This window comes from Haliotis rubra, unplaced genomic scaffold (genome assembly GCF_003918875.1).
Source record: "Haliotis rubra isolate DU_JTF1 unplaced genomic scaffold, ASM391887v1 Scf89, whole genome shotgun sequence".
Lineage (NCBI taxonomy): Eukaryota > Metazoa > Mollusca > Gastropoda > Lepetellida > Haliotidae > Haliotis > Haliotis rubra.
Window position 1 is genome coordinate 1715706 of NW_025767623.1, and position 72089 is coordinate 1787794.

Here is a 72089-nt window from a genome sequence, read left to right on the forward strand (position 1 = left end):
TACAAGCAAGTCCGGTAATTCCGCGCGTCCGGTAATTCGCGCATGTGCAAAAGCTTACTTCCGCATCGAATGAAAACATCGTCTGCTATCACATTTACGCTGGAAATCGGGACATCTCTTCATGGGACTGGCTTTTAATCACTAAATGTAAGTAAATAACAGTAATTGACAAATATATTGACAGTTTTATGAAAATTCGTTTTCTTCAGACTTTTAAGCCTTTTTCTACATTATTCATAATTGGATTTAATATGAAACACTCTTCCTTATATTGATGAAGTTATTTTTGAAAATAATCTGGCCTTACCACCCTTCCACACTTCGGATCTCCAGCTGGATGTTATGCGCATCAGTTGCTGCGCAGAAGTACCGGACAACAAGCGATGTCGTCAGAACGCCGGTTAGGTCAACCGTATGGCATATTGCAACGTTAGAATCTTATAGTCAATAAAACCTATATTTCTAAGTACATATGTTGCATACCAGCATGTTTATTCACGTAAACCACAAAATATAAGAGACGTTAGTTGCCGTGTTGCGATCGATGTGCTTAGGTGCGCGGAATTACCGGACGGCTTTGTAATATCAAAATGTTATTGATGTTACGTGTTGGTTCTAAAGTTGAACCTAAAAGTTAACCGGGAGTCAGTTTGTAAATGTAAATGAACTACTGGCAAACAAGAATAAGTTGAGCACCGACCTGACAATTGACCCGCATTAGCATGTTTGAGTGCCGCCCACTGGCGCTTGCCATTGTTAGCGAAGGGGCCCCAGGTTGTCCGTGGATCAAGTGTAGTGCGACTTGCTACACCGACGTGAGAGTTTTATACGCGCGGAATCAATTTCATCGTCATGTAATGCACGTGCACTAGCCTACATCTACTCTAACTTTCACAAACCAAATGGGTTTGCTCATTGCCGTGCACCGCCTACTTCTGGTAAACGCGTTCTCTGCGCCGGTCCAACTTATCCTTGTTTGCCAGTAGGTGTAAAAGAAACAAACCACAAAGAAATGTGCTGTAATTATCAAATATATTTGAAAATTAAGTCCCCAAATCACTAGAAATGTATCAATATGACAATACACAGTAGAGTGACAGTTCATACGTAAAAGCAAGAAAAATACAGAAAAGCAAAATACAAGAACATTGATTATAGCACTAAAGACAATAATGGTAATATCCAACTCTCAGTAACAGTAGTTCAACTTCCGAAATTAAAGTATCCCAGGGTAGAGTGTGATCACACAAAATAATCTTCTTCTTGTCGGTTGAGATGTAATGTGAGATGAGAGGGATAGTAAAAAAGGAAAATACAACATATAAAATTATGCAATACTCTCTGAAGCAGAACACTCCGGAATCAGCACATTGTAGTACGTTCTAAATCTTCTGTGGGTCTGATATGAAGCCTCTAGAACTCTGTCAATGCATAGATATAGCACAAATCTAAATATGTCTACAGAGTTATCTCCCTTCCTTGTAGTTGGTACTTCCAGTTTCAGTCTTTTCAGGGGTTCCACACACACACAATTGGCTCCGCCAACGCACAAAAAAATCTTCAATGTGATCTTAAGTCATTTACAAATGGATGTGTGTGTTAGAACCCCCTGAACCCCACCGTCTGGATCCGCCACTGACACATATATTCTTTTGTACTTTTTTTTTTTTCTAATTGTATTGTGATGTGAGTGGAAATTTCATTATACAGTACATTGTATATGCACAATACTAATTCCATCTCTCACTTTTGATCTCCTACGCTTTTGATCCTGTGTGGAAACATGCATGGGACCCTTAGAATGTTTCCAGTTTCTCAACACCTCACCCAAATGCATCCAGTAGTCACTAATGCCGCCATCCCTTGTCAGTGTCACACCTCTAACTGCCCATGAGCAGCACCAGTGACGTAGGAGTGGTAGTCATGGTAACGGGCTCCGGATTGTTTCTCCGTGTGGAGAGGATTCTGCACAACTCCACGTTGATTTGACATCGATTTGAATTTGAAAACAAAGTTTTTGACTTTTACAACATCTTAAGACACTACTGGAGTGAGTGAGTTTAGTTTTACGCTGCTGTTAGAAATATTCCAGGAATATCACGGCTGGGGACGACAGAAATGGGCTTGACACATTGTAGCCATGTGGGGAATCGAAGCCGGGTCTTCAGGGGGCAAGCGAACGCTTTCACTACTAGGCTACCCCGTCCCAGAGGCTAATGGAAATAATGCTCGGTGCTATGTTCTGGCAACTACACTCAATTCCTCTTGGCACAAACAGAAGAATATATTTGAATAATGTATCCTGCATTTAATCATGGAAGAAAACAGTGCGTAAAAAGTGCTACTTTGAACATTTACCGTGTCAACATAAGGTGAAGGAACGCTTACGTCATACGGGTCGTACACCTCATGACTGGTGCTGAAATACCGACGACCTGGGTGCGGCAGATCTTGTCAGCAGATCATGCCAACTAAGGGACGTAGCTCAGGTAGGTGTGGCACCTTAAGCATCTTGGTCTCCCAGAGTGACAAGGACAGGAATGACGTTTATGGCCGACAAAGTGCTCACAACTAAGTTAGCTTGTCTTGATGGAGATCATTAGAGAGTCACTAAAAACTAATGATACTGCTTGTGCAAGGCATCATAAAACTATTACTGACTTATAATTGATTCAGATCTGATATAAAAACTCCCCCTGTAAGGAAACTTGCCTAAACACTAGGTGAATATATTAATCAACCTAAACACATTTTCCTCAGGCATGACGGATGACAAAAATGGATGAATGTCTGACTTTCATTCTCTCTCAAACCGACCACGATTCTCGGCTTCAACAAATCTATGACATACTCATCCAGTTAGAGAGAGAGGATCTGTTGGTGATGAGACACCTCTCTGGCGCCAATTGTCAGATCACATCACTGTTAACAAGCGTCGAGCACCAGCCATGCAGAGCAGGTACCCCCTTCTCGTTAAGTATATCAACACCTGCTCCTTCCCTGATAAGTTCTTCCAGCATCATCTTCAGCTGATTCGTGTACATCTCAGCCTCTGTAAGATTGCCATCTGGGGTAATGACATCGCTGTCTTCCTCTACTCTGCACAATGTATGGAGTGGTGTGTTGCCTTGAACATCCTGTTTGTTCAGATCAGCACCGTGGTCAATCAGAAACATATATGACCAACGCTGCATTGTAAAATTATGTGAGAAGATCCTGAGAACTTTATGAAGACAGTTCTGACCTGAGGAATCGTCTGCTTTGACATCAGTCCCTTGTTCAACCATCAACTGAATCATGGGTGACGGGTCGTTCAGTGTAAATGACTTTCTACTGATTTCAAGAAGGGGTGTAGACCCATCCTTACTTTTTGAATTGATATCAGCCCCTGCTTCAATAAGTTTCCTGAGCACTTTCAAATTGGAAGGGTGAATGTAGTGAAGTGGTGTCTTGTGGACATGGTCTTTGCTGTTGACATCAGCCCCTGCTTCCAGAAGAACATCCACTGTTTCACATGTGAGCGAATCCTGCCTGAATAAAGGGTATTCCTTGTCCTGGTCGGCAGAGTTCCCAACTGCAAGATGGAGTGGAGTTTGACCTTCCCCGTCGCGAGAGTTGACATTAGCTCCATGCTTGAGAAGACATTTGAGGTTCTCTGGCAAATGCCAGAAGCAAGCTTCGTGAATGGGACATGTTCGTTTTGCACCGTATCTACCTCCAAAAGCATGTACACTTGCCCCTTTGACTAACAGATGTGTGATTATTTCTGCATTGCTGTACATACAAGCTACATGTAGAGGTGTGTATCCATTCTCTGCAGCTGCATTGACATCAGCTTGGCTGTCACACAGGAACTTCACCACGTTGATGTGATTGCCTATGCAGGCTGAATGGAGTGGGGTAAAGCCATCCTTATTCTTATCGTGACTTGAAAACCCAAGTTTAGACAGACACTTCACAACTGCCATATCCCCGCCCTGACAGGCTGAATGGAAGGCCGAGTTTCCAAAATGATCCTCTTTCAAGAATTCCTGAGCAGCTCCATTCTCAAGGAACAAGCGTACAGTGTCTAAATTTGAATCTTTACAAGTGAGCCTGAATATCTGTGCATCAAGTTTGGCGCCTTTGTTCATCAATAGCCTTGCTATATCCAGCTGATTATTCTTACATGAATACAAAAGAGGCGTACCACCCATGATGTCTCTACAATCAAGAACATCTATTTTGTCAATGATGTCTTTCACTACAGATGTAAGGCCATTCTCACACAAGTAATGAAGCACTGTTTTACCATAAATGTCAGCTGCATTTACATTCGGGTTCAGTAACATTATCTGTTGTACAAACTGTTCGTCTTTGCTTTGTGCTGCAATCATGATGGGTGTACAGTACGACAAACTCTCTCCTCGAAGAGGTTTAATGTCTCCTCGTGAATCAATATCTATTTCAAAATGTTTAGTTAGATAGTTCAAAACATCCACTGCAACAAACCAACATGCACCAAACAAAACTTCCACAGTCTGATGTGTGTCTAATTCTTCTTTTTGCTTCAGAAGTTTGGCCAACATATGCACTGATTTGCTGCTTGGTGTCAGAAACAAAAAGGAGTATCCCCATGTGTCGTCTCTTAAAGAAAAGAGATCTATGTTGGATCTTGCTAGATATTCCATGAAAGTTTCCACAAATTGTAATATTTTGCATGCTGTGTGAGAAAGAACAAGATACAAATGTCCCAAGTCAATTTCGTCTGCAAATCGTTTGGCAAGGTCGGGAGCATAGGCAAATGCAACAAATACTTTTTGGGTTGACTTTGCAGATGCTTCCTGCAGAAATGATTTGTTTGAGACATTGAGACGGAGTCTTTGGTGAATGAAGGATAGGCTACAATGTTCAATAACAAACAGTGGGTTTTCTCCAGAGAGAAGAGATGCGACACTGTCATATATGGATGCATGATCAAACATGAAACAGTCCTCCTCCTCGTACAGATACGATCCAACCAGATCATATGCAGCCCTGAGAATGTTCTCACTTTTATCCAATTTGCTCAGTGTTGTGATATCGACGATTCCATCTCCCTTTATCATTTCCTTGAAAAGGCATAATTTCAAATCATCCAGCATTAACTTCTTCATTGTTTGATGAAGAAACTTGAGTGGTGCTCTGAAAAATTCATCAACTGAAACGTTGTTTTCTTCCTTAAATATTGATGTGAATAATTTACACACATGTGGGAAGCCGTGGGAACATTTTATCTGACAAATACGGTAAATTTCGTCGTTATCTAGCTTTGGACCGCCTTTCGTCATAACAGCTTTCCAAATATCTACCTTCTCTTGCACATCTCTGTCACCTCCAATGCTTACAACAAATTGGGAAGCTGTGAAGAAGGTAGACCATCTGTCCATATGACGTAATGATGAGTGTATAACGTTGTCCCGCCCAACAAATATCACTGTTGGTCTATTGCTTGATTCGTGGTCCAAAACATCTTCCTGGTCAACACTTAAGACATCTGAAATGACTGAGTACCAGTTATTCCAGCGAAGATATTCAAACTCGATATCACCAAAGATATCATCAACCATGATGACTGGGTTAAAGTCACACGCCACATCTGCGAATTCATCAGGCGTCGTAACTTTGTACACAGGCCTCCCAATGTTCAACAGTTCTCCCAACACCATATAGGCTGTTGTTGTCTTTCCTTCACCTGCTGGACCGGAAATCGTCACCCAGGTTGTGCCAGAGCTGATTTTCCTCAAGACGGACTCCAAGCCCTTTGTCTTTGCCTTCCCTTTGGTCAAAGTAGCTATCTGACGAAGTGTTCGATCTGGAAACAAATTTAGTGGTATATTTAAGGGATGTGATCATTAAGGTAGGAATACACCCTTTCAATTATTCACACAACTCTAAAATATCATCTAAGATCAAAGGGAGGTGGGAGAGCCTAGTAGTTAAAGCGTTCATTTATCCGTCTTCAATTCCCCACATGGGTACAATGTGAGAAGCTCATTTCTTGGGCCCTTCTCCGAGATATTGCTTGAATATTGATAAAAGCGGTGTAAAACTCAACTCACCCTTACTCATATAATATCCACGACAATGGGATTGCCAGTGTGGGTGACTAGGTTTTCCATATTGATGTGAATGGCTCCAAACTATGCTATCAGGGCTGTCAAACTATGGTATCAGGGCTGTCAAACTATGGTATCAGGGCTGTCAAACTATGGTATCAGGGCTGTCAAACTATGGTATCAGGGCTGTCAAACATTATCAGTTTAAAGAAGTTTGAATCTAATATGCGAATATTGATCAGTAAATAAAATTGAAACTGTTGGTTTCCTGTTTTAATGCCTATATTACTGACATGACCAATGTAGGCTAATATGGATACTTCGACTTTGCACTATGAAATTTCACTCACCTTTAATTCTCCGAGCTCTGACATTCTCTGTAAGAAGTGAGAAACAAAGTTGATGATAACATTGGCAATATTATGAAAGTAATAAACTGTTGTAAACACTTCAACTTGGTTTTTGAACGATTTTAGCACTACAATTATCGTGAATTAACTGCAAGGAAATTGAAGACTCTTGTATCCTGTTTTTGAAAATATTTGAGACGTAATTTATCGTAGTAATGTTGTAAATCCAAGATTGCTCCATATTGCATTTTCATCGAAGATGGCGACATACTTTGCTAATGCTATTGTGTAAGGAAATAATCTGCCACATTTTGCAACATTCACATATACTTAATTCTGAAAAGAAAGGCGAATCTTTACCATGTTTGCAATTAGAGGAAATATCACAACAGATCTGGAAATGAATGAAAGTTCAGTTGTTTTCTTTGTTGTTTTCATAATGTGTGTTGACTGTAACTTAAGTTGTTTTCTTTGTATGTTTTCATAATCACGCATCAGTATCTTTATTGACTACAGTATCACAGTTTCCGTCAGTAGCGTTTCTTTTGGAACTGGGTATAGATGTGTGTTAAAGATCACATATACTCTAGGGGGGTACAAATACATAAATCATTCATTAAAATTACTCATTTCGACCTATAATTAACTTACCTATATTTACCTTTTTGACAACAGCGCACAATTCCCTCCCGCGAACGAAATTTCAACCAATCAGAGGGGCGCGTCTCCGTGACGTAATGTGAGGTATACAATTTTAAAGAACAGGTTCTCCTTGTCGAGTCCTTTTCTAATGATATTGGCATGACATTTGGACTCGACAAATGTAATACTTTCCATTTGAAACGTGGCAAGGTAGTTAATGTTAGATCGGTCAAGTTACAGGGGGGAGGAGTTATTGAGTATCTTGTGGAAGATCAGGCCTACACCTATCTTGGAATGCAAGTTCGAAACAAGCTCCAGAATGCCCACATTCGAGAAAAAATTCGGGCCGAGTACCAATCTCGCTTAAAGAAAATTTTGAGCTCAGAGATAAATGCTCGAAACAAGGTCAAAGCCATCAATACTTTTTCTGTGACAGTCCTTTCCTATTCCTTGGAGTAGTTGATTGGACAAAACAAGACATCCAGAGTCTGACCGCCTGACCAGAAGGATCATGTCTGATAAGTGCCCTCGTTCCTCTCTTAACCGTTTATATATGCCAATCAATTCTGGAGGTCGGGGTTTGATTAATGTGGAGGCTCTTCATGATAGAATTCTCTCGTGTACTTTTGCACATATTTATTTATCGGATGATCCTCTGGTGATGCACGTCAAGACTCATGATGAAAGCAAGGAATTCCACAGCAATTTTAAGCGTGCCAACGTTGTTGGACAGAATCTGAAATTTGATATTGATTTTGTTGATGGCGATGTACTGCTGGGTGGTACAGCGATGGGAGTAAACGAGATGAGTCCTTCACCAAGTCTGCCTAGAGTTGGTCTTTTGTGGATAAGCTTTCTGAGAAACCACTGCATCGTGTGTACATGCAGTGTGTGGAACAGAATAGCAATCCCACTGACTCCTAGTTGAAGTCGGCTGGTCTTAAATGTGAAACTGAGGGCTTCCTTTTTGCTGCTCATGACCAGTCACTTCCCACTCGCAATCGCCAAAATGTGATTCTTAAAGAAAATATCAATATGAAATGTCGACTATGTAATGAATTTACAGAGACTGTCCACCATCTTGTCAGTGGACGCCCTTCTTTGGCACAAACAGCATATCTTAAATGACATGATTGCATGGCTCGTTGCTTTCAATACCGTCTCCGCCATGTCTGTGGCTTTGACTCCAAGGTTCATCCATGGTACGACACTGAACATGTCCAGGGCGTCATTGGAAATGATGCTTTCAGCTTCTTTTGAACAGGCCCATATGCAGCCTCAGAAGAATTCCTGCCAACAAACCTGATCTTGTCCTGATTGAATTTTCTGTCCCTTTTGACAGCAATGTGATTGGCAAGATTCAGGAAAAGCATGATAAATATAAGGACCTCGCATTCGAAATGTCTCGCTTGCATCCCAAGTACACTGTCGTCAGGCTCCCCATTGTTCTCGGTGCCCTTGGTTTGGTACCTCCTGATCTCTTGGCGCAGATCAGGAGAGTGACCAGGTTCTCCACCGGGAGCACAGCCCTTCTGACACTCTGGGTAATGCAGAAGGCTGCAGTGTTGGGGAGCCTTCATATTCTCCGGAAAGTTCTTGGTGGGTTCGACTAGGCAGCGTTTCCTGGGAGAAGTCCCATTCGCTGTCTGGGCTGCGTGTAGAGGGGGCAAGGGCCCTGTGCTGATGATGAGCTTTACCAGCCTGACTATGCCAGGATCACCCGAACCCTCTCTGCTGCATATTATCTTTAATCTTTAAAACATAATAATAATAATTTATATGACACCTGGTTTCCAGCGTATCTGCTGCTCAACGGCGCTGCTACACAAGTCAAAACATTGGTTACACAACAGTCTCGCTTCCTGTTGACTGGGTCCCGTCCTGTTGCGCAACTTAGTACACTAAGCAGTCCAGAATTTGGGACCAATTCATTTAATCGGAGACATAATTATTAATCAGTATTATTTGATACATCTAAACACTTGTATATTGCAACACTACACTCCTTGTAATCTTGCAAACACGTCGTGCAGCGTGCTCTGTCATACAGCGAACTCTGATAAACGGAAACCTGGAAATCGTAGAAATCTCAAAACGAGGCTCTCCCACTAGAAACGTTTGGCGGTCTGGTACGGACTTGATATTATATCAATCACATTTTGAGTTACAGAACTACACTGAATACGCGCAAAAAACCCGTAACAGGTGGCATACGTTATAATTATGATAACAATTGAATAATGTTGATTGTTTACATGATGACGTCACCAAATCTCCAGCACACAAAGTCAGGGATCTGACTCGGCCAGTCAGGCTTCCACAAAAAAGTTAAATCCCAAATATGAATAAAAGTTCCATTTGACACTTTCTAAAAGGCATTATCATATTTTGAGTAAGCGTCTAATTAGGTGAATGAATGCGGAAAAATGGGATTATTACATTCAGAATGTACAGTCATACTTACCAATTGTGTTACCTTTCCCTACGATGTTGGATCTTTGCACATGGCCCCCAGACATTCCTATCGTGTCCGCAGTAGACTCCGCTGTGTCATGTACGAGTTTGTTAAATGCTCCAGAGTTGGATGGTTTCCTGAAGTGTTGAGGGAACCCTTGTTCCTTGCCTTCAAATCTGTCTTCTACTCGAAGATCTGCTGCTTCACACACAGAAGAGGCTTGAAATGGCGGGACAGAAGGTGGTTTTGCAACATCCCCTACTCCTGATCCAAATAAATGTGCCCCTTTCTCTAACAGATACCTTTCCACCCCCACACAGCTGTGCTCACGGGCTACATGGAGAGGTGTATGTCCATTCTTAGCAGCAACGTTGACATCAGCTTCCCTCTTACATAGGAACTTCACCACGTCGACATGATTGCCTTTGCAGGCTGAATGTAGTGGGGTAAAGCCATCTTTATTCTTATCATTCACTGAAACGCCAAGTTCCCATAATCGTTGAATGATCGATATGTTTCCTCCTTCACAAGCTGAATGAAATGCAGACTGAACCGTGTTTTCGGTTGCTACAAGGTCATCCTCAAGAAAAAGATTAACAATATCCAGATTTGAATGCTTACATATCACACAGAGCAGGTCATTATCAAAGGCAGCACCTTTCACAACCAGAAGCCTCACAAGATCTAAGTGTTCGTTTATACATGAATACCATAGAGGCGATCGTCCTTGAATATCTCTACAATCAAGAACATCTATTTTGTCAATGATGTCTTTCACTACAGATGTAAGGCCATTTTCACACAAGTAATGAAGCACTGTTTTACCATTACTATCTGCTGCACTGACATTCGGGTTCAGTAACATTATCTGTTGTACAAACTGTTCGTCTTTGCTTTGTGCTGCAATCATGATGGGGGTACAGTACGACAAACTCTCTCCTCGAAGAGGTTTAATGTCTCCTCGTGAATCAATATCTATTTCAAAATGTTCAGTTAGATAGTTCAAAACATCCACTGCAACAAACCAACATGCACCAAACAATACCTCCACAGTCTGATGTGTGTCCAATTCTGCTTTTTGCTTCAGAAGTTTGGCCAACATATGCACTGATTTGCTGCTTGGTGTCAGAAACAAAAAGGAGTATCCCCATGTGTCGTCTCTTAAAGAAAAGAGATCTATGTTGGATCTTGTTAGATATTCCACGAAAGTTTCCACAAATTGTAATATTTTGCATGCTGTGTGAGAAAGAACAAGATACAAATGTCCCAAGCCAATTTCTTCTGCAAATCGTTTGGCAAGGTCGGGAGCATAGGCAAATGCAACAAATACTTTTTGGGTTGACTTTGCAGATGCTTCCTGCAGAAATGATTTGTTTGAGACATTGAGACGGAGTCTTTGGTGAATGAAGGATAGGCTACAATGTTCAATAACGAAAACTGGATCCTCCACGCAAAGAAGAGATGCGACACTGTCATATATGGATGCATGGTCAAACATGAAACAGTCCTCCTCCTCGTACAGATACGATCCAACCAGATCATATGCAGCCCTGAGAATGTTCTCGCTTTTATCCAATTTGCTCAGTGTCCTGAAATAGACAAGTCCATCTCCCTTTATCATTTCCTTGAAAAGGCATAATTTCAAATCATCCAGCATTAACTTCTTCATTGTTTGATTTAAAAATTTAAGTGGAGTCCTGAAGAATTCTTCCACGGGTATACTATCGTCTTCCTTGAACATAGTTAAGAATAATTTGCACATGTGTGGGAAACCATGTGGGCATGTCAGTTGGCATACTTGTTGGATTCTACTTTGCTCGATGTTGGCACCACTTCTCATAACAAGAATATTCCAAATATCTACCTTCTCTTGCACATCTCTGTCACCTCCAATGCTTACAACAAATTGGGAAGCTGTGAAGAAGGTAGACCATCTGTCCATATGACGTAATGATGAGTGTATAACGTTGTCCCGCCCAACAAATATCACTGTTGGTTTATTGCTTGATTCGTGGTCCAAAACATCTTCCTGGTCTTCTTCAACACTTAAGACATCTGAAATGACTGAGTACCAGTTATTCCAGCAAAGATATTCAAACTCGATGGAACCAAAGATATCATCAACCATGATGACTGGGTTAAAGTCACACGCCACATCTGCGAATTCATCAGGCGTCGTAACTTTGTACACTCGCCTCCCAATGTTCGACAGTTCTCCCAACACCATATAGGCTGTTGTTGTCTTTCCTTCACCTGCTGGACCGGAAATCGTCACCCAGGTTGTGCCAGAGCTGATTTTCCTCAAGACGGACTCCAAGCCCTTTGTCTTTGCCTTCCCTTTGGTCAAAGTAGCTATCTGACGAAGTGTTCGATCTGGAAACAAAATAAGAGGCACATAATGAGATAGGAAAATTCCCTTATGCAGAAACGGTTAAGCTTATGATTATTACATGATTCTACTTACAGATGAAACTGACATTGCGATTTGGTTATCCAAGTGCAATCTTCTCTAGGTCATTGGTTTTTCTCAAACTGACTTGAGTATTTAAATGTAGTTATGATATATTTTCTGGTAATGTCCAGGGCAGTGCACACCTACACGTTCCACGAACACATGTGTCAACACTAATTGTGAGTGGTCCTTATTCTTTTAACTTTGACACCAAATTTGCCCTTTACTGCAAATGTAATCTGCTTCTGGATACAATAAGAAATTGGATATTCTTTTACATGGTCGTTTTAGTTCTATATTACCTCTGAAACAGTTGATATTATAATGGCTTTCGAATATTATTATCATCATGGTCTAATTTCAAATTTCAAATAGCATCACCCCTCGACGACATTAAACACTATTTTCTGACAAGACAAAAAACTGGTTGTCAAGTTTATTACAGGGTTTTATTGGAAACAAAAACACTTCGCAATCAACACTGTATGAAATGGAATGTTGTATTAGGAAATGAAATTGCAATTGATAATATAGATACTTGGCACAACTATAACCATATTCCCTTTCGTTGTACAAAAGATACAGATCTCCAATGGTTTCAGTACAAACTGCTTCATCATATTTTGCCAACGAATAGTAGACTCTTAGAATGAAATATATTGACCATAACCAATGTAGCTATTGCTCAAATTCTATAGAAACAACACCCCACCTATTTTATGATTGCAGCAAGGTTACCCATATATGGCAGAAACTTCAAGATTGGCTAAACGATAAACTGGGTTCAAGTTCAAATTTCACAAGACAACAAATTCTTCTTGGATTCCGTCGTAAACATAAAGACCCAATTAATGTGATCCTCATCCTTTTCAAAAGTATTATTTTTAATCGTAAAACATCCTGAAATATGTCAACATTTCAGTTTATGTTGAAAAAGCTTTCGCCATATTACAATTTAACCAAATATGCAGCTATTTCTGTTATGCTCCAGAATCGGCGCTTCTTATAAATTCTGGTCGGCATGTCACAACCTGTTCAACGACTGATTTATTTTGTATTGCCATTGCTACATACAGTGGTAGCCCTCCACAGAGGTAGACCTCTACCCTGTATGTTGGAGCCAATGTGCAAATGTAAAAATGGTATGAAAACTTATACTTTTTTTTCCATAATCATCATGGTCTAATTTCACATTTCAAATAGCATCACCCTTCGCCGACATTAAATAATATTTTCAACAACTGAAGGATAATGGGTTGGACACAATTTGAAGTCATCGCTATTCCGGACGGCATTTAAGAGAAGAAGGTTGGTGTTTGGGAGACTACACTTACAACTGAATTGAGAACTTTGTTTTCTGTACCTGTTTATTTTCAATGTCATTTTGGATCCTATTATGCGCGTGTCAGTGTACGTCAGATAGCATTTGGGCTGGCTATCAACATAGGTGAGGTGAGGTGAAATTGGGTTTAACGTCGTGCTTGAGAATAATTCGCTCATATGAAGACGTGCATGTGTGTGTATGTGTATGTGCGGCTGCTTGTACTAGCCCAGACTGAAGCTGGTTTTATTGTGCTAGCCCATCGAGATACCATGCCGCAGTGAAGCATGAATACCCCACTCAGACACATTATACTGACTCCGAGCCGACCAGTCCTTGTTGTACCCATTAATGCCGAGCGCCAGGCAAGGACCAACAAGTACCATATTTTAACGTCTTTTGGTATGACGGGGTCGGGCTGGCTATCAACACAGATCATTGAGATCGATTATCGTTAAATGAATATCAAAAGCAAAATGACTAAAAAGGTCTGAAAGAAATCAACTCACTTCACATCAGTGATGAGCGGTGACATATGTAGGCTTGGATTATCAACAAAACGTCGTCCTGAACATACTTTAGGAGCAGCCAATGAATAAATAATTTGTGCATTTTCTGAATAAATTTAAAAAATATTTCCTCAAAATAGTTCATGTACGATATTATGGGTTACACAATTTTCATATTGATAATCATTAATAATGATTCCCATGGACGATATATCCGATTATCAATGTTTTTAGCCAGCTCTAGTTAGCATGACAGTCAGCTAGACGTGCCAGAAGCTGTGTGATGAGACGCTACCTACCTTGAATTCTTTTAGCCTTATCGTTGACTGCAAAAGGAGAATACGTCAACATAAATAATGAATATATACATGATCACCCAATGAAAAAATGAAGAAATGAACTCATTTACAACTTTAATGTGTGCACACAGTACCATAAACCTTCATTTATAAACGTTAATATTATTATAGGATATTTATACAGCGCACTTATCCACGCACTAGTGCATGCTCATAACTGTGTCCGTGTATATATGGATGCATTCGTACATAGATATGTCTGTCTGTGTATAATAGATTATCTGTGCATATATAGATGTATTCGTGTATACATAGATGTGTCTGTGCATATATAGGTGCATTTCTGTACATATAGGTGTATCTGTGACTATATAGGTGTACACATGTATGCATAGGTGTATATATTTACTAGTATATATTCATATATATTTATAAAATTGTTTAAGAGCAATTATTTCATGTAATTTCAATGGTAAAAATGTGAAAATTCATAGGTCTATAGATTAATGCCAGATAAGAGGGTATATAATAAATATAGAACGTCATACTAGTGCATTTGGATGTTTTGTATCGAACTCGCAGAGATGTCATGGGGGCAGAGAAACAACGAGTTCGAAGTTGATCTTCGAGTTCAATGACATCTTCGAGTTTCGAGTGTAAAATTTCTTTATCATCCATTTTATTCTTGTACATTTGTGGAGTAAAACATGGTAAGGAAGTGTGAGTGCCTGTTTACTGACGTCACGTTCAATTGTTTAATGACGTCACAGACGACGAAATGGTTGCTAGGCAAAAGTGATATGTGCAATTGTGCACAATTGCGGTGCTTGTTTGACTTACCGTATATGTTGCCTATCCCTACAATGTTAGAGTTGACGGCCTGGCCCCCAGACATGCCAATCACATTGTTGATGGACATGTTGGCTGCTTGGGTTAGCAGTCTAACGGGTTTCCCTGGTACTCTTTATTTTGACCTGTTTACCTGTACAGAAAACGTGAACTGGAGCAACGTATCGCCAGGCTCAAAGAACATTTTTAGATCGGGGTAGTGATCCCGCTCCAGTTCCTTGACGTTGCTAAGCGACTGATAAAACTGGGATTGATAGTGTTATAATCAGTTATACAAGTATTATAAGGATTTTACAATGATAAATACTTGAAATAAAAATAGAGTTGATATTTTCATTGTGGGGATTTTACAAATGTCAAATTTTTTTTATTATCAACTATATAAATCTGTGTAATTTATTGATAAAATTTTGGGGGTGATAAAATCTTGGAATTTACATAGAGTGTACTATTTACTAAATACTATATTTTTTATGCATTTTCTATTATGCTGATATGTAAAATATAAACTACTAAAAAACACAAATATCATTTCTGGTGTCCCCCACCGTGATACTGCTGGAATATTGTTATAAGCGGCGTAAAAGTAACTCACTCACTCACTACTTGGGACGAGTTAACTGGAGCTCTAGCTGTTAGTCAGTCAGGCATGCAGCTCGCTAATACTATCAGTGAACACCGCCATCTTGTTTCCACTGTACTGTGTCCTTTGTGAATTGTCACATTCTCGGATAACGCCCAGTGTATTCGGACCACACTACACATGTGACCGACATTTCGCTATAAGAGAAATCCAACGCGTTTATATTTTTCAAACCCATTGAGAAATCCTCGCCACATCAAAGAGCCAAATCAGTCACTCATGGACGACTGACGATTTCCTTATCACTTCATGGAAGCTATCTGACAGTTCGTCTCTAACGCCAGCTACATGGCATCGTGGTAGTCTTTGAAAGAAATATTAAGTTAAAGTGCTCAACTATTTACATGCTTTCATACAATATAAGTAAAAAATCACAAATCACCAACCGTTCGCATCCAGATGTGGAAACCGTCTGTTCACTAGGAACCCACCTTTCCTCTGAAGCGTGCAGTTTCAATGGGAGGTTGGGTCTCTGCAGTATGTAGTCATTATGTAGGTCATCATTTCATTTTAGGTCATAGTGACATACGGCGTAATTGTAGGTTGGCTGGTGGAGAGATCACTGCGTACAGTATGCTTGATATGTCAGTGAGTGGGTGAGTGAGCGAGTGGGTGGGTCTTTGGGTGAGTGAGTGAGTCAGTCAGTGAGTCAGTCACTCAGTCACTATGGCGGCAGGGGAATGTGGGGAATCAAATCCGAGTCTTCGGCGTAACGAGCGAACGATTTAATCACTGGGCTATACTACCGACCCTCAGTACTGCAGACTGACTGACTGACTGAGTCTGGTTATACGAAGCTTTTAGCAATATTTCCAGCTACATCACGGCGGGGGACACCAGAAATGGGCTTCACACATTGTACCCATGTGGGGAATCGAACCCGGGTCTTCGGTGTGACGAACCAACGCTTTAACCACTGGGCTACCCCACCGCCCACATACATATACACATACATATATACATATATTGATAGATATATAGATGTACATGCTTTACCCTTCAATCGGAAAGGGTGGATTTACAGACAGATATTCTTAGTTCCGGCAATTATGCACATAGCTAATACAGTCATATATATGAAAGTGAACATAATTCTTCCTCTCAACTGGAAGGTATAGTTTACAGATAGGTATTCTAAGTTCATTTAATCGTGCACATAAATAAAACAGTCAAAACTAGGCTACACAGAGAGAGAGAGAGAGAGAGAGAGAGAGAGAGAGAGAGAGAGAGAGAGAGAGAGAGAGAGAGAGAGAGAGAGAGAGAGAGAGAGAGAGAGAGAGAGAGAGAGAGAGAGAGAGAGAGAGAGAGAGAGAGAGAGAGAGAGAGAATATGAGGTGAGTGGCACATGTTACAAATACATGCACCGGCAAGTCAATTGTTCACCTGTATATACTGAAGAAGCCACAGGCCAATAGTACAAAGTCATATAACAATAATACACATACAATGTTTGCAGATGTTTTTTCATATATACAAATGCATGGTGGATATACACAACAAGTGCTATTACATGGAGTATTAGCGTTCATTAACAAATTAAATGTGCACGTACTGGCATATGTACTGTATTTTAATATTGCGGTAGGTATTTTGTCCTTAAATTAGTGTAGTAAGTAGGGCTTATCCATGGATTGCAATTTTTGAGTCTCCGGTAGCAATTAATCGATGGTAGAAACGAAAAACTATCGATAGTATATGTGACTATCGAAAGTTTAGTAACTGACTTCCGTTGATAAATGCGCAGCGTAAAATACAGGGTTTCAAGTTTCTTGTCAGTTATTAGAAGAGACTGAAACTACTTAAACTTGTTATTATTTTATATAAACTATACATTCATTTAGGAAATGACTTCAAATGGGACAATTCAAGGAGAAAAAACTATTGCAATAGTATTGCAATAGTTGGTCGCAATAGACAATCGCTATCGCAGTACATGTAGTTGTTTCCCCCCAATAGTCACCCCTAGGAGTAAGGACATACCAACCAACGTGGAACTCATCTTCAATTACATTTAATGCCCAAAATTTACACAATTTGTTTTCTCTTTGAAAATTCTAATATCTACCCTTTTCGATCATAAGATCCTCTGAAGAACATCTAAGCCTATATAATGACACGAAGAATATTCTTAGATCAATATCGTATTGCTCTGTATTTAGAACGGATTTAAAAGTACTCTAAAAAGTGAATTAGGGCGACTGTACTAAAGATGAATTCAAAGTTTGTATGTACATATATTTTAATCTTTTTGTTACGGCATTATACATGACCTTGAGTTTATAAACATTTGTGACAAAAAAACAACAACACTAAAATCACAACATTCTTTACCCAAGTTGATTTCTCGTTAGCGTTAAACAAACACATTATCATTCTCCAAACGAGAACCCCCAAAACCATTGCCCCATATAACATAACTGGTTTAATGTTTGTATCTGATATATTGAAAAATGTTTTGAAATTTAAAATGCGTAAATGCTTTAAGTTCCTGTAAATGCCAATAAAACCTTTCGTCCGGTCTACTCCCATTTGTGAGAACTCCCAGTTGTGAGACTCCCAGTTGTGAGACAGTGGAGTAGGTAAGTAGCAAAGAAAACACACCTTACTCCTCTATCTGATAAAATGGATTAACCCCAGCTAATTAGGGATTAGATATTTAACTGAATCTTGTGGAGGTAGCTTAAAAGATAAAGTAATTAACCTACTCAGGTAAATGGCTTTAAAAAATAAACACTTTGTGTAGGGAACTTCGTGATCAATATGAAAAGTGTCAAAATCTCCAAATATGGACCCATGTAAAAAAGTGTTTTATAATGACACACAAACATCATAATAGCGCAAATCTTCAAAATGTGTTAATCAAAAATCATAATAAAATATTTAATGAACTATTTCTTCTGTGTAAATATAATGATAATCTTAGTCAGTATTTCAGTATTTAACTTGTTCTTTATTGAAAACAATAAATGCTCTTTAATGCTCATTAATGAACTATGTTTCCTGCGGGTACCCTTCAGCAACAGGGCTGTTCCCACTTTCATCGTAGGGATGGGGAAGCTCCACCTGTGTGCACTGAACCATTAATTAATGTGTCTCACAACTGGGAGTTCTCACAAATGGGAGGACACATCTCGTCCCTGTAAAGCAGCACTATTTGCATGGTAATACCATGATAACATATTGGCAAAATGGACACTTGATATTTATACACAACAACATATACGTATTGTTAGTTATACATGTGCCTGTCTGAATTGGACAATTCAATGTACTTGAAAGCATGATGGCATCATCAGCAAACAATAACAATAATGTACAAATACACAACAATATATACGTATTGTTAGTTATACAATAATAAAAAAATACACAACATATACGTATTGTTAGTTATACAATAATAAAAATACACAACAATATATACGTATTGTTAGTTATACAATAATAAAAAAATACACAACATATACGTATTGTTAGTTATACAATAATAAAAATACACAACAATATATACGTATTGTTAGTTATACAATAATAAAAATACACAACAACATATACGTATTGTTAGTTATACAATAATAAAAATACACAACATATACGTATTGTTAGTTATACAATAATAAAAATACACAACAACATATACGTATTGTTAGTTATACAATAATAAAAATACACAACAATATATACGTATTGTTAGCTATACAATAATAAAAATACACAACAACATATACGTATTGTTAGTTATACAATAATAAAAATACACAACAACATATACGTATTGTTAGTTATACAATAATAAAAAATACACAACATATACGTATTGTTAGTTATACAATAATAAAAATACACAACAACATATACGTATTGTTAGTTATACAATCATAAAAATACACAACAACATATACGTATTGTTAGTTATACAATAATAAAAATACACAACAACATATACGTATTGTTAGTTATACAATAATAAAAATACACAACAACATATACGTATTGTTAGTTATACAATAATAAAAATACACAACAACATATACGTATTGTTAGTTATACAATAATAAAAATACACAACAATATATAAGTATTGTTAGTTATACAATAATAAAAATACACAACAATATATACGTATTGTTAGTTATACAATAATAAAAATACACAACATATACGTATTGTTAGTTATACAATAATAAAAATACACAACAACATATACGTATTGTTAGTTATACAATAATAAAAATACACAACAACATATACGTATTGTTAGTTATACAATAATAAAAATACACAACAACATATACGTATTGTTAGTTATACAATAATAAAAATACACAACAATATATACGTATTGTTAGTTATACAATAATAAAAATACACAACATATACGTATTGTTAGTTATACAATAATAAAAATACACAACAACATATACGTATTGTTAGTTATACAATAATAAAAATACACAACAACATATACGTATTGTTAGTTGTACAATAATAAAGATACCTTAACAACATCTGGAGGCAACCAAATACTTTCTGTACAGTTTTGATACACAACTGTCGCTAACATATTTATAATGAAAATGAACAAAAATGGGTTAAGTATACAGCCTTGACGAACGCCGATATTACAATCAAATGTTGATGGCATAACACATTTATCACGCACACATGCTTACATTTTACCGCCTCTACGTGAGATCTAATGCTGTACAATTATTTAAAGAATGAATATACTATCAGTGGTGGATTAACCCTCTCTGAAGTCTGCTTGTGATTCATGACTTTATAAGTTGTTCACAGGTCACAACAGGAATATGGGTTGATGTACCCTCTATGTTTATGTTCCCTGAACAACGTATTGATCTTACCGAACACCTCAATGTTAATTTTGAACTGTTTGAAGCACGGCTATGGGATCATGATAAGGAGTACCAGAGTTAGGCAATACCGACAACAGCCAAAACACTATTAACAGGAAGTACGAAATGAGTTCCCACAGTTCGGCGTTCCTAGCGGGTAAGATAGAAAATGTTGCAAGCCCTTATCTGACTATCTCCACTGCTAATCCCGTGTAGTGATTTCAAACCCTCTATCAAAAATTATACTCGGGACCTTATGCAACAAAGGTGGGACACCCAAGTAGGAAGAAATAAACTTCATGAATTGAAGCCAACAGTTGGTTATACCTACTTGGGTTGTCAGTCAAGACGTAATGAGGTAGTTCTACGACGATGTCGTATTGGCCACAGTTGGTTTACTCATGACTATCTGCTGAAAACGGATGTAGATGGACCTTCTGTGTGTGTTTCTTGCGATGACATGTACACCATCAAGCATATTCTGCTTGATTGCGTGGACTTTTCGACTACAAGGGACTCGCATTATGAAGCGATAAATCTGAAAGACCTGGTTTCCCGCGTCAGCGGGCATCTCATTGTTAGCTATCTGAGGGAAGTTGACCTGTACCATAAATTCTTGCTCTGTAATGTGAATAACAAATTGCCTGCTTTTGAATTTAGTGAATTTAAATAATAATGTAATGAATATATATGTTTTCAAAATAAAACTCATTTATACTTTGTACTTACAATGTTTATTAATCCAGACTTGATCACGTGACTATATGGCTGGAATAATGCCGATGTGACGTAAAACTCAACTCAACTCAACTGTAAGCGATGTACATTGATTGGCTCAGCCAAGCAGAAAACGGCTTTTATGTGTCCTGTGAAGATCCGGGATAGAATTGATCTCAAGTAACCAATGCTTGTCTCCACCTGTGCAGATCCGGGTTAGAATTGATCTTCAGCACCCGTGCTTGTCGTAAAATGTGACTAACGGGATTAGGTGGTCAGGCTCGCTGACTTAGTTAACACATGTCATCGGTTCCCAATTGCGCAGATCGATGCTAATGTGTTGATCACTGGATTGTCTTGTCCAGACTCGATTATATACAGACCGCCGCCATGCAGCTGGAATATTGCTGAGTGTGGCGTTAAACAAACAAACAAACAACAAATTATTCAAAAAGACATGATGTACACGTCTTGCTGTACCTGTGCCAATACACAATACTATTGCCTGGTATTACATCTGCAAATAAAATTCTAGTTCATTAAAAAATGCCATTTCTGGTGTCCCCCCGCCGTGATGTTGCTGGAATATTGCTAAAAGCGGCGTAAAACCAAACTCAGTCAGTCATTAAAAAAATGGATTATTGATCAATGTAGTCGAAATTTCATTTGTTGCATGACAACAATTTTATCTGAAACAAGTTGTTACTCAGAAGTGACCCTCAATTAACTGAATTTCAATACAGTCAGAAATGAATGTTGCTTAACTTTTGTGCATGTGTATACACTTTTGCACACGTCACTCTATACTCTCGGCTACACCTCTGTGCTTGGACGGGCACACTCCAGTTCAGCCATGACAGCATGGAACTCTGGGTAGGAGAGCGGGAAGCGCCGAAAACCAGCGACAACAAGGACAGGATTCGGACAACCAGTTTACGCTAGCGCTGAGGAGAAGTTTCCCCTGCTATTTCAAAAGAGCGTCTAGTAACACATCGCGTTGAGGAACTTGAATACTGTGTCGCAAGCGACTATGTTCAGCCCTAGATTTCCGGCTGCATTGATGATTGTCTCGACTGTATGCCTGTCCACGCATTTATCAGTGATACAGACGAATAAGTAAGTGTTGACGAATTTATGCTTATTTGTAATCATCACTATATAACTATTAAACGTCTGGATGATCTAGAGTTAGGACTGAGGGTATATCAATATACATTCAGTAAAGGTGGCTGCGTTAACCAGTCTAGTGGGAACAAAGTCAGGAATAAGACAGGATGTTTATTATGTCGCGTTTGTAAACAAATGACAAATTCAACAGAAGAGATAAATTAAGGAACGCAGCATTTGAATTGATCTTTCAAATTTTCACGTGTATGTATAATCGTCCTCACACATTAGTACAAGTAGAATAGAACCAGTCTGACATTAATTCATGTTACTTCCTCGTGCTTTAAAGGTCACATGCAACCAAAAAATCAAACATAATTAAAACACAATTATCACTTATTCATGACATATGATATACATTGCTGGTTATGAAAAAACATATAAACAAAATTATAAGCGTACAATCGCAAATCAAAAGTGCAATATTGTGTACTTGGGTTTACTTCCCAAGAAACGAAGCAGCCGGGATACCGAACCCAGTAAGAGCGGGTGGGTGTGGCTGGTTCATTTGCAGATGCCCTCACGGCCCATTGTGTGTGTATATATAGAGATGTTGGGTTTTGTAAATACATGCTCATTTTTTTGTGTATAACATTTTGCAATCAACAGACATCATAACATGTCATGTGTTCAAGTATCACACCTGCCTGTCTGTGTAATTACATAATGTGACAGAGACCGAACTCGGGCCATAAATCAATGCGTTTTGTTTTTGGTGTATAGCCTGATTGGTGTTAAGTTCAAATTGCATGTGGTCAGTCATCGCAGTTGTGTATTGAATATTGTCATTAGCAGACAGGCAGGCAGACACACAGGTGTCAATAAAACAAGACATTGAGTTTTGTCTGTGACAACGACATATCTATATCACAGTTAGAAATTCTGCCAACACTAATTAATGACATTGCTTTTCAGTATCGAACTGAGAAAGTGACTCGGTAAGAAGAACGTGTGGTGAAATAGACAAATGAAATTATATAAACAGTGTATTTACTGTCATAACATATAAAAAGCTCGCGCCTGTGAAATATCAACAAAACATTAGGAAAATAGCTCACACCAAAGCCTTCACAGAGTATTCACCGGACAGCTTCCAAGCTGGGCGAACCTATTTCACTGCGCACGTGCTATGAGCGCAGCCCAGCTGTTGAAACCAGTTTTCCCCCGAAAAGTCGGGGGAAAATTAGTGAATTGTTTGAACTCCGATTTCGCGCGTTTTTTTCATCGCGTTATTTTTCAACTTTATAAGTTGAATTTGCATTTTTGATGATTTGTTTCGGTAAGTCCATACCGAAAGGTATCAGAATCTGCACAGTTGTGATTTACGTTTCATGTGACCTTTAACATATAGCAGTGCCTTTAATCTACGTGTCTGATATCATCTTACATATTTCAGTCTGTGCAGCTCATGAACGACCCACCAACCTTAGCATATAGAGAATTGCCGTGGATAAAAATATCAACCAATCAAGTGTGTTCGGAATATTTATTTATCACACAATGGATAGTGTTCTCGATAGGGTCATATACGGATATCGATGCAAATTAGAGAGGTCATATGCAAATTTCAGGGATTACTTTCACAGTGTAAACAAACATGGCGTTAACCCCCTGGATGCCACAGGGTCATATACGGATATCGATGCAAATTAGAGAGGTCATATGCAAATTTCAGGGATTACTTTCACAGTGTAAACAAACATGGCGTTAAGGGTCAGGGTCGTGTCCGGATTAACGGCCGTGGTTACGGTACTGTCAGTGCTTTGATCCCAGAAAATTCATGCCTTGTTGTTATAGCTGGAGTACATTACAAAGCGAACATAGAAATTGATAGGCTTACGAAGATACCAACATCAGTTCCCCGACCGACTGTCAGTGTTAGCGAGAGAACGGTGCACAATGTAACGCTAACGTTAAAGCGTATTTGGTTGTTCAAAAGGTTAATTGAATGTTTCTTAAGTTCCACGTGAGTTTGTTATTATTTTTCAAACGTAAGCTAAGATTTGTTGACAACAATACGTACTTTAGCATAAAAGCTTACTGGGAACTAGATGACCGCTGAGTGATCAGGAGAAAATAATGTCACCGGGCTTGTGACGTAACGTATTACTCCGCACATATTTGTGACGTCATATACAGTCCACGAAGATTAGTTTCATGATTTGTGGCATTTGAATTCTCATTTTCTTAAATTATAAAGCAAAAACGACATAGCCAAGGCTCGCTAAAGACAATGATTATTCCTAATGCAGGATATTAACCATGCCAAAACACACGAACGTGATAACCTATATATAAAAATATCAACCAATCAAATGTGCTCGGAATATATATATATATATATATATATATAAAGAAAGTGATGAGAATACCGAGCGTACAGTAGTACATGTATAAGAAGAAGTTTTTGAAATAATCACACGACACGGATCTTCTCCAACATGTTTCACTATTACCTTCAGGGAGAAGTGATTACAGTTAAACGGATTATGTTATGACGTCAATTTGTCATGACGTCACAATGCAACTGTATACAAATGTTGTGACGTGGCGTTGCCATGACGTCACATTGGCGGCTTTATATTGACAGTACTAGTAGCACAATGAAAACAAGTATAATTCAGACACATTGTGTTACCTATTTAACGATGGACACAATTCTTTGATGAAAAAGTTTTCTTTAGCTTTACGCTGCATGGCGTCAGCAGTATTCATTTTATAGAAAGGGAATATTTTAAATTTTATTTCCTTTCCTGCTGCGCATTTGTCAATGTGAGCGCTTAAGGGGATGCACCTTGTTTTGGGGTCCTTAATCTGTTGTTTATGGACGCGCATTCTGTCCCTCAAGCACTCCGTTTGTCCAATGTATTCTTCATGACACCCTTGGCATATAATAACATAAATAATATGTTTTGCAGAGCAGTCCATGTTAGAGCGTACATGAAATAATTGTTTCCTGTTTTTGAACTTTGTACATGAAGTTTCAAGTATATATTCACAAGTTCCACAATTTCCCCGTTTACATTTTGAGACACTGAATTCTGTAGGTTTAATACATGAGTCGAATGTGGCACGTGTCAATATGTGTTTTAAGTTACGGCTTTGGCGTTTACTCTTTATCATTGTTACATTATCCATAATTCGATTCATTTTCATATCAGCATTTAAAATTGGAACATTTTGTCTTATGATATGAAAAAGTTCCGGATTCTTGGGGTTATGCGTTGAAACATAGGCCAGATTGACAGTGTTATTTATTTGTTTATCACGAACTATCAACAGTGTCCTTCTGTCTATGTTTATTGCTTTCTTTACTCCATCTTCCACAAGAAGAACTGGGTATCCAGGGGACTGTAGATATGATTTTAGTTCTGCAAGTCGTATGTTCCTTGTCGGTATTTGTGACAATCATGCAGATACGTCTTGCTAAGTTATAGGGAATGCTTCTCTTTATATGACTCGGGCGGCAAGATGAAAAATGAAGGTATTGTTTAGTATCTGTAGGTTTATAATATATATCTGTTTGTAGATTACGTCCACATAGTTTTACCATGATGTCCAAAAATGGAATTTCAGAATAATTTGAGTCCATGGTAAAATGTAAATGTTTGTTCAAGTTATTTAGGATGTTATAAAGCAGAGTTAATTTTTCATCTCCAAAGGGCCATAACATGAAGCAATCGTCAAGAAAACGTCGCCAATTTGTTCTAAAGTATTCAGCGACTTCAGGTCCTAACTGTTCTTTCACTTTGGTTTCCAGAGTTCGTTCCAAATACCCTAAAACTAACGTAGCATACATCCCTCAAGCACTCCGTTTGTCCAATGTATTCTTCATGACACCCTTGGCATATAATAACATAAATAATATGTTTTGCAGAGCAGTCCATGTTAGAGCGTACATGAAATAATTGTTTCCTGTTTTTGAACTTTATACATGAAGTTTCAAGTATATATTCACAAGTTCCACAATTTCCCCGTTTACATTTTGAGACACTGAATTCTGTAGGTTTAATACATGAGTCGAATGTGGCACGTGTCAATATGTGTTTTAAGTTACGGCTTTGGCGTTTACTCTTTATCATTGTTACATTAGCCATAATTCGATTCATTTTCATATCAGCATTTAAAATTGGAACATTTTGTCTTCGTGGGCATAAACAACTTCAATAAATAACCAAAACAGTAGGCACATCGCCATTCATACAAATTACCCTTAAACTACAACCTGCAACCCGCAACCCCCAACCCGCAACCCGCAACCCGCCATCCATCAAGCATGGGCTGCTGAAGACCAATTCTAACCCGGATCTTCATGTGTTCAAAACAAGGAAGTGTCGACGGGTTTATGTTAGTGTGTTTTCATCAGTATATCACCATTAAATGTCAGGTTGACCTCAAGTAGGGTTGGGACCAAGTGTATTTCACTGTACATAGCCGAATGTGCACCCCCCACACTCTCCTACCCAGAGTTCCATGCGGCAAGCCAGCACAGTATCTCTGCCACAGGCCAGAAAAATGTGACGATTCGTCACATCTTGCACCGTCCATTCAATATAATTTACATATTTCTCAACTCTTTTAATTTTGACGAGTATACACAACTAATTAAACATCTTTGATAGAATGGTTTAGTTTCATTGAGAAAATATCCTAAAACATGTGACACTATTTCGATTTGCGTAGCGATCCTTTGTTTACATAGGTTGTACGGCTCCACGTGCTGTCATCGAAGCCGACGGAGAGCAAACGATGCAGCCAGTTTGATATCTAAATATGTACTGTCATAGACCTTACTGTCGCAGTTGTGGAAGAATATATATGTAACAATGTAAAACATTATGAAGAGAGCGCCGAAAAGCTTTCGTGAGTCCAGTCTCTTCTTATTATGAATATGCGCGTTTGATTACAAACAAGAGAAAATTCCGGTCACGTGATATGCAAATTAGCCTGTGGCAGTGATGTTATGTTAAGTCATCGCTGTGCCGGAGTGTGCACCCCCCATCCTCAAGAAGCTGTATCCGCCCCTGATGTACATGATGTGATGGTGACTGTGATTACGACTGTGATTGGGAACAATGTCAGGAAGTTGTTTTTTTTTTAAGCCAGACAAACGTAAATATTTATTTAGTGTAGTGGCTCATGGCCAGAAATACAGATATATTCAAATTTCTAAGAGCTTTTAAGAATTTCTACTGTGAGATAACACCTAACGGTAACTAGTAATTCAGTAATTTTCTTTTTTTTTTCTTTTTTTTTCTTCCTGGACAAAGTACATTTGCTGATTGTGTCACTTGGTGTTACTTTGCGTTTACATAACCAGGGAAGAAAAAAGAGCTAGAACGAATATATATATAAACTCTGTCAAAAAAGAAACGCAACCCCTGTCCTCAGATATGAAAAATTCGTTTGAATGAAGTTATTGCTTCCAAACTAAATTTTATTCGAATGTATTGAAATGATACACGTAATTAATGAAGATTACCATCCAAACAACTGCATTTGTACGCATAAGTGTATTTTATTGCTTATTCCGTCACAACGCATGAAATGACCCTCATGGTGACTTCGCACAAAAAACACACATGCAAATCATGAAAATGGCAGTTAATGTAGGGGTGTATAAAAGCCCATGTGCTTCCGTATTATATTCATTCATTTGTCGCCGAAAAGCTGTGTTAAAAAAATGCCACGATTGAGTGCTGCCGACCGAAATATCGCCATTGGTCGTGTTCAAGCCGGAGAAAGTTTTGGAACTGTTGCACGGCACCTAAATGTTCACAAAACAACGATATCCCGACTTTGGAGCCGCTACAACAACTTCAATTTGACCAACGATCGCCCGAGAAGTGGAAGGCCAAGAATCACGACCCCCCTTCAAGATCGGTACATCCGGGTCCATCACCTGCGTAATCGGCATGCCCTACCAACCGTGACTGCCACACAAATACCAGGTTTGAGGAGAGTGTCAGCTCAAACGATTAGGAACCGTCTGAAAGAAGCGGGTTTACGTGCCTGTAGACCAGTTGTTGGACCTGTACTACGCCCCCTACATCGACGCCGACGACTCAGGTGGTGCAACAACGTAAGGATACGGTCTTTACAAAACTGGAGGCGAATCTGGTTTTCTGATGAATCACGTTTTTCTTTTGCAACGTCACGACGGAAGACAGCGTCTGTATAGGAGACGTCATAAACGTTTTGCGCCCATCTGCGTCCGACAGGTGGACAGATTTGGCGGAGAAAGCGTCATGGTTTGGGGAACCATCTCATACAACCAGAAATCAGACTTGGTGATCGTTCCAGGGAACCTGACAGCCCAACGTTACATCAACCACGTGTTAGAGCTTCACCTTCTCCCGATTATTGACCAACAGACACAGATTTTTCAACGGGACAACGCCCGGCCTCATACTGCACGTGCAACAATGAACTTTCTGCAGAATTCCAACGTCAATGTGTTGCCATGACCCTCTAAATCACCAGACCTCAACCCTATTGAACACCTGTGGGATACTCTGGATCGACGCGTACGTCAACGTCAGCCGCCGCCACAGACGCTGCAACAGCTCGCCGTTGCACTGCAGGAGGAGTGGAGAGCCATTCCCCAGGAAAGAATCCGGCGTCTTATCCGTTCTTGTCCAAGGAGATGCCGTGCAGTGATTGCAGCGCGTGGTGCTCATACGAGATACTGAGAAAGACGCCCCCCTGGTGACAAACTGGTGTCTGTGAGATGACTTTTGAAATGACAATTTTAAACATGCCCATCTGGGTTATTATTCTGCCAAATTTCAGACTTCTGTCTTAAATAATAAAAATGCCGTGTCGTCCTAAAACTTCAGATCAAAATCTCTAAAATACAGGGGTTGCGTTTCTTTTTTGACAGAGTTTATAATGCCAGGAAGTAGAACTGAACGGATGTTTGTTAGGTCCGGGTTTGTTTGAGAAATTTCACCGAAAATATTTTAAAGATAGATTTCACTCACAACAAATGGAGCATATAGACATTTTATACACATGTTCACCTGTATTTATAATCGTTCTCACACTTGCGGCTTGTTTTGGATACAAGTAGAATGGAAAAGGTTTCAGTCAAAAGGCGCATATAAACTAGTGCTCAAAAGAAAGTATACAGTGTGTTTGACCAAATTTGGAACGTTAAAGAAAAGCATATATGAATAAACATCTGTTTAATTTCAATACAGTATTCGATTTCCACAGCATGTACACAATTTCATTTCATACAAAGTCGAAAGTACCGTTGATTGAGACTGTAAGACACGTGGTATCATAGTCTGAACTTTTACACAATTCAAGAAGGCGTTTTTTTCCTTCAAAAAGTCTTCAAATGTTGAGTTAATAGTGAGTGTGACCACCATTTGCTTCAATACACGCCGTTTTCATTCCTTTAGGGGACGTTTTTCAATGGCGATGTTCCCTGTCGCAGCGTCAAGACGTGGGGTAGTGTTTTGACCTTGAAACTTCTTCAAAACGAATGTCGATTTCCCAAAGTAATCTTGATTTTTATAGCCAGACAGTGCATGCTCTTTGCTGCATAATTTCAACTAGAAGGTGATTTCTGTTGCGCTGTGGCGATGACTTTTTAATCCGTGTAAGAAATCTAATCAAAATCAACATTTTCAGGTAAAGTCGATTTTTTATTCATGCAATTGTGTAAAATCATGTTATCAACACTTTTGTTACATATTTTGACGATTGTTTGAACACAAAAGGTAATAAATAGATTTTAAAAATACAAAATGCCTATGCGTTTCTTTTTTGGGATAGTATATTATGGCGATATAAATTTTACACCCTTGTATTAAATAACTTAACTAAATATTTAAGTGAGTTTATCTTTACGCCGCACGTATTCAATATTCCAGCTATATGACGGTCAAAAGTTTAAGATAAATTGGCATAAAACTCAAGTGGCTTTCAACAATATCATTAAAACAAAAATGTGTATCAGGGAAGAAAAAGAAACCCTATGTTGCCTTTGTTGATTTTTTGTTTGTTTGTTTGGTGTTTGACGCCGCACTCAGCAATATTCCAGCTTATGGGGGTGGCCTGTAAACAGTCGAGTCTGGACCACACAATCCAGTGATCAACAGCATGAGCATAGAACTACGTAACTGGGGTACGGTGACATGTGTCAACCAAGTCAGCGAGCCTGATCACCGATCCCGTCGTCGCCTTTTATGACAAGCGTGGGTTGCTCAAGATCATTTCTAACCCGGATCTTCACGGATTGTGTGATAATATACATATTGAGGACTTTAATCATGGTCTGGATCTAAATTATATTCAGGACGCTGAAAAAACATGTCACCACTCACTAGTAATGTGAAATATGTTAATTTCTTTCAGATATCTTTGGCATTTTTGCTCAAAGTCACGTTTCTGATATTTATCGATAATCGATCGATATTTAGTTAACGATTATCGATCTCTATCGTCTGTATCGACAACCAGCTACATTATGTGACTATTTTGAATATCCTATTGGATTAAAACAAGGCTGTATATAGAGTGCTCTGTTATTCTCATTCTTTATCAATGATTCTACATTGGAATATTTAGGTAATTGCAAACATGCGGCTGCTTTGGGATTAACAGATTTAGACAAGACAAATATCGTGAAATTATGTCCGAAGTCATGCACCATTGAAATATGTACATGTGCACTTTCTCTGTACACGGAACAGTGTCCCCATACTTTATATACTGATACATAATGATAGGATATAGGATGATACATTTTGTTGTTAGAGAGAGAACAGATGAATGGGGAGTGAGAGAGAAGAGAAGATGGGGGAACAAAGAGGGGTGATACCGTGAGTGTGTGGGGGAGTGAGGGAGAGACGGATAGAGAAGGGGTGAAAGAGAGAGAAAGAGGGGAGAGGGATAGAACAAAGATTGAAGAGGGAGAGAGACTGGGGAGAGAGAGGGATTGAGGAAGAGGGAGAAGGAGGGAGAGAGGGATTGAAGATCGTAGAGAAAAGGGGATTGAGGAAAAGGGGAGAGGGAGGAAGAGAGGGATTGAAGATCGAAGAAGAGAAACAGGGGTTGAAGTGGGGAGAGAGGGAGGAAGAGAGGGATGGAAGATCGAAGAAGAATAACAGGGATTGAAGTGGGGAGAGAGGGAGGAAGAGAGGGATGGAAGATCGGAGAGAAACAGGGATTGAGGAAGTGGGAGAGAGGGAGGAAAAGAGGGATTGAAGATCAGAGAGAAACAGGGATTGAGGAAGTGGGAGAGAGGGAGGAAGAGAGGGATTGAAGAGAGGAGAAAAACAGGGAAGAAGAGTGGGGGCAGAGTTCTCACATGGGTACTCTGATACCCAAAGACAAAGTGTAGAACGTTGTACATATTAAGGCGTTTCTGTTTTAGGATGATGCTGGTGAAGAGTTCATATTAAACACACTGGTGAATGACAAGTGAAAAGGGAAGGACGTTTAAAGTTTTGAATTTGAACACAATGCTTGGGAGCTGAGTAGGCAGGATGGACGAAGGTCAAGGACAGACGGATGATTGTGATACGGATGATAGTACACCAGCAGGATGCAGAACACACAGTGATGGAGACACGTCATCAGACGGGGAACACATGGGACCTGCAGGTGTTGCCATGGGCAACCCACAAGGAGCAACTGAAGGAGCAGGCATGGAGGATGCTGATGTTTATGAAGAGAATGATGACGAATATTATGATTGCACAGACGAAGAAGAAGAGGTGGATGGGATACGAGACATGTCACAACTTGGAGCAGGTGCCATTGGGGTCAAATTCCAGGCTGTTCATCAAGAGTCCTATCAACTTGTAGATAAAGGTATGTGTGTCTTTAGGAAATGATGACAGCAAGTGATGCTTGCTTGATACATCAGCGGTCACACGTCAATGGAAACACTAGTGAATGATGCCCGATAGTCCCGTCAGTGCACTTAGCATCACAATGCGATCGGTGTATAATCGCATAAGTGTGAATATATTATTGTAGTATTCTGGGACGACTCCATCAGGATACAATTTCCCCCTTACACATAGAGCCCTGAAATAATTAGTGTACAGGGTAAATCATACACTAGGTTGAGCCACATGGTACACCGCAGTTATTAAACCCCGCTTCCATTACCCGCTTTACATCACACAGTGCAGATCAAATCAGATCAATACAAGTCACATTATCTAATTCACAAACACGGACACACAGACACACGTGCAGAGAGAGAAAGATATATATATATATATATATATATATATATCACACTCATACATACACACACACATATATATATGTGTGTGTGTGTATGTAAATTATATCTGTAAATTATATAGTGTGATTTGTATTCGTCTGATTTGATCTGTATTGTGTGATGTAAAGCAGGTACTTGGTTAAATGTGTAATGTGGTGGTATAACAGTTGAACTGACCTGAACATAGCTATCCTGACCTGTCATAGTGTTTACAGCCACAAATTCAAACTATTTTTTTTTATCTATTTCATGTCATTTTATCAATGTCAGTATTCGTATGACATTTGTTTGCGTCCTTGGAGATCCAATTTTAACCTGTTTGTTTCCTTCGTAGATACCACGTCACTAGTACAACACCTTATGGGCTGCTGTCAGCAGCCACCGGGAGAATTAGCATCAGCGCCTCAGCAACGAGAGCAGCTCCAACCTTCAGCTGGTGAAGTTGATCTAAGAACAAGTCTACAGGTTCCGGGAACATCAGCTCTGACACCAGCCTCCACGTCGTCGCTTTACCCCAAAATACTAGGATCTCCTTTAACAGAGATACAGTCCTCCGGGCTGCCTCTAGTACCAGTGACTGGTGGATCTTCTACAGGTGAGCTCTGCTTTATGAGTACTGCTTTATATATATACTTCAGATATCTTGTACAGTTCTCCAGGTGAGTGTTGTGACGCGTTAAAGTAGGTTCGGTTATGGAATACCTTCAATAAGATATTTTCAAAAGAGGTGGTTTGTTAAAAGGTGGGACTACAGTAACATACGCATGGGTCTGGACATGAAAACAAAGGATTTATGTAACGAGAACATTTCTGGGGAGTGAGTGATTTTGCGTCACTTTTAGCAATATCCCAGCAATATCACGGCGAAGGACACCAGAAATGGGCTTCACACATTGTACCCATGTGGGGGAATCGAACCCGGATCTTCGGCGAGAAATAACTACAATGCTAACCCACCACTCCCATTTCTGTAGAAATCAATCTCCCAGACATACGATGTCTATGTCATGACCTCGGACAACGCATAGTAGGGTTGAAATGCCAGATTTACCATTGTGAGCAGATGTATTTTTAACCAAACGCTGAAAGACACTTCATTGAACACATTTAACCAGATAATGATCATGCGACGTTTGCAACTTGTTTACATGCCTTAGGTATGCTGCAGGTGAATATTGTCGCCCAGTCGGTGCATGGTCTAGGCAATTCGAACTTGCCCATTTAGATAGCATTTACATGCATGAGGTCCACGAGTCATTCCACAACTTAGTGCGCGTCATTTGAATTAGAACCGTCATTGATACAGGGAACAGCAGCATGACTTCCCTTTGTCTGATGTCATGTCTTGTGTGGCATAACTCTCGACTTCCATGACCAACATATCAAATTTGGAGACTACCTTATCGGCTTGTTATGGACGGTACCGTCGTACAGTGTGATCGTTTCTGGGGTGGGTCCAGAATGGTATAGGGTTGCATGACAATGACTGGCCGAAATGTCCCCTATATTGTCGATTCAGCATGACAGTCGAATACTATCGGGAAAACATCTTGTGATGTGTTGGGCATTTGTCAATATGATAACGCATGTGCTCATCGTGCCAGGATTGTGACACAATTCCTCCAAAGCGAAACATCCAGCACTATGTCCTGACCTTTCCGCCACTAAATACGTATGGGTATTCCATATTCCACCCAACTCTCAATGAACACAGTGCTACCCTCAATCAGTCGATCTTAGTGACCCAAGCGCTTCCGTGGTGTAGTGGTTAGAGCGTCCGCCCGGAGAGCGGAATGTCGCGGGTTCAATCCCCGACCGCGTCATAACAAAAGACGTTAAAATATGGTACTTGTTGGCCCTGTCTGGAGGTCGGCATTAATGGGTACAACAAGGACTGGTTGGCTCGGAGTCAGTATAATGTGTCTGAGTGGAGTATTCATGCTTCACTGCGGCATGGTATCTCAGTGGGCTAGCACTATAAAACCAGCTTCAGTCTGGGCTAGTACAAGGAGCCGCACATACACATACACACGCATGCACGTCGTCATATGTGCGAAATATTCTCAAGCACGACGTTAAACCCAATTTCACCTCACCTCTTGGAGACCCTATCACAAATATTTGTCAAGCTCTGCTCAATGTTATGAACAAACGTAACCAGGTTGTAACCTATTATGATATACATGTATACAATAAATCACACACAGTGAAAGTTCATGATAATACTTGCTTTCAGAATCACTTGTGGAATGTAAGTTCAAATGTGGAACACATCTATGCAAGCTTCAGTCATGTGGTTTCTGTTACAGTCACACAGTACAACGTTATCAAAGTAGAGCAACATTTTGGAGATGTGACTGTGAAGGGAGGCAAGAATCTGAACATTGGCGGAACTCAGAATGTCGGTACAACTCCCACCAACCAGGAAGAAGAGGAGAAGACACCGACTGCAGCACAGAGGATCAGGAGTGGGTTATTTGATAGACTGTACATGTGCTGGAATCCTGACTGCTGTTGAAAAATGACAGGACAGTTTGCAAGCTGCCAAGATAGTAGTGTAGGGTCTCTCTCTCTGTCTCACTCCCTCTCTCTCTCCCTCCCTCTCTCTCTCTCACTCCCTCTCTCTCTCTCTCACCCCCCTCTCCCTCCCTCTCTCTCTCTCCCTCTCTCGCCCACTCTCTCTCTCCCTCACTCTCATCCCCCTCTCCCTCTCCCCCACTCTCTCTCCCGCCGCCCTCTCTCGCTCCTCTCCTTCTCCCCCTCTCTCTCCCTCCCTCTCACTCCTCTCTCGCCCCCTCTCTCTCTCTCTTGCCCCTCTCTCACACTCCCACTCTCGCCCCTCTCCTCTCTCTCTCTCTCACCCCCCTCTCCCCCTCTCTCTCTCTCCTCCCTCTTGCCCTCTCTCACACTCCCACTCTCGGCCTCTCCCTCTCTCTCTCTCTCTCACTCCCTCTCTCTCACTCCCACTCTCGCTCTCCTCTCTCTCACTCCCTCTCGCTCACTCCCACCTTTGGGCGTAAACTAATCTGTTCACCTGCTGGAAGTGTACCATTAATCCTGACTCTTATAATCTGGGTACTTTCCGCTACCCACCTGTAAAGAAAGTACGGTGCTGGATATGCTCAGTTCAAATCACTTGTTTTGCTCCTGTAGATTCCGGTCAGATTTGGTCTTCAGCAAGCCATGCTTGTCATAAAAGTTGACTTGCGGGATCGTCAGCCTCGCCGACATGTTTGGTGCATGCCATTGGGTGTGGAGTCAAATCGCTAATCATTTCATTTTACTGTTATTTTAAATCAAATTTATTTTATATGTCACTGGTTGTTTTACGGTATCTTGTTGATATGATTTCGTAATGTCTACATGTCTGAAATTGTTAAGTCACTCACTTACTGGACACATATTAGAATAAGGGTTTTGGAGTAATATGTTAAAAAAGGAAATTACACAGATTTTATGCACAGTTAAATGTGTTAAATGTGCCTTGTTTCCACAGAAAGGACGGCATCCAGGATAAAGTCGTGGACTAAAGACATGGTGGAGACAGAGGCCCTCAAGGAAGTGAAAGGAAAGCTGGACATAGGAGCCACATGGGTGACAATTAAAGGAAAACCTGGAGAGGGTAAGTCCACAATAGCCTACATGGCTCTCAAAGACCAGTACAACCAGGGGAGACAAGTATACCAAGTGGTGTCACCAGAGGAGTTCAATGAAGTCCTAATGGCTTGCTCAAATCCTGTCATTCTGTTAGATGACATATTTGGTGATCTGGAATTCGACGCAGCTGAGTTGGCCAAGTGGAAACCAAGTTTCCGACCTATTATGGATGTGAAACATCCCGACAAATATGTTGAAAAAGATCCTGTTGACAAGTCTACCAAAACGGAAAAAGTTTCAGAGAGAACAAAAGTTGATCCAACACAGAAAAAACAAACAAGTCCAAACAAAGACAAAACTATCATTATCCTCGTAGGCCGTGACTACGTGCTGAAATCCTCATTAGTAAACTTGGGAAGGATGGCAGATTACATTTCAAGTCCCCAATACGTAGTGGAAGTTTCCTCACAGAGAGACTCTTATGAGCGGAGAAAGATATGGCGTGTTCACGCTGAAGCAAAAAACACAAACTTTGAAGAGTCAGTTGTGTCTCAGATATGTAAGGCAGACTGTCCACACGGCTTTCCCCATGTATGTAAAATGTTTGCCACAGCATATGAAAAGGATTGGACTCCGCTTCAAATGGAAATGTTTTTTCAAGCGCCACTGGATTTTCTCAGAAAGACTTTGGATAAATTTCTTCAAGACACGAAAAAGCGTTCACTGTTCATGGCCATGATTAAAAGAGATGGGAAGATTAGTTTGCAAGAGCTGGAAGAGGAGGACAGTCTAGGGTATGTAAGCATAGCAGCTGCTGACGATTTAGTTGGAACTTACCTCAAGAAGGAAGATGACACCTACCTGTTTGATCATCCGTCTATATATGACAGCGTTTCCTTTATTCTCAGTACGAAACAATCGAAGTTTGTTATTGAAAATTGTAGATTGTCATTTATCAATCAGCGACTTCGTCTTCCATCCTCCGAAATAGGAACAAACGTTGCTGGTGATACAGATATTGTTGCAAAAATCCCACAGACTTATGCTGGACATTTAGCAAGAAGATTTGCAAGTGAAATTGAAAACAGCAATTTGCATGTTTTTTCTCACCAGGCATTTTGTGATTCAGACTTTGTTGACTTGCTAATGGACTGCCTGAAGAAGCGGTTTCACATGTGTGTAGCGGATATTGTGAAACTAACTGATAACTCATCAAAAAAGTCATTTTATGAATTCCTTTCCAGCATCAAAGCACATCATCTCATCGACTTTTTTGAGGAGAAAGAAAGTGAATAATTTTTCCAAAGTGAAGGAGTAAATATGAGATACAGCCTGAAGCAGACACCGCTTATGTTAGCAGCAGAAACCAAAGACAGTGTGTTTGTCAATCAGAATTTATCCCTTATCCTTGATCTAATGCAAGAACGATAAGGATCTTAGTGGGTTTGGTTATCTTTCCAAAAAAAGTGGAACATGCTATTGACAAGGGTGTGGACGTTAAAGCATCAACAGCCATATGAACACCCCATATACCATTCTGAAAAGGAAGGTCACTTAGAGGCGGTGAAACTGTAAGCTAGCAGACGATGTGATATAGATAGTCTGAAAGGTCAAAAAGGTCATTTTCAGAATCGTAACGAGAAGATAGGTGTGGTTCTTTCTAAACAGAGGAGTAGAGTTTGACGCTTTTGATTTGTGCACAGCATGTGAGGTCGGATGTCGTCAAGATGAGGTGAATGTCGTCAAGATGTTGTTTGAGAAGGGTGCTACTGTGAAAGTTAAGTCAGAATGTTTATGTTGCGATGGCTGAGCGGGTTAGACGGCTGACTTTGTTGAACTAAAGTCTGCTGTTCAGGTTTGGGTGTCATTTGGAAAAGGGAAAAACTTCAGATATTATAACCTCAACAGAATATCCCAAGAAGATGAGTGGCGCTTCTCTTTTTTTCCACGCATTCACTGGTTCTGACACAACATCACAGTTCAGTGGAAAAGGCAAGAAGACTTCTTGGAAGACTTGGATAGCCTATGAGGATGTGACTGACAGGTTTCCTTTTCCTGCGAAGCATCCATTCAGAAGACTCAGAAGTGTTTTCATCACTTGAGCAATTCACATGCACCATGTCTGACAGCCTTACATAGTCAATGAACTGCGGCAAATAGATAACATATGTTTTTATTTGTGATCACACTTTCTCAGTCAAGTATAGAAAATCGGGCAACCCCAAAATATGTTTTATCAGGATGTACTTTGCAAAGTTTCATGCTTTAGTCCGGCGTGTAACAATCAACTTCAAAATCGGTGCCTAACTAATTACTAACAAGGAAAGTTGTTGCCAAAGCTATTCGAGCTCACTTTCTTGTAGACACAGCTCTCAATGGTCTGTTGGTATCAAGAACTTTTAATGTGAGCCTTCCTAGCTTCCATAAACCTTCTGATGAAGCCGACCTTGCCACTCCCCTTCACTGATGATGAGGATCTCAACATGCGACAGTGCTGTAAAATGAGCTAGTGAGTGAATCCTTGACTGTTGGGGAAGTATCTTCTTCAAACACATATTAGAAAGCATTCACCGTCGTCTTAACCAAGAAAAAGATGCGCTTTTGTGGAAGCCGCGGTGGCTGAGCGGTCTAGGCGTCTGACTTTGTGTGCTGGCGATTAGGTGCCTGACTCTGAGGGTGTTGGTTCGAATACCGGATGGGACTCAACGCAACAAAAGTATTAGAATATGTACTTTACCAAGAAAGTGTAATCCCAAATATAACATATGTTACAAGTAAATGTAATTGCCATTATAAGAGAGACAGTTCTCCCCGTGTAACGAAAATTTATTAGTTTCTTCTCCCAACAAGTTCAGTACCATCTCCAATTAGTCAAGCCATCAGAATGGTTGTCCTCACAATGGAGAACCCGGGCACGGTTCCTGATCTGTACCAAGAGATCAGGAGGTACCAAACCAAGGGCACCGAGAACAATGGGAAGACTGACGAAAATTGATTAGTTTCTTCTCCCACCAAGTTCAATACCATCTCCAATTAGTCAAGCCATCAGAATGGTTGTCCTCACAATGGAGAACCCGGGCACGGTTCCTGATCTGTACCAAGAGATCCGGAGGTACCAAACCAAGGGCACCGAGAACATTTGGGAGACTGACGAAATTGTGCTTGGAACGCAAGCGAGACATTTCAAAGGCGACGTCCGCATACTTAGTATTTACCATGTTTTTCCTGAATCTTGCCAATCACATTGCTGTCAAAAGGGATTGAAACTTCAATGATATATGACCCACAAGCATGGCAAAGACGGTAGTAGAAGCAACGAGCCTTGCCATCATGTCTTTTAAGATATGCTCTTTGTGCCAAGGAAGGGCATCCACTGACAAGGCGTTGGACAGTTTCTGTAAATTCATTGCAAAGTCGACATTTCCTGTTAATATTTTCTTTAAGAATCACATTTTGGCGATTGCGAGTGTGAAGTGACTGGTCTTGGGCAGCAAAAACAAAGTCCTCAGTTTCACATTCATCACTTCATCCAGACGCTCCACACACTGCATATATGCATGATGCAGTGGTTTCTCATAAAGCTTCTCCACAAATGATAGATTCTGGGCAGACATGTTGAAGGACTTCACCTGGTTTACTCCCATCATTGTATCATTCAGCAGTACATCGTCATCAACAAAATCAACCTCAAATTTCACATTCTGTCCAACAACTTTGACATGTTTAAAATAGATGTGGAATTCCTTACTTTCATCATTAAATGTGTCTTGACACACATCACCAGAGCATCATCTGATAAATAAATGTGTGCAAAAGTACCCGATAAAATTCTATCATGAAGAGCCTCTACCTTAATCAAACCCAGACCTCGAGAACTGATTGGCATATATAAAGGATTAAGAGAGGAACGAGGGTGGTATGCTCTGTTATCAGACATGATCCTTCCTGTCAGGCAGTCAGGACTCTTGTTTTGTCCAATCAACTACTCCAAAGGAATAGGAAAGGACTGGCACAGAAAAAGCAATGGTGACTTTGACCTTGTTTTGATCATTTAATTCCAGATTTCTTTAAGCAAGTTTTATACTTGACTCGAAGTATGTCTTGAATCTTGGCGTTCTGGAGCTTGTCTCGAACTTGCATTCCAAGATAGGTGTAGGCCCGATCTTCCTCAAGATGCTCAATACCACCTTCTTGGAACCTGACGGATCCACCATTGATTACCTTGCCACGATTCAAATGAAGAGTATTACATTTGTCGAGTCCAAATGTCATGCCAATATCATTAGAAAAGGACTCGACAATCAGACTCTATTCTTTCAAATTGGTATCTCCTTTGTCAAGGAGCTGATGTCATCCATGTAAAGGAGATGAGTAAGCGGCGTTGGGGATCTGTCCTGAGCAGGTCCGGGATGTTAACCTTCCTCTTTATTGAGCAGAAAGCTCAAAGGATTTAAAGACAGTGAAAAAAGCAAAGGACTAAAGAAGTCCCCCTTGAATATTCCCCTTCTGATTGGAATAGATTCGGAGGTCTGCAATTGCCCTTGCGAGTACATCTCAAGTTGAGTCGACCAGCAGCTCATTAAAGACTTGAGTGAATCAAGTAGTCGCTCCGGGAGGTCAATACAATGAAGAGACTTCAGAATCCATTCATGAGGGACAGAGTCGTATGCTTTTTTGTAGTCAATCGTATATCATTATTATTATCATTAAGTTTGTATTTGGCAACTTGTATTATTAACTTTGAATTTGCTAACGGATCCATCTTGTTTGGTCTCTGTAACCCTCACATCGCACCATCGTACCTGTGGTTGTGAGGTAGCAAACGTCTGGTGTTCATTGTTAGATTTGTTTGAAAGTCCTGCCGTTTTATCTTCGCATTGTTAGAGGCATCCTGTCTGATAGAAAACCTTTCATAAATCACAGTGGAATTTAGGACAGCCATGTCTGGCAAAATAGACTAGAATATGACAACTACACAGGTGGAAGACTTAACATAAGAACACAACTTATTTTGTCAGGTAAATAGGCGTTCTCGATTCTATCTTCAGTCTGCAATCTTCTTTTCATTTTGAATCTAAAACCACACACGAATATCCCGACAAAAGAAACAATTAGCTTATTTCCGATTTTATGTATTTCTTCCGTACACTACAAATTCAGTCTGGCTGCTCTTTACAACTTTAGGTCTGTTTTCTCATTCATAGCCATTCTGTAAATGTACAGTCTGATCGGAGGCATGGTTATTTGTGGTTGTAGGTTTGTGAGACTATTACTCAACCAATATAGAAGTGTTGGCGGTATTTTGCTTAACTAGTTATGCACTTAACCCTGTGCACTTAAAAGAATCCACGAATCCGTTGGTATATGACCAGATGGTGGCCACAAACACCTAGTTGCGGGTACAGCAACGTGCAGTGAACTTGGACAAAGTACTGTGACTATGTGTCCCAGTCCTCCCAGCTGTGAATGGATACCTCGTCGCCTAAGTGGCTGCAAGAGTTGTATACTCCCCAGGGAGTTGAGATTGATAATACGATGTGCAGTTGAGATTGACATCCAATGATCGAGGGAAAAAATACAAGCGCCTTGAGCATGCACTAGATGCGTGGATATGTGCGCTATATAAATATCCTATAATAAAAATAGTTATCATAGTAGTCCTGATCGGATTCCAGTTTTTGCTCAACATGATGATACTGTTATAGAACTTGTCAAACCAACTGATCAACTTTATGTGGGTGTTTCCAAACAAACATATACTGTGGGTTTTCGGGCACTCAAGAACATCCGTTGTCATCTCCATCATTGCATGGACAATCACAAAACATGTCACTGACTGAGAAAAGATAACTTTATTCTGAATACATTGAAAAATTCGCAACATCTGTGTGAGTCCTGGTTATAGCTCGAGTGAGTTCCGAAAAAGTAAACAAACAGGAGTTGTCTCCCAGGGCGAGGATTACCTCCCTTTCCTAACCTACCGTCAGCTTGTTGGGACCAACATGGATTCGTCCAAAATCGCAAAAATCAAGTGTAATTCCTCAGTAAGTGCTTGTTATTATAAGTTGTTCACTGGTCACGCGGGGCACATGGGCTGATGTACCATCGATGTTTGTTTTACATAAACAAACATCGAGGGTACATCAACCCATGGGACCAGAGGGACCAGTGAACAACGCATTTATCTTACCAAACATCTCAATGGTAATTTTGAACTGTTTGAAGCAAGGGTATCGGATCATAGTATGGCGTACCAGACGACAAGACAACAAGAAAAACAAATTAGAGTTATCTCCCTTCCATCGATTTGCATTCGCAAAACATCGGTAATGTCCGTATATCGTACGTGATTCAATGTTATTCGAGATAAAAAATTACTACTACGAAGTACCAAATGAGTTCGGGATTCCCAGCCGAAATAGAGTAGAAAATCTTACTCGCTTGTAAGCGAGGTACATTGAAAATAATAGATGAGCGCTCTGCCAATCAGAAAACGACATTTATTTGTAAGGCAAGACAATATCGTGTGTTCTTCACTTGAATATAATCTTAATCTTTATATATATAATGTATACAGTGCATGATGCCAAGTGATCAAGTATTCCAAACATAAAGGACACCCTTGCAGAGCAACCCCCTCGTGGTGACTGTTGCATCTGGGTAACGCTATTAGCTCTTCGCCCCTCCGTGTCGTCCCGAGGGGAAATAGGCCCACACCTCGTAGTTGGTCGGAAGAGGCGACCGAATAGGACAACATGCTTGCCGTGGGTTGCGCCTCTGTGTCGGTGGAGGAAGGGATTCTGGTGGTTGAGGGCACTACATGGTTCCAGGAATAGCGTTCCTTTGCCCTGCACACCACTTCGGCCCTTACTTCACCGAGACGGGTGGTAGAATGGGCCCGTGTTTACACTGTGTCCTTTAGTTGTTAGTTTTAATATATCTAAAGCTGTGATATTCTAGATATTTCACTTCCCCTTGTTAACAGGTTTTCATATCGTTAATGTTATTAATCTGCAGGTTTCATAGATATGGCTGAAATATTGCCAATGTTATTTTTAAACGTTGACTCACTCACTCACTCATCATATAGAACCATAACGTTCTCTCGAGCGTTGAATATGACATTTGTCAATATATATAAACTGGTTTTCAAGCATTACTACTAGCAAAGAACATGAACCGAGGATTTTATTAACGCTTAACAAAATGACATCATCATCTTGCTTCATCAGCAAGACGTCATGTTCTTTGCCTCAGAATGTGCAAATATGACACGAATATTTCTCAAACTGTTGTCTTATCTTTAGAAGTTCCGGGTAGAATATCTTTAGAATTAGAACATATCTGCAGCGTAACTGGTACAGTTTTACTGTCAGTGCATCCAGATTACTCGAGAGAGAAACTATGTTCTGATTATATGGCTTTATGTTTATATATAGAAAAGAGACGTGTGTTAAGGTGCAGTCCTGGGACATAAGTATTCGTCAGTCGGCACAATCCTCATAGACTTGCACGTTATTGTAGCTGTAATAATTTTCATTAATTTAGGTTTAGTTACTTGGTTGTCAAATTTTGCAGGTTGTTAGGAAATCATCTTGGTCACAGATACCTAATTTCCATGTAATGTTCCTTCAAGTATTTTCCGCATTGCAGTTATATGAGCAACATATATACACCATTGTGTATTCGTTCCCCATAGACCGCCATGTTAAAAATTGTCATAACCATGACACGCATCAATCCAAGTGTGGTCATTCTTGAAATACTGAATTGAAAATATATCGGAAGTTATGTCTTTAAAGCTGAGATGGTTCATGACACATGCCCAAAATATGAACAAGATCAAACGAAAAACAAATTCAAGACAATTTTTCTTGCTGCACCAAATTAAAATGTAAGTCTATGGAAATCATGCACAGTGACGAATACTTATGTCCAATGAATGTATGTTCTAACGAAGAACCCAACACTGATGTTTCCACACAAGGCTGAAACAGAATGACCACGAGCAGTTTCTATGGCAACGTGAGTGAGTTTAGCTTTCCGCCGCTTTTAGTAATATCCCAACAATATCATGGCGGCGGACACCAGAAATGGGTTTCACACATTGTACCCATGTGGGGAATCGAATCCGGATCTTCGGCGTGACGAGCGAACGTTTAGACCACTAGGCTACTCCACCACCCCTATGCTTTAAACTCAGAGTGACTAAAAACTTCCATCGAGCTTGACAGACAGACAGACAGACATTTTATTTCAGTAATGTAGGCCCTTGGCCCATAATACAACATAGTGCAATTATAAAGAATACATACATGCTGGATATAGGATGACGATTGGAGTACAGGGTCAATTGATAGTAGTAGTGGATTTATGTCTTAGTTTTAATACAGTGGAGAGGAATGTAGTTAATGATTTTAGATAATTTATGTCGTTGCGAGTAATTCAACGCACAAAAGTTTCAATTGTTGGAGGGTGGGTATGACATCGAGATTGTATGACACTATTCCCTTATTTCGAGCAATATTTCAGTAGCTCCAGCTAGGGCTAGCTATCGATATGGATCATAGAGATCGGTGATCGTTAACTGAATATCGATCGATTATCGATACATATTCGAGAAATAACTCTGACCTAAACTGACTGAAAAACTCAACACATTTCACATCAGTTGTGCTATTTCTTCTCGTACGTCTGCATGTTTACGACCCGAGAAGTTCCGGGTTAGAATTGGTCACCATGCTTGTTATAAAAGGCAACTAACGGGGTCGGGTCGTCAGATTCGCTGACTTGGTTAACACATCGTATCCCAGTTGCGTAGACCCATGTTCATACTGTTGATCCCTGGATTGTCTGGTCCAGACTAGATTATTTAGAGACCGCCGCCATATAGCTGGGATATTGCTGAGTGAGGCGTCAAACAACAAACCAACCAAAAGCATGTTTACGACTTTAATATACGTTCATGTCCAAAGCTTCCCGAATTTGTTTCACATTTAAATCCCTAATGTAGAGTGTGGGACATGTACAGTGAAACAGGTCGGGCTGCAGTTAGACATGGCACACCAAACGGCGTCTACAGGAGATACAATCTCTCCACACAATAGATACAAATGTAGTCCGTTTATAAATAAGTAGGTCACGGCACTCCATGTTATGTTGTTTAGTACTTCCGGTGACAAACTGACAAACAACCTTAAATACCTTTTCGAGTGGTCTCATGGTTGTCAGTTGACAGTAAGGAACGGATAAGCCTCGCAGGAATAAAAAGATCCTATCTTACCATCCGCAAATTAGCCAACTATTACGACTGTCAACAGCTGTGACAGCCAAGCATGGCCGTACACATGGTCCGGTCATGTAAACTCACAAGTAGCGGTCCCGGAATTAGGAACCAGAACTGGTTCTTGAATATACACTAGCTTGGCACCGTAAATCTGGTTTTGGAAATAAGCTGGGCCCCGTCTCGCATAAGGGAGCCAGGAACCAGCTTAGTAGCGCCTCGCAAAATTTACAGGACCTTCTAAAATTCCGTACAATTGCAGGAAGGAGCATGTCGGGTCATTTGCACCCTGCAACCAAACTGGGGGTAAGGCATCCTATGAAGGGCGTGTCCACAACAGTTTAACATAGGCAGAGCGATTAGGATGCCTTATACACTTGGAACGGGCTGTGAAAGGTGTGTCCACAACAGTTTACCCTAGACAGGAAGGAGTAGGATTGAAGAACGACCTGTAAAGGTTGTATCCCTAACCGTTTACCATAAACTGAGACGATTAGGATGTGCTATGCACTTGGAACGGGCTGTGAAGAAATGGCCTTACAAAACGTTTGCAAACAAATCAAGATGTGGCAGAGGATGAGAATATTCTGTTCTTGAAGTCTCTTGCAAAGTTTCCCAGTATTTATTGGACCAAATGACTTAATATCTTCTTAAATGTGCGATGGCAAACTACAGAATATCAAGTCCGAATCACTAAGTGCCAATTTATGTTATATGTTGTAGATATTTCATGTCTCAAATCAGATATGATAAGTATGGTGTCTACCTTCAGTTGTTGGCAATCTATAGCCTGGTTTTATATTGTATTGTCATTTATAGTGAAAATATTTCAGATTTAATTACTAGTTTTAAATGTATTCCTGTGATAAATTTATACATTTACAACTTTCTTTGTCACGATATGGCTGATATACGTAGTGTACAACAGTACCCTAGCGCCTTTTTCAAGATGGCGGCACATCCGGTCCCCCTGGGCGCCGCCATCTTGGATCCGGTCACTTCCGGTCAGGGGGAGATCACTCGGGTTCCGGTTCCGGTGCTTCCGGTTCCGGTGGGTGCGCACGCATCGCGATGACGTCACGTCCGGTTCCGGTGGTTGCGCGCGCATGACGATGACGTCACCTCCGGGCCAAGATGGCGGACGCGTTTCAAGATGGCGTCCCCTCCGGTGGGATCGCGTGAGATCTCGCGGGATCTCGTGGAGTCTCGCGGGATCTCGCGAGCGTAGACGCCTTTCAAGATGGCGGAACGGACGAGCGGCGGACGGGACGGGACGGGACGGAGAGGGAAGGGAAGGAGAGGAAAGGAGAGGGAAGGAGGGAGAGAGAGGGGGTGAGGCGGACACGATGGCGTGGCTAGACAGTGTGTGTGTGTGTGTGTGTGTGTGTGTGTGGTTAAAACACATTGGATGGAGCCTTCTTTCGAGCGAGGTGGGTGGCCCTGAAAAGGGCCGTTGGTATGGGTGGGTGAGAGATCACCGAGGTATCTATGGTGGTGATGGTGGTGCACTGGAGGCAGTGCTGCTGGAATCGTCCATGGGTTCGACAAACTCCAAGATGCGTTGAAGTAGAGAGTACATGGTGTCTATGCGATCTTGAACGAGGAGGACCTTGTCATGGAGTAGAGCCAGTAAATGTTGGCTTTCACGTTTACTCACTTTCTTTGGCGGTTCACTTGGCTGGTAGGTGGATGCTGGACGTTTCTGGCCCTTGTTAGAGCAGTTCATACTCTTATGGTCCTCTTCACCACAGTGACGACAGGGATGTGGACAGGCGTAACTGAGATGACCTTCGTTTTTTCCACAGTTGTAGCAGGTGTTGTTATCATGCTTGTTGTTGTCCTTGGTCTTCTTGGGACATACGTAATAGCGATGACCTTGAGCACCACACTCGGTACAAGTCACCTTGGGACAGTGTAGATAACTGTGGTCATCTGTTTCGCACAGGCGGCAACGGAAGGAGGCGGAGGCGGGAGACGTCTGCATGCTTCCAGTTTCAGTGAGCAACTGATGAGGAGTGCTGGAAAACCTTGAATTTATATAGCTGGGGTTGATGACGTCACTTTGACGCATCCGGTTCGCACCGGTTGCATCCGGTTCGCACCACTCTCCTCCTGACTCAACAGGCTAGTGTGACGTCATGGGGTATGACATCATTCCTATAAATAACACATGAGCTCATGGTGCGCACTGGCACGACCTATTGTGACGTCATAGGGTGACGTGACCTATATAAACCAGGCTCAGCGTGGGTCTTACCAGTTCTCACCATGTCGTCACCACGAATGAACGAAGATGAACTTGAAGAGGAGCCTGTGCCCTACGAGTTGGAGCGGACGACTCAAAAAACAACCAAGAAATTCCGGACTGGTACCCAGCGCTACCACCTGAAGTTCAACCCTGTTTGGCTGCAGCGTCAACAGCCTGAAGACCTTCCCGTCGTTCTCAGAGAACAGTTTGATGCCGTGTTAGCAGATCTGAGAGACGATGTGGGTGGCCAGGATGGTGATCGCGTGGGATTGGCCCTGGAACACCCCGCCCTGGATACAGACATCCGAATCACGTTTCGGCGGATGGGTGACCTCCAGGGGGGAACACATCATGGCCGAAGTGGAAAAAGTACAACAAAGCAACCACGACTTACATATCGATGACACCATGGACATTTTCTTACTGCATGTAGAGGATCCTGATCGTATCGGTGAAGGACACGGACGGACAAGGCACCTCGTTGGCTTAAACGCTTCCTGGAAAAGAAACAATGCATCGTTCAAATCAAGAATGAGGATCAGCTCTGCTTTGCCCGTGCCCTGGTCGTGGCCAGTCACCACGCACACCAACCCGATCCTGTGACCAAAGAATGGACGAAGGAATGGAAATACCTGTGTGACCATCGTAAACCAGCGCAGTTGAAGGCTGCCAAGGGCTTATTTCGCCAACTCAAGATCCCCGAAGGGCCTTGTACAGGGCGTGCCACGTGGGAGTTGTTCAGTCAACGTTTGGCGCCTTACTATCAGCTCAAAGTCTACTCCCAAGAGGTGATGAATCGCCTCCTGTACAAGAGTGAAGTGCCTCAACCCACCAAGATCCTTCACCTCTATCATCACCATCACCATTACGATGTCATTACCTCCATGCCTGCCTTCACAGGGTATAATTACTATTGTGAAACGTGTGACCAAGGCTACGACCACGCTGAAGATCATCGTTGCACCCGAGACTTTCGATGTTACTGGTGCCAATGTCTTGGATACTGTGGCGACGTGGACAATGAAGGGCTCTCCTGTCTCCAATGTGGCGGGTGGTTCCGAAACCCTACCTGCTTTGAACGCCATCGGACGGCCTCCGCCAAGCATCCCAGCACCTGCTCCACCATCCATACGTGTCATCGTTGCTATGCCAAAGTCAACGTGAGAAAAATCCAGGGCATGGCCAACCACCAGTGTGGCACGAATCGGGACTGTAAGATCTGCAAAGAACCCTTGAAACCCAACCACCAGTGTTACATGTCCGTCATCGAACCACCGAAACAAAATGAAGACGGTGAAAAAATGGATGAAGACAAAGAACGGCAACAGCGTCAGTTCATCTTCTATGACTTTGAATGTACCCAAGATCAAGGGACTCATGTTCCCAACTTGTGTGTGGTGCATCTAGGATGTGGAAAATGTATTTCCGAGGCCTCGGATCAGTTGTGTGACAAGTGTCCCTGGCGTAAGGAAGGAGAAGGGCCTAGCCGCATCAAAGTGTTTCGGGGATCGACGACCTTGAAGGACATGGGCGACTGGTTGATGTCCCTGGCGGAAAAGAAAGAGAAGCAGAAGAAGAAACGTAAGGCATCCCAGCAGCAGCCGTCAGGCCGTGCCTCGAAACAACCCAAACGGTCATCACCAGAACCCGATGATGATGATGATGATGTAGAACAAGACAACGACGACAAAGAACAAGACGACGAAGACGACATTTCCCCTACCATTGATGATGACGACGTGTTGGTCATTGCTCACAACTACCGTGGGTATGATGGACACTTGCTCCAACAGTACTTCCATCAACATCTCGTGAAAGCACCCCAGGTCACACTTCGAGGGAATCACATCTTGCAGATGACCGTGGGACGTCTTGTTTTCAAGGATTCACTCAACTTCCTCACGATGGCTCTGAAGCAGTTTCCGAAAACGTTTGCATTGACGGAACTCAAGAAAGGCTACTTCCCTCACTTCTTCAACACCGAAGCTCACCAAGGCTATGTGGGCCCATATCCTCCCGTGTCTACTTACGATCCTGACAGCATGTTTTCTGCCGAACGCAAAGCTTTCTTGGCCTGGTACGATGCACGGGTGGCTGAAGGGACTGTCTTTGATCTGGATGAAGAATTGTTGACTTACTGTCAGAGTGATGTGGACATTTTGCGTCGAGGCTGTGCTGCATTCCGCAACATATTCATCCAACAGAACAACGTGGACCCTTTCTATGAAGCAGTGACTCTACCCATGGCTTGCATGCTCACCTTCCGAAAACAGTTTTTTGGAACCCCGCACCATCGCCATCCTACCTACTCAAGGTTATCGTCCCCAGCGTCGCTACTCGCTTCAGTGTCTCCACTGGCTCAACTGGGTCATGCATCAACACCCTGGGGTCCACATCCAACATGCTCGGAATGGTGGAGAAGTAGGCTTTGACTGTGCTGACGGAAGTCGTTACATGGCAGATGGCTACGACGCCAAGACACGCACCGTGTACGAATACTTGGGCTGTTTCTGGCATGGCTGTACTCGCTGTTACAAGACGTACCGATGTGAACGCCATACTAGCTTGGGTACCACCCCTTGGGAACGATACCATCATACCATGTACCGACTGGGTGTGTTACGTCAACATCCCGACATCGGCCAAGTGGTGACCCTCTGGGAATGCGATTTTCTGAAACAACAGAAAGACAACGGTGATCTGAGAGCCTTCCTGACTACCCTGCAAGGACCCCATGCCTACATGCCTGACCCGTTGAATCCTAGAGATGCTTTCTTTGGAGGTCGTACCAACGCCACCAAACTGTACTACGAAGCCAAAGAAGATGAAGAAATCAAATATGTGGACGTTTGCTCGCTGTACCCTTACATCTGCAAGTATGGTACTTTTCCCGTGGGACACCCCCGAGATCAAAGATCATCCTCCCGTGTCTGACTTGTTTGAGCTCCACGGCCTGATCCAGTGCCGAGTCTTGCCACCCACCGACCTCTATCATCCTGTTCTTCCTTACAAGTGTCAAGGCAAACTGCTCTTTCCACTGTGCCGTACGTGTGCTGAAGAGCAGTTGATGCTCCCTGCCCCCACGGGGATGAAGACCGGGCATGGATCGGTACCTACGTCAGCAAAGAGCTTCAGTTTGCTGTTGAAAAGTGCGGCTATCAAGTGCTTCACATCTTTGAGGCTTGGCACTTTGACACGCTTGCCACCTACGACCCTGACACCCAAGAGGGAGGACTGTTTGCCAAGTATGTCAACAATTTCTTCAAGATCAAGCAAGAGGCCAGTGGCTACCCGAAGGTTGTCCAGACCCAAGCGCCTACATCCACGAGATACAGCAGAAAGAGGGAGTCACCTTGGATCCTGCTCGCATTCACAAAAACCCAGGACTACGTGCCTTAGCCAAGGCCTGCCTGAACAATCACTGGGGCAAGTTTGGTCAACGCGTTGGGTTTGCCAAGACGGAATATATCAGTTCCCTGAGAGGTACTTTGCCCTCCTCCGGGATGAGCGCCGTGTGGTGAAAGACATTAACATCATCAATGAAGACCTCATCTGTGTCACTCATGAACCTCAGGCAGACTTTCACGACTCTCATCCAGCCCACAATGTGGCCATTGCAGCCTGGGTGACAGCACAAGCCCGTCTCAAGTTGTATTCTTATTTGCAACCGTTGGATCGACGTGTCCTCTATTTTGATACGGACAGTATCATTTACATTCACCGTCCACGAAGTTACAACCCGCCACTGGGAGATACCTTGGGGGAGCTGACTGATGAACTGGGAGGGGGCAACAGCATTCAAACCTTTGTCTCGGCAGGACCCAAGAATTATGGCTACAAGCTGCGCCATCCTCAATCTGACGGCAGTGTGGGCATCAGCAAGGTCCGAGGATTTACTTTAAATCACAGGGCGAGCCAACATGTCCACTTTGACAGCATGAAGAACCTCGTCTGTCAGAGGGATCAAGCCAACATCACGGTCCCGTACCCACACCGCATCATTCGCGGAGGACTTCGTCAGGGCAACGTGTTGCTGTCCAAGGACACCACCAAAACCTATCGCTTGGTCTACACCAAACGCCGAGTGCAGTACGACCCCCAAGGCGTCCCCAGGGAAACTCTCCCCTATGGCTATAAAGAGTGAACCCATCCCTCCCATGGACTTTTGATGTAGACATGCTCTGATCGATTGATGTTTAACCCATAAAATGTGATTGCCTTGTTCATTTGTTGTTCTATCATTCAATAAATTGTAATTGTATTGTACTCTTGTGTTATGTCGTCTCTCTCTTCAGGGCCAGACCTGGTGGAGTCCATGGTCACCCTCAACCCTGTTGTACCCTGTTCTTAGACTCAGACCTGGTGGAGGCCATGGTCACGTTTATCATGGCATAGGTACTGTCACAAAAAAAGGGAAGAGAAGGGAGAGCAGAGTGGCGCAGTGGAAGCGTGCTGGGCTCATCACCCAGAGGCCCGTGGATCGAAACCACGCTCTGCTAACGACAATTTTTCTTTCTAGTTTGACGTCACACACCCTATGACGTCATCACGACCCTGTGTGTATATATAAAGAGACGTTTCTGTCAGAGTCATTACAGATTCTGTTGTCTAAGAAAAGAGAAGGATGGAACCCGTTCACCGCGATAGGCTTAGGGAGAATCGTTGTGGTCTCGTGCTCGCTATCAAGCAGGTCGAAGCCGTGGTCGACAAACTGATGACGTTTAAAGTCCTGACCATCCTCATGAAGGCAGAGATTATCGAAAAACCTCGGACCTCCTTTGACCGTGTCAGAGAATTGTTAGACATGCTTCCCCGACGTGGACCCCAAGCTTACTCCCTCTTCTGCAAAGCTTTGGAGGAATGTGGAGAAACAGAAGCCATGGCCTTGCTGGGTCTCAAGACTCCAACGGACAAGGCACAGTCACAAGTGACACTCCCCTGGTTATTCTTCTATGGAATCCAGTCACCGTTCAGCAACTTTCATCCAGCAGTGTTTACCTTGGATGGTGTTACATTTAATTGTGTTGAACAGTGTTACATGTACTCTAAAGCCATGTACTTTGGAGATTTGGACAGTGCGACGCGATTCTGCAAGAGGCTGTTCCAGCAAAGCAAAAACGTCTGGGGCGATGTGTGAAAGGCTTTACTCAAACAGTGTGGGACACGGTCAGTCTTGAGGTGATGACCAAGGCGATCACGGCTAAATTTTCCCAGAACAAGGACTTGAAACAGAGATTGATTCAATCCTACCCAAAGTCGTTAGCTGAAGCTAGCCCCTACGATCAAAGATGGGGAATAGGAATGGGTGTATCTCATCCGAATATTGACAAACCCTGGACATGTTCGGGGAAAAACAAGTTGGGAAAAGCGCTCATGCATCTTCGTGACACGCTGTTGTTGTTGTGAGTGACGTCATCCATGGGCCAACTCCAATGACGTCATCCATGCACGAGCCACGTGACGTCATCCATGCACGCGCCACGTGACGTCATCCATGCACGAGCCACGTGACGTCATCCTGTGTATCTCTATAAAAAAGACTCTGACCCCATCGTGATTCGTCATCATGCTGTTCACGCTGCTCTTTGTGCTTGCCACCTATCTAGAAGAGAGACACTTTTTAGAACAGTTCAGAGAAGCCGTGCAAGAGGCCATCCAGAAACAACACGATCGTGACGTCATTTGAAGTGACGTCATTTGAAGTGACGTCATAGCTCGCGCTGCTGGTGTTGCCTATAAAAACGCAGGATCGATTGAGCGGGTCATCAGTTGCATCAGTTCAGTCGTTGAAGATGGCATCTCCAGGCAACCTCCCTTCTTCCTTCGTCAACTTGGCTTCGCAGGCAAAGGACCTCGCTTCTGACATGGCCCATCTCCACAACACCATGATGACTCAAAGCCAGTTATACAAGACCAACTACATGGATCTCCAGGACCGGCTGTGTGTGATGGAACAAAAGTTGCCGTCGATCATCCGCAAGCTGGCAGATATTCATCCGAAAAGAGAAACACTGTATGGCATGATGGGTCGCTTCTGTGAGTTGACTGAGGAAGACTATTACTGGATGGCGTATCACCAAGACCACTTGCGTATCCTCTCCGACAGCGCCAACAGATCGTGTCCTCGCTGATCCTCATCGGTATCAACGATGCTTATGCCAAGGAAAATGCAGGGGAGACCTTCCTCAACAAGCTGTTCCACATCGTGTTCAAGTTGAGGAATGGGCGTCCTATGACCTATGACCATGGTGTGCTGTACAGCAAGCTGCTGGCCAAACTCCAGGTGAAACTCTGGCCTCACCCACCCAGCTATAGTCTTCGATATGCCACCTGCACTCTACCTTTGTTCTCCAATGATCCAGAGGTCACCGACATGACGCCCAAGCCCGTGCCTCGAAAAAGAATACCTCCCAAGACCACGCCTGCCAAGACTTCTCCAAAAGAAGAAGAAGAAGGTCTCCACCCCACCCCTTCCCAAGGCACCCACCAAGATGACGTCACCTCCCCAGGGGACCCTGGCCACGACTTCTCCAAAGAAACAGAAGAAGAAGTCAAACAAGGAGGCCCCCACCAAGACAGTCACCAAGAAGACGTCCCCTCCCAAGACACTCACCAAGAAGGCACCCCCAAAGCCTAAGAGTCTCAAAGCACCCCAGACTCCAAAGAAACAGTTGGAGATGACTGACTTGTGGGAGAGCGAGAAGGGTCAAGGGATCAGTCCTGCTAGCCCCCAAGAGATCCCCCAGGCAGAGTTACCTCCAGATCTTCAAGACTTGTATGATCTACTCCCGATGGCTGTCACCATGGAAGCAGAGCAGACAACTCCAGAGAGGGCTCCAGAGACGACTTCAGTGACGGCTCCAGAGACGGATCTGGTGATGGCTTCAGTGACGGCTCCAGAGGAGGAGCCAGAGACTTTTGCCGACATTCCCATGTTTAACGATGAAAACCATTTTCATCCCGGTCAAATGGACTTTTTACGGTGTTCTACTTGCAATCCCAATGATCACCTGAACTGGTGGTGATCTGTGGATGACCTGTTGTTGTTGATCTGTTAATGCATCATTATTGTTGATCTGTTTGCCATGTTGATGTTGTTCCTCAATAAAATGTGAATTCCATGTCAAAGGGTTGTGTCTTCTATATCTTCAGGATCTTAGCTCTTAGAGGTCATTTCCGGTGCAACCCGCAGGGTGGTAAGACGTGTGTCAGTATGTCAGGGACACTATCAGGGACAGTGTTAGACTCAGACCTGGTGGAGGCCATGGTCACCCCACTCACGTTACGTCATCCCTTTACCATGTTAATTGCAGGCCCTACAGGGTCAGGTAAAACATCGTTTGTCAAAGCCTTCATGGAACATGTGTTTCAACCGGGGATCCTTGATCTTCCACCTCAGGGCATCGTGTGGGTGTACAGTGAATGGCAACCCATGCATGAGGACTTGGAAGTTCTGACTTCGAGGTTAGGGATACCCCTGACGTTTGTGCAAACGATGGGGGGAAGCCAACACGCAGTTACCTGCAGGGTCTGGGGCTAAGACCGAGAAGGGTTTGCCTACGCCCCATTGGTTGATCATTGATGATTTGCTGGGCGACAATACCAAAGAGGAAGAAGCCGAAGTTCTGCGATGGTTTACCAAGAAAAGTCATCATCGCAACACGTCCGTGTTGTACTTGACGCAAAACCTCTTTGCTTCATCGCCTCATCATCGCACCATTAGTTTAAATGCCCACTACATGGTGCTGTTTAAAAACCCGAGGGACGCCTTCGCAAATGGATCACTTGGCCAGACAAATCTTTCCAGGACAGACGGCCTTCCTTCGGGAAGCCTATGAGGATGCCACTTTGGCTCCTTATTCCTATTTGTTTCTGGACTTGAAACCGACCACGGCCAAAGAGCACCGTGTACGGTCCCATCTCTTTCGTAATCCCACCATCCTTTACATTCCCAAGTCGTGATAAATAGAGATGATCGTCTACCCTACGGTCAGTTGACCCAGAGCTGCCATGGGAGACAGACGGAAACAGACCCAGCCCCGCAAACGTGCTGTTGCCACAGGGTTGTTTAAACCGATCCATAAAACACTCCTGACCACCTTGGGTCGTGATCCCACCGAACAACATCGGTCGGGTGTGCAACGGTTGTACGAAAGTCTAAGTGCTCCTCCTCCTCCCTCTGCTTCCTCCTCCTCCAAACAAAGGCGTTCCTTAAAGCAGTTGTACCCCACAGCACCCACCATGAACAACACGTTTGTCCCTGTCAGTACGTATCGTGCCTCTCCTGCTGCCTTCTCTCCCCCCTTCTTCTTTTCCGGCCTCTCCCCCTTCATTCCCATCGTCTCCCCTCTCTCCCACCATGATTCAACCCTTTCAACCCTTGACCCAACGGCGTACCACCAGCACCAAAGGCACCAGCAAGAAACGCACGGGTGCTAAACGCCCCAGCCCGGGCACCCCACGCAAAGGAAGCCACAGAAGCATGCCCGCCCGCAGAAAAGTCAAACCCATCATCGTGAAGAAAAGGCTGCCTTCGGGCAGAGAGCGTGGCTGTCAAAGGACGTCATCGGCTGTTGCAATGGTTTGTCATTGCCGTGAGAAATCTGCGAGCAGGACGTGTTCCTTTGAAGACGCAGCACAAGACCTGGCTGTTGAGACACCAAGACATGCTGACCAAGATTGCGAATCCACGACTACCTTTGGATGAACGCCTGAGTTACCTGATGAAACGCAGTGGAAGTGGTACGTTGGCTGGTGTGTTGACCCGTATCTTGCTGAACTGGCAGTCCTACCTACAGGAAAAACAGCAGAAGCCCTCAGCACCTCGCCCCCGCCGCCGTGCCCCTAAGCAACCCCAGGGGCGTCGCAAGTCACCCACCCGACAAGAGAACAAGAAGAAGAAGAAGAAGAAAAGGGTCACTTCACCCTCAGCCCCAGGTGCAGCCTTGACCCGGATGGTGTTACGAAGTCAAAAGAAGAAGAAGAAGACGACAGCGGCATTACCCCCACTCCCTCCAGCGACATTACCATAAATAGAGGCCTCCCACCCCATCCTGGTCAGTTCAACGGTAGCAGCTGCAGGGACGACACCATCATCATCATGTCGGCACGTTTAAAACGTCACAAAGAAGCGCTCTGTCATGTGTGTAGTCCTTCTGCGACACCAGCCATGCGACAGGCTATTTTGAAACAGGCCCCATCGGAACTGATTCAAGCCATCTGTGAATGCGTGGTGAATTTGTATGGAGGCAACATTCCTATGACAGCACAGCAACGTCAACGTTTACAAAAGCATGGGTCACTGATGCATACGTTGATGAAAAAGAAGGTGTCTGTGTCCAAGAAACGTCAACTTTACAGCAGAAAGGAAGGGATTAGGTCTCTTGTCTGCCTTGGCATCGGTGGTGGGTCCCTTGGTGTCTGGCCTGTTGGGTAGATGATCCTCAAGGAAGATCCTCAAGGAAGATCCTCAAGGAAGATCCTCAAGGAAGATCATAAATAGAGGGCGCATCCTAGATTGGGGTTAGTTGCATCTGCACCGTCCTACCACCAAGATGAAGCATGCACGGAAGATGGTGATGGTCCCAGAAGAGGTATGGCAAAGTCTGCAAGAAGAAAACGTCAACGGCATTTGCTCAAGTCCAACCTGTTGGAACAGAAACGCGTGCACACGCTTCACGATATGGATACCCTCGTCCGTGATGACACGGTTCCTTTTAGGGACCGAGAGCAGCAGTATAACACCTTGTTGCAACACACCTTGGCGTTTCAAGATCAAGCCGCGGTCAAACCTTTAAAAGCCACGGGCACCCCTAGGACGGACACTCCCAGGACGGGCACCCCCAGGACGGACACCCCCAGGGCTGGATCTCCTCACCGTAAGTACGGTTGACTTACTGAGTCGTGTATCTGCATGTCCCGCGTAGAGGTCGCCTTCCTAAGAAGGAGTCCGCGAAGCCGGTCGTAGAGCAGTGGCTCATGGTTTGTTTGTTCTTTTTTTTGTTTCAGAACCCGATGATGTCGAAGCCATTCTGAATGAAGTCGTGCAAACGGTTCCCAAAACGCTACAGACCAAGGCCAGGCAGTTGATGGCCCGTATTCGTGCTCATCCCGACTTGGGTTGGAATGAGGCGGGTCAATTCGTGGTGGAAGGGGAACCCATGCCTGGGACGCACATGGTGGATCTCATCAATGATCTTGTTCGACAACGTACCAAATTAGGCCCTCCACGGGTTGGAATATTCTGGGTCAGTATCTCGCTTCCAGTAATGTACCCCATGAACTGATTGGTAACCCTCTACGTTGGTCCTGGATGATGAAAACCAAAGGGTCATCCACCCAGCCTCCTGACACCCCGTGAAGCGCCCACACCTCCACCCGCTGACTTGTTTTTGACCCCCCTGCATCCAACCTTCCTCTGGAACCCCAGAAGAAGAAAAGGTTGTAGAGACCCCTCCTCCCTCCTCAACCGGGTGCGTCAGTGGATTCACTTTTAATAAAAGGGAGCAGAGGGTGATGTCAACGACAGTGTCATCATGAGACGTCCAAAGAGAAACAACAACAACATCAGCAAAGCATCATCATCGTCTCTGTCTCCTGCATGGACACGATGGCTCCACCACACCTATTACGATCCCAAACACCCAGCAGGCTATGGAGGGTGGCTTGCCTTGTGGCAAGCAGCAGGACATCAAGCCAAAGCAGGACATCAAGCCAAAGCAGGACATCAAGCCAAAGCAGGACCCAAGAAGGGGGGACCCAGGAATGGGGGTCCCAAGAAGGGGGGAAGCAAAACGGGGCCAAGGCCCACCCAACGCCAGGTGCGGCAATGGTTGAAAACCCAGGACACGTACACCTTGCACAAACCAGCCCGACGCTCGTTTCCCAGGGATCATTACCGTGTGGGTGGCGTGGATGAATTGTGGCAAGCCGATCTGAGCGATCTCCTTGCGTATCAGAAAGAGAACCAAGGCAACCGGTATTTGCTGTGTGTCATCGATGTTTTCTCCAAAATGGCTTGGGTGCAGCCCATGAAAGCCAAGACCGGTGCCACTTTGATAGAGGCCTTTCAACGGATCCTGAAACAAGCCAAAGGACGTGTGCCATCCCAGTTACAGACCGACAAAGGGACTGAATTTGTCAATGCCCCTTTCAAGCCTTCCTCAAGAAACGGGTATTCATTTCTACACCAGTCAAAACCCAGAAACCAAAGCCTCTGTGGTGGAACGTTTTCAAAGGACGTTGAAAACCGTATGTGGCGGTATTTCACCCAACAGGGAACACGCCACTACCTGAAGGCCTTACCCCAACTGATGCATTCCTACAATCATCGTGTCCATCGTACGATTGACAACGCCCCGTGGATGTACGTCCTAACGCCCCTACGATGAAATTCGGGTGTTGGATCACATGGAACGCCAGAAGAAGCAGAAGCAGCGCCAACTCAAGACAAAGAAGAAGAAGAAGAAGAAGAACACCCTCTCTTGTTACCCGACCCGTGTCCGTTTGAACAAGACCAAGGGCACGTTTGACAAAGGGTACCTTCCCAACTGGACCACCGAACTGTTCACCGTGGATCGGGTGGTGAAAGGGCGTGTTCCTCCTGTCTACCAAGTGAAAGATGATCATGGAGAAGTGCTGCAAGGCACCTTTTACCCGCAAGAACTGCAACCCATTCAGAAAACGGATGACGTGTACACAGTGGATCAGGGTCCTGAAACGACGACGTCGCCAAAAAAGATGAAGTGTTGGTGAGATGGTCAGGATACCCTGCCAGCTTTGATTCATGGATCCCTGCGGCTCATCTGGTCTTTAAATAGCGTGGCCTCCAGTCTCCCACCGTCAGTGGAGCCTCCACCATCATGCAGAGTGAACCGATCTCAAGGTGCAGGAGAGAGCGGCAAGCCATCCCCACGCTGGTGTTGCTTTGGCATGGACTTGCCACGAAGTGAAGTGGTGTTTTTCTCCCAAGTGTTTCTGATATATGGCGTGGTCATCATGAGCATGGTTCAGTTGGCATTGGACCACGGTGAGAAACAGTTGTGGACAGCTTTGTTGGCCAGTGGCTTGGGGTACTTGCTCCCCACAACCCACGTTGGCGTCGTCGTCGTCGTCGTCATCATCCCCGTTGCCACCTTCCTCGACTGCATCTCCAACCCCCTCTGTATCCAGCCTGGTTCCCTAAGAGAGAGAGAAAGATGTCGGTGTCTGTGTTTTCCAAGCGGGACTTTTACGTGACCTTACCCAGCGATGCGTCCATGGATGTTCATCCCGACAACAGAGTGAATCATTACGAAGTCAAACTACCCTTTCCCATTCAAGTGAATCGTCAGGAGTGGGAAGTCGGCGTCAGTGAACTTCATTTCCCATGACATGGTACAATGTGTCGTACCCCTTCAACTGGTTTGTCCTTCATGTGAACTTGGAACGCATGACCCGAACTTACAGTTCAGCAGAACAAGATGCGACCGTGATAGAAGAGAACCCAGGCATCATCAGAGCCGTCAGCGAAAAGGTCATTATTCCAGAAGGAGTGTATTCCAGTCGCCAACTGGTCCAGAGACTGAACATCCTGCTTCAACACACCTGTGCACGGCTGGTGGCCAAGTATACGCAAGATGTTTACCAACAGGATGCTCGAGGTCGTTTCACCGTCACCGTGAAGTACCCCAAAGAAGACCTCCGATTTGAAATGCGTGGCAAAACGCATGTCAACTTTTATGCTCCCACCCCGAAAGACATGTGCAGAGCCATCACGGGTTCCTCCTGCAGAACCTCAAGTCAACCTGACCACGATGCCTTCAGGTCTGCCTACACCACCCGATTGGTGTTGCCTGCTCCTTTAGTACGTATGCTGGGATTCATACAGCTCCCCATGGTGGATGAAGCAGAAGAAATAAGTCAAGTCTCTGCTCAGCCTGTGCAAGTGGCTGTGTTTGATCGTCCTCTCGTCGTGGGTGAACAGGAAGCACACCATCTGGCTGGTTTTGATACCGTGTACGCCTACTCGGATGCAGTGGAAGATCAAATCGTGGGGATACCATGGCTCCCTTTACTGATGTATGTCCCCGTGTCGCGCCAGATGATGGAAGACAGCGTCGCGGATCAAAACCCTCAGCACCTACGCTACATGGGATTGCGTCAGGGAACCACGGATGCCATTCGAATCTATTTAACGGATGACGAGGACGTCTTGTGCCATTCCAGACTGGGAAGACCATCGTGACACTTCATTATCGTCCCCGTCGCCTGGGTACGTACTCGAGACTCAGCATGGTAGGACATCAGTGTATCAGACTCCGCGCAGCGCAGCGGCTTGGGTGGACAGCAGCGAGGAGGAGGCGGCTTAGCCGCGGTACCGAGGACGCATTCATCAACGAGGGAGAGGTTTCGTAACATCTTGGGAAACTTGGGACGTTCAGCACTCTCCATCCTCAAGACGGTGGGAAAATCAGCTCTCAAATCAGGCGCCAAGATGTTGCCGGATTGGTGCAAGATATCAGTTCAGGACACCGGGCGTGGGGACAGTTTGAAACATCATGGGAAACAAGCCTTACTTGCCACCTTGCGACAGCACCCACCACCACCAGGATCACCCGCTCGCAAACGAAAACGGAAACAGCCTGTGGGGATCCACCAAGAAACGTAAACCCTTGTTTTGAGAGAAAGAGATAAAGACCCACCCCGATGGGAAAGGAGTTCAGTTCAACACCAGACACCGTAGGGTCAAGACCTGTTGTGCAGACCTGTGGTCCAGATCAGCTGTCAAGATGATGCGCCGAGATGCCTGTGAATGCTCCAAGGCCCAACTGGATCTCTTTTCTGTGCCCCCTGTGGTGACGTCCGTCCAAGAAGGTCAGTGGATTCGATACAGCCCTCTGGCACCCCCTTCGGTCGCGGGCCCCCTCCAATTTAACATTGCTAACCCTGTCAATGCCTACATCGATTTGAGCCAGTGTTACCTCCGCATCTGCCTCAAAATCAAGAATACAGATGGTACGAATGCAGTTCGTGATGGCGATGACGCACTCGCCGTGTCCACGGTGAACAACATGATGCATTCCCTCTTTCGTGAAGTGCGTGTGCAAGTGGGACACAACCAACTGGAAATTACTCCTTCCATGGGTACCTATCCCTACCGAGCCTATTTGGAAACGCTGCTGAGTTATGGGAAGGCAGCCAAAGGGACCCATCTCCAGTGTCCAGGATGGTACACCGATGAAGCTGGAAAAATGGAGGACTTTAATGCTGTCGCCCAGAATGCCAACGCAGGACTTGTCGCACGACGAGGGGTCATTCTACCCACCCGAGACGTGGAACTGACAGGACGTCTCCACTGTGACCTGTTTCTCCAAGACCGGTACCTGGTGGATGGAGTCCCCATGAAACTAGAACTGATTCGCAGCCCGAAAGTGATTTCTACTTGATGAGTGCTGGAGACGCCGAGTGTCGATTTGAACTGACCAAAGCCGAAGTTTTACGTGCGCCAAGTCAACATTGATCCTGCCATAACGGGAACAACACGTGAAACACATGTCACCAGGAGTCACGGCCAAATATCCTTTGACCCGAGTCCAAGTCACAGCCCACGACATTTCAGGAGGAGGACGCGATTTCCACAAAGATCAACTGATTGGAGGCCAACTGCCCAAACGAGTGGTGTTGGGATTGGTGGACAATGATGCTTTTGCTGGCAGCAAGGAAAAGAACCCCTACCATTTCAAGCACAACAACGTGACCAGTCTCAAGCTGAAACTCAATGGGCAAGAAGTGCATGGCACCGAAATCAAAAGCGACTTTCAGGACAACAGTGCCTCGCTCAAACAGTTGTACATGAACCTGTTCCGCAACACGGGACACCTGTGGCAAGAACATCCCTGCAACCTCACCCTGGACGAATTCAGGAACGGATTCACCGTGTGGGTGGTGGATCTGACGGCAGATCTGGGCGCAGATGAAGGGTATAACTACCCACGACAGACGGGCAAGTTGGGACTTGAACTTCAGTTTGCAGAACCCCTACCACGCCCCGTCACGCTCGTCTGCTACGAGGAATACGAAAGCGTTTTGGAAATTGATCGGTTCCGCAACGCCTGATGGTCTAAGGATGGACGACGACGCCAGTGGCTTGACGACCAGACACTTGAACGCCTACGCACAACAGGATCCCCTGCTGCGACCCTCTACCAAGGTACCTTTGCCCGAGATCACTTTGCCACCACCGTGCTGTGTGAACAGCAGGAGGGACATTATCCTAAAGCCTACATTGTCAACACGGACCCCAGCCATCTCCCAGGACAACACTGGGTGTGCGTGTATCGTCCAGTACCAGGTGCCATGGACTACTTTGACAGTTATGGACTTCATCCCTATCAACAGCATCCAGACTTTCGAATGTCATGACCTTCGCCGGATGGCTCCAACAACAGTGGAATGGCCAATCACTTCAACCCTGGTTCAGTGCCTCTTGTGGGATGTACTGTTTGTATGTACTGGCTCATCGTGCCCGTGGATGGTCTTTTGACGAAGTGATGGAACAGTTTGATCCCTACGATACCCTCGTCAATGAAGAACGTGTAAGACGTTGGTTTCAACCCACACGCCTGACAGACAACAACAACAACGCTGGCCATGATCCACACCCCTGCCAAAGGACACAACCTTATCGTTCTGATGTGATGATGTTACAGTTCTGATGTTACAGTTATGATGTTACAGTTCATACCGTTTGTAAACAAAAGATCAGGGACGCCCCTAATCCTGTCTCTTTTGTCAAAGTGTTCTTGTTAGCGGGGGAAATAAAACGTTTGAAAAAATGTCAACCTAGTGTTGTTGTTCTTGTTGTTGGCATTGGAATGAACGTTTCTTTTGAGAGAGATGGATGGCCCTGAAAAGGGCCGTTTTGTGGTGTGTACTTCACTCCAGGGACCACAGTGGGGTCATACATTGGCAGGGATGAATGGCCATCTTTGTCTTGACGGGGCACTTGCTCCCATGAGTCAAGCGCCTGATGTATGTGTCCTTCAAGACAGTGCCACAGTAGACACATTGGAAGGTACCACGATAGTCATCAGTCCCATTAGCGTAAACAGGTAAACAGCCATAACATCGTTGGCACTGCCATGCTGGTAAGGGGGGTGGTGATGGTGTCTCCAAGGACATGAGTTCCAGATCCCAGTTTTCTCCAGACATGATTGCTGGTTGTAACACTGCTTCCGTCACCCCGCTCATCCTATATAGTGAGAGCTCACGATCATGACGTCACCGGTGCCACGTCATGACCCTCACGCGCGACCATGACGCCATCGATACCACGTCACTACCCTCACGCGCGACCATGACGTCATCGATACCCACGTCATCGATACCACGTCATCGACGACACGTCATCGCTGTCTCGTCGCCCATATATAAACTCCAACATGGATCAGTGAGGGCTATCTTGATGCAACATGGATACAAGAAAAGTGAAAGTCATGCGACCGGTGCCTTACAGGAAAAATTGTGGTAGACGGCAATGCTTGCGATGCAGCCCTACCTTACAAGGGAAGGCTGACATCAAAAGGGAAGAGGCAGCAACAACACCTGCAGAACCGATACCCACAACGGTAACAGAAGCAGCGGCAGCCCCACCACCACCACCACCTACGACAGGAGACACGGTAGCGCCACCACCACCACCAACAACAACAACAACAACATTACCAAAATGGTCATCCCAATGGCGCCTGATTATTTGCCATACCTGTTTTAAAGCGTATCCTTCCAATCGCTTTGATGTCGTGCCAGGAGCAGACTTCTACATATGCCTCTACTGTGGGGAAGGCATCATCAAGAGAGGTCAGCAACAACACGATGATGTGTGCCCCGGAAAATTTATTTTTTCGGGGTCTCCAGCTCCTTTGTGAATGCTAACCTGGCTGACTGATTCACATACCAACGGCCCTTTTCAGGGCCACCCACCTGGCTCGAAAGAATGCTCCATCCAATGTTTTTAACCACACACACACACACACACTTGTCTAGCCACGCCATCGTGTCCGCCTCACCCCCTCTCCCTCCTCCCTCCTCCTTTCCTCTCCTTTCCTCTCCTTCCCTCTCCGTCCCGTCCCGTCCCGTCCGCCGCTCGTCCGTTCCGCCATCTTGAAAGGCGTCTACGCTCGCGAGATCCCGCGAGACTCCACGAGATCCCGCGAGATCTCACGCGATCCCACCGGAGGGGACGCCATCTTGAAACGCGTCCGCCATCTTGGCCCGGAGGTGACGTCATCGTCATGCGCGCGCAACCACCGGAACCGGACGTGACGTCATCGCGATGCGTGCGCACCCACCGGAACCGGAAGCACCGGAACCGGAACCCGAGTGATCTCCCCCTGACCGGAAGTGACCGGATCCAAGATGGCGGCGCCCAGGGGACCGGATGTGCCGCCATCTTGAACTGCCTTCGTAAATAAAGTAGTTTTAGATTTACATGCTAGTTATAAACACCATCTGTGATACTAGTTATGTTACAGTCCTACGATGACTGGTTATTTAACAACTTGTGTTTTTGTGTTATTATTGTAAGTCCTCCAGTCCTCAAATTACTTCATTGACTCCCCATTGAATCACGTATCGCCTTTAAAGTTCTCTGCACCGTATGCAAATGCCTCCACAACCAAGCGCCTTCCTACCTCACTGACTTGATCGCTGTATACACACCAGCCAGAACTCTTCGATCTCAGAACCAGCTCCTACTTGCTGTACCAACTTTCCGACTTTTTCTCATTTGGTAAACGATCGTTCTAATCAACTCAAGCTGTTTATTGTCTCCGGTATTCGTGATAGCACATGGTACCCATAAATTGCTGGCACATTCTCCCCGGGAAAACTACTTCAACTGAACTGATGCACCAACTAGCACTCGTCACAAACACCTGATATCATCACTAGTAGCTGACAAACACACGCTCTGTCCTCATATTTCAGTATGACCATTGGTCCACACTGGATACTTCAAGAACGCCCTTATAGAGCTATAATATTGTTCAGTGAGGCGTCAATGACACACTCAGATTCTCGTAAAAGAATCAAAATGGTACAATCCACTCCGCTTCTCTTTCGTTTAGATGAAGATGGAGGGGGCAGTGTACTGGTAGTGACGGGGATACAGGTTACTGGTGTATGGAAGGGACAGTGTACTGGTAGTGACGGGGTACAGGTTACCTGTGTATGGAGGGGACAGTGTACTGGTAGTGACTGGGGTACAGGTTACTGGTGTATGGAGGGGACAGTGTACTGGTAGTGACGGGGGTACAGGTTACCTGTGTATGGAGGGGACAGTGTACTGGTAGTGACGGGTGTACAGGTTACTGATGTATGGAGGGGACAGTGTACTGGTAGTGACCGGGGTACATGTTACTGGTGTATGGAGGGGACAGTGTACTGGTAGTGACCGGGGTACAGGTTACTGGTATATGGAGGGGACAGTGTACTGGTAGTGACGGGGTACAGGTTACTGGTGTATGGAGGGGACAGTGTACTGGTAGTAACGGGGGTACAGGTTACTGGTGTATGGAGGGGACAGTGTACTGGTAGTGACAGGGGTACAGGTTACTGATGGATGGAGGGGACAGTGTACTGGTAGTGACAGGGATACAGGCTACTGGTGTATGGAGCGGACAGTGTACTGGTAGTGACAGGGGTACAGGTTACTGGTGTATGGAGGGACAGTGTACTGGTAGTGACGGGGGTACAGGTTACTGGTGTATGGAGGGGACAGTGTACTGGTAGTGACGGAGGTACAGGTTACTGGTGTATGGAGGGGACAGTGTACTGGTAGTGACGGGGGTACAGGTTACTGGTGTATAGAGGGACAGTGTACAGACGAGGGTACAGGTTACTGGTCTATGGAGGGGACAGTGTACTGGTAGTGACGTAGGTACAGGTTACTGGTGTATGGAGGGGACAGTGTACTGGTAGTGACGTAGGTACAGGTTACTGGCGTATGGAGGGGACAGTGTACTGGTAGTGACGGGGTACAGGTTACTGATGTATGTATGGGCACAGTGTACGAGTAGTGACGGGTGATCAGGTTACTGGTGTATGGAGGGGACAGTGTACTGGTAGTGACGGGGGTACAGGTTACTGGTGTATGGTGGGGACAGTGTACTGGTAGTGACGGGGGTACAGGTTACTGGTGTATGGAGGGGACACAGTACTGGTAATGACCGGGGTACCGGTTGTTGGTGTATGGAGGGGACAGTGTACTGGTAGTGACGGGGTACAGGTTACTGATGTATGTATGAGCACAGTGTACGGGTAGTGACGGGCGTTCAGGTTACTGGTGTATGGAGGGGACGGTGTACTGGTAGTGACGGGGGTACTGGTTACTGATGTATGGTGAGGACAGTGTACTGGTAGTGACGGGGGTAGAGGTTACTGATGTATGGAGGGGACAGTGTACTGGTAGTGACGGGGGTACAGGTTACTGGTGTATGGAGGGGACAGTGTACGGGTAGTGACCGGGGTACAGGTTACTGATGTATGGAGGGGACAGTGTACGGGTAGTGACGGGGATACAGGCTACTGGTGTATGGAGGGTACAGTGTGCTGGTAGTGACGTGGTACAGGTTACTTATGTATGGATGGGCACAGTGTACGGGTAGTGACGGGGGTACAGGTTACTGGTGTATGGAGGGGACAGTGTACTGGTAGTGACCGGGGTACAGGTTACTGGTATATGGAGGGGACAGTGTACTGGTAGCGACGGGGTAACAGGTTACTGGTGTATGGAGGGGACAGTGTACTGGTAGTAACGGGGGTATAGGCTTGTGGTGTATGGAGGGGACAGTGTACTGATAGTAAGGGGGGTACAGGTTACTGGTGTATGGAAGGGACGGTGTACTGGTAGTAACGGGGGTACAGGTTACTGGTGTATGGAGGGGACAGTGTACTGATAGTTACGGGGGTACAGGTTACTGGTGTATGGAGGGGAAAGTGTACTGATAGTGACGGGGGTACAGGTTACTGGTGTATGGAGGGGACAGTGCACTGGCAGTGACGGGGGTACAGGCTACTGGTGGATGGAGGGTAGAGTGTACTGATAGTGACGGCTTTACATTTGACTGGTGTACGGAGGTGACAGTGTACTGGTAGTGACCGGGGTACAGGTTACTGGTGTATGGAGGGGACAGTGAACTGGTAGTGACGGGGGTACAGGCTACTGGTGTATGGAGGGTAGAGTGTACTTGTAGTGGCGGGGGTACAGGTTACTGGTGTATTGAGGGGACAGTGTACTTGTAGTGACGTTGGTATAGGTGACTGGCGTATATAGGGAACAGTGTACTGGTAGTGATGGGGGTACAGGTTACTAGTGTATGGAGGGGACAGTGTACTGGTAGTGACGGGGGTACAGGTTACTTATGTATGGAGGGGACAGTGTACTGGTAGTGACGGGGGTACATGTTACTGGTGTATGGAGGGGACAGTTTACTGGTAGTGACAGGGGTACATGTTAATGGTGTATGGAGGGGACAGAGTACTGGTAGTGACGGGGGTACAGGTTACTGATGTATGGAGGGGACAGTGTACGGGTAGTGACGGGGGTACAGGTTACTGATGTGTGGAGGTGACAGTGTACTGGTAGTGACCGAGGTACAGGTTACTGGTATATGGAGGGGACAGTGTACCGGTAGTGACAGGGTAACAGGTTACTGGTGTATGGAGGGGACCGTGTACTAGTAGCAACGTGGGGACAGGTTACTGGTGTATGGAGGGGACAATGTACTGATAGTAAGGGGGGTACAGGTTACTGGTGTATGGAGGGGACCGTGTACTAGTAGCAACGTGGGGACAGGTTACTGGTGTATGGAGGGGACAGTGTACTGATAGTAAGGGGGGTACAGGTTACTGGTGTATGGAGGGGACAGTGTACTGGTAGTGACAGGGGTACAGGCTACTGGTATAAGGAGGGGACAGTGCACTCTTAATGACGGGGGTACAAGTTACAGGGGTATGGAGGGCACAGTGTACTGATAGTGACGGCTTTACATGTTACTGGTGTATGGAGGGGACCGTGTACTAGTAGCAACGTGGGGACAGGTTACTGGTGTATGGAGGGGACAGTGTACTGATAGTAAGGGGGGTACAGGTTACTGGTGTATGGAGGGGACAGTGTACTGGTAGTGACAGGGGTACAGGCTACTGGTATAAGGAGGGGACAGTGCACTCTTAATGACGGGGGTACAAGTTACAGGGGTATGGAGGGCACAGTGTACTGATAGTGACGGCTTTACATGTTACTGGTGTACGGAGGGGACAGTGTACTGGTAGTGACCGGGGTACAGGTTACTGGAGGGGACAGTGTACTGGTAATGACCGGGGTACAAATTGTTGGTGTATGGAGGGGACAGTGTACTGGTAATGAGCGGGGTACAGGTTACTGGTGTATGGAGGGGACAGTGTACTGGTATATGACCTGGGTACAGGTTGTTTGTGTATGGAGGGGACATTGTACTGGGAGTGAGGGGGGTTCAGGTTACTGGTGTATGGAGGGGACAGAGTACTGGTAATGACCGGGGTACAGGGTGTTGGTGTATGGAGGGGACAGTGTACTGGGAGTGAGGGGGGTTCAGGTTACTGGTGTATGGAGGGCACGTTGAACCGGTAGTGACCGGGGTACAGGTTACTTCAGATTCAGCATTTTCAGTCCTGATTCCTTGAGGTCCATGGATCCAAGTGCTATGTGGCATCTCAGGAGAAGGGATCGATCTAGTACCTTCATCGGCTGGATTGATGTTTGTTCTCACATATGTCCACTGGTTGATCAAAGAAGAGCGAAGTGTTCTTGAAACTCTATTGTGCACATACACAGTGACTCCCTTTGTTACATTTCGAATGTATCCTAGAATGATTTTGCTCTCAGTGTGATAAACTACTGCCATCGGTGAAAAGTTTTCACACACGAGATCTGCCAGCTGCACTGACAAGACAGTCGCACAAAGTTTCAAACTAGGAATGGTGTGTCCGTTTTTCAGTGCCACCTTAGTTTTGCCCATGAGGAATCCTACTTCTGATTCACCAGAGTCTCTAGTTTCAAATAACACACAGCTGCTATGATCCTTTCAGACGCATCACAATACATGAGTATGCGCCGCCGAACTCCTCCTTTGAACGACAAGGATGTAAATGGTCAATATTCTAACCCGGACCTTCACGGGTTCATTTCTTCAAAGAAGTGAAATGAAATACATATTCGTGTGACCAAACAGAACCCTTTCCTCTTCCGTGAGAGATCTCTGCTAATAGCAGTGTCGATTGTGCAATTCCTAACACAGCGGGTCTATCTCAAACCAAACATTTCTTTTGCAGTTGGCCCAAAAAGAAAAATGCTTCTGAGCTTATTATGAAACTTGGAGACATCAGTCTACCAGCAGGAACATTCACCCAGTCATTGTGTACATATAAAAGGTCAGTACATTCCTAGTCTTCACTATCCAAACACACAGTATTTGCATCAAACTGGCACATATTGTGTGTGTTTTTGTAACAGAACTTCATACCAGAGATACGCTTTAAATACAGTGAAAATCTTCAAGTCGTTTCGAGGAAGTCCTGTTTAAATAATTATTATGGTCACACTGTTGAGCAGGATAACACTTATCTCTGCCTATGAATTGTGCAAGCAACACAGTTGAACTTTACACGCTGAAATCCGGATCGCATTTCAGGATGGAAAATCAGATAATATTTTTGTCTAATAAATAGATAATGGAAGGTGTGCGTGCGTGCAGTGTTGGCTTGATCGGTTGAGCGCGCCGGGTAAAGCTCTTAACTCTTTCCCTGCTTAGACCCGGGGCAGAATAGATCCTCAGCACCACATTGCTGGTCTTAAGAGGCGATCGAATTGGGCAACCTTTTTGCCCTGGATTGCGCCTCTGTGTCGGTGGAAGAAGGGATTCTGGTTACATGAACAGTGTTCCTTTGCTCAACTCACCACTTCCGCTCTGACTTCACCTAGACGGGTGGTTCTATCAATCGGCAGGTCATACCCTGAGCATGGTTAACTGAACTTTATATACAGATATTTCACGTGATTAGTATTAAAACCAACAAGTTTGGAATTTATGCCAGAAAACGGTGGCTAATGGGCTAATCTGGCATTGATGACCTCCTGGTTCTATTTGTCATCAGGTAACCATCTAGTACCCAACCAGCCTGACCTTTTACACTGTTTGACCATTACAGCTTACTGTGTCCTTCTTGCTGGAGTATAACATCCTTGTAGCCTTGGTTTTGTAGTTGGCTTCCGCTGCAATTTTGTCGTTGTTGACACTCCATAGTGGGTGGGGAGCAGGGATGTTGAATGTGTTTTTCATTATGGCTACCCAACTACCTACTGGTTCAAGGTCTAAAACTAAAAGAAGGCACAGTGATACTGATGCTGCAACATCTTCTGATGAGGAATCCTTACAGGATATCAATTCTTGGCCACGATTTCTGGTTGTCGATGGAATCGATGGTGCACCCCTAAACATCAATCCTAATTCAAAATCCCATTAAAGGCATTTGTGGAAACGTTAAACAAAGAGGAATTGTAATAACGCCAACAAGTAATTATTTCAGACACTGTGTACTGAAAACTTGAACTCTGACTTTTCTGTCAATGCTCTGGATCCGATGCAGTAGTTTTCTGATAAACTGGGGAATATAGCTGATGAAACTAATCCTTATTTCACATATTCGTAAACCATGGTTTACTGACGATTATAAACAAGCTAAGAAGTGTAGGAAGAAAGCAGAGGCGTACTTTCGGCGCCAACCAACAGTTTATAATTCAAACAATGTAAACATAAACAATGTCTGATAAAACTGATATTGCAAACAAGTTGGGTGAAACTTTAGCTACACATTCAAACTGGCACATATTGTGTGTGTGCGTTGAAATATATATTCATACCAGAGATACGCTTTAAATACAGTGAAAATCTTCAAGTTTTGTTTAGGAAGTCCTGTTTAAATAATTATTATGGTCACACTGTTGAGCAGGATAACACTTATCTCTGCCCATGAATTGTACAAGCAACACAGTTGAACTTCACACGCTGAAAACCGGATCGCATTTCAGGATGGAAAATCAGATCATTAAAATGAGAAAAAACAAATACACGCAATATTTGTCTAATAAAAATAGATAATGTAAGGTGCGTGCGTGCTCACGCGCGCTGGGTATTGCAAATAAATCTTTCCATTTGCGGACCCGGGTCAGAATTGGTCTCAGCACTTCATTGCTGGTCGTAAAAGGCGAACAGTGTTCCTTTGCCCAACACCAACACACACACATTCCCCCCTGCGCGCCCTGACTTCAGCTAGAAGGGGTGGTAGAATGGGCCC

The 72089-nt window shown here is 43.8% G+C and overlaps 2 protein-coding genes across 2 annotated transcripts; one reads left to right on the top strand and one right to left on the bottom strand.

Moving 5' to 3' along the window:
* Nucleotides 1-2293: 2293 nt before the first annotated feature.
* Nucleotides 2294-15975, bottom strand: LOC124263564. The gene is made up of 6 exons (XM_046698225.1): nt 15550-15975; nt 14946-15087; nt 14106-14132; nt 9534-11897; nt 6428-6454; nt 2294-5833 (listed from the first exon to the last, which is right to left on the bottom strand). Exons 2-6 carry the CDS (start codon nt 15022-15024, stop codon nt 2910-2912), a joined length of 5421 nt encoding a protein of 1806 aa, XP_046554181.1. The 5' UTR covers nt 15025-15087; nt 15550-15975; the 3' UTR covers nt 2294-2909.
* Nucleotides 15976-22001: 6026 nt separating this feature from the next.
* Nucleotides 22002-38196, top strand: LOC124263614. The gene is made up of 5 exons (XM_046698265.1): nt 22002-22286; nt 31726-32165; nt 32924-33184; nt 34899-35057; nt 36086-38196. Exons 2-5 carry the CDS (start codon nt 31838-31840, stop codon nt 37480-37482), a joined length of 2145 nt encoding a protein of 714 aa, XP_046554221.1. The 5' UTR covers nt 22002-22286; nt 31726-31837; the 3' UTR covers nt 37483-38196.
* Nucleotides 38197-72089: the final 33893 nt, after the last annotated feature.

What these genes read in the sequence shown, in the direction of transcription:
- LOC124263564 (XM_046698225.1), bottom strand. Translation starts at nt 15,024, where the DNA reads ATGTCCATCAACAATGTGATTGGCATGTCTGGGGGCCAGGCCGTCAAC. An exon ending in AGGGATAGGCAACATATACG is followed by an intron (nt 14,133 to 14,945) that starts GTAAGTCAAACA and finishes CTCCTTTTGCAG; the next exon opens with TCAACGATAAGGCTAAAAGA. An exon ending in TAAGGCTAAAAGAATTCAAG is followed by an intron (nt 11,898 to 14,105) that starts GTAGGTAGCGTC and finishes TTTTGTTTCCAG; the next exon opens with ATCGAACACTTCGTCAGATA.
- LOC124263614 (XM_046698265.1), top strand. Translation starts at nt 31,838, where the DNA reads ATGGACGAAGGTCAAGGACAGACGGATGATTGTGATACGGATGATAGT. An exon ending in CTATCAACTTGTAGATAAAG is followed by an intron (nt 32,166 to 32,923) that starts GTATGTGTGTCT and finishes TTTCCTTCGTAG; the next exon opens with ATACCACGTCACTAGTACAA. An exon ending in TGCAGCACAGAGGATCAGGA is followed by an intron (nt 35,058 to 36,085) that starts GTGGGTTATTTG and finishes TTGTTTCCACAG; the next exon opens with AAAGGACGGCATCCAGGATA.